At 39.9% G+C, this 72,089-nt stretch overlaps 1 pseudogene; it reads left to right on the plus strand.

The window, feature by feature from the left end:
* The first annotated feature begins 22,858 nt into the window (after positions 1-22,858).
* Positions 22,859-60,178, plus strand: LOC109676976 (DENN domain-containing protein 10 pseudogene; annotated as a pseudogene).
* Positions 60,179-72,089: the final 11,911 nt, after the last annotated feature.

Below are 72,089 nucleotides of genomic sequence, written 5' to 3' on the forward strand. Positions count from 1 at the left end.
TTCCCGGCAGGACTCTGCTCCCCAGGAGACCAGGAATGGTGGGATGACAGCCCTGCTTTAGTCATTCCAGAGACTGACTAATCTATGCATGGCAGAAGCTTGAGGAATTGACTGTCCAATGGGATAAACGAACTGTTTTATGTGTCAGTTATTTTACTGTAATGCATTGTCACCCCTTGTCTGTCTCTGTTGCTGCTGTTCTCACCCTGATCTTCACCATAGGTATGGCGGAAACTGCCCCTGCTGATTGGACTTAGAGCTAAAGGTTTTTATTAGGTCTCTTCTACCTCTTTTGTGCAGGATGTGTAGCTGCTGTTTATTGTTACTGATCTGTCCCCTTTTGTGGGTTCAGGACCCTTGTATTTGCATAACTTAGTCGGGTCAGGGAGTTACCTGAACTCTGCTTTACCACACTCATTTCTCCTGCTAAGGAACAGTCTTGGGGACCTGCAGGCATAACAAAACCACCTATTTTTTTTTTTTTTGCCTGCCAGAAGCCAATAAACTTGTTTTGACCCACAGTACGCCCCAAACAATGAATGGCTAGAAGTGAGGATCCCAAAAGGAAAGGTCACGTGATTCAAAGGGTCCAGATCACCAATCCAAAACAGCCAGTGTCAATTCAATTTGATGTGTGTGGGGCCGTGGAACATGGTGAGTCACCTCACCTGTATGCAGTAAGTAAGACAGCACTAAGGGAAGCCAGCCATCACAGTCCATGTGGAGGCCTGTCTTGGGAACAAGAGTGCAGGTTCAATGATAAGTATATGTGTGAGATAACCAAGACTTAGGAATGTGCCCTACCTTGCCCCAGCTAGAGCTGTTTCTCCTGGGCCACTTGGCAAAGTAAAGACAGAACAGCACTCCTGCAAAAGGGTGTCACTATCCCAGACTGTCATTAGGGGCCTGTAACCCTGTTAATTTTACCATCCTTGATCCAGAAGATCCTAAGCAGAAAAGTGATCAGCAGATAGCAATATATGTATCTGTGGATGGAGCAAAGACCAGGGGACTATATTGTACTTTAAAAGAGTCAGAATCTCCCATAAAGCCTCGTCCTAGCAGGCCTTTCACTCCTATGAAGAAATGGGAAGAACTGTGTCCCCCATCTCCACTACTACTAGAAATCTGATTCTAAAACTAACAGAAACTATAGCCCAATCCTTAAAAATCACTTCCTGCAATATATGTGGGGAAACCAATATAGGAAATCATTGGCCCTGGGAGGCTAGAGAGCTAGATCCCCAGGAGCCCCATAATGAGACAATATACTGTCAGCCAGCCACCATGGTTTGGCTTCTCAAAACCTCAGTTATTGGAAAGAACTGTCTTTCCTGATGGGGAGGACAATTTAACACTTCTATTGGAAGTCTGACATGCTGGGCCAAAGATACTATAATTCAATCACCCAGAAAACCCAATGGTAGGAATCGCCAAACCATACTGAACCAAACCCTCACCCCTTGTCCCACTTCTCTCACCTTCAGCAAGCCTGGAACAACATCAATGCAGATATCAGATGGCAAGTTCCAGGTGGACTATACTGGATATGTGGGAAAGCAGTCTATGCTGTGCTTCCCCCAAACTGGTCAGGATCTTGTGTGTTGGGGTCAATCTGTCCATCCTTCTTTCTGCTCCCCCTTGCCAGAGGAGAACTCTTAGGAGTTCCAATATATGAAAGCTGGGAAGCCAAGAGAAAATGTCCTGCCTTACAAATTGGCAACTGGAAGGATGATGAATGGCCCACTGATCATATACTCCATTATTATGGTCCAGCTACCTGGGCTGAGGATGGGTCCTGGGGACACCATACTTCCATCATCAGGTTACAGGCTGTTGTTGAAATTATGACTAATGAGACTGCAAGAGCCCTCAATTTACTGGCTAAGCAAAGTATTAAAATGCACAATGCCATCTATCAAAACTGCTTGGCCCTAGACTACTTGCTTGCTTCTAAAGGAGGAGTTTGTGGAAAATTTAACCTGAGCAACTGCTGCTTACAGATAGATGATGAAGGAAAGGTCATAGAAGTAATCACAGCCCTCATGAGAAAGATCAAAAGATCACCCATGTCCCAATCCAGACCTGGAAAGTCTGGAACCCCAGGGAATTATTTGGGGGATGGTTTTCAACTTTCTAGAGATTCAAAACCCTCTTAAGTTTTATAATTTTGATTTTTAAGGGCTTGCCTGGTTCTGCCCTGCCTGGTTCTCCTGGTTGTAAGGTCTGTCTCCAGCCTCATCAAGGCCACAGTTGAAAGAAAAACTGCCACCCATATAATGATGTTGTGGAAATATAAACCCCGAAATCAGGATGATGCTCTTTGACCTTAAGTGGGTCTGAACATCAAAGAGGGGAATGATGTAGCAGGGAAGAGGGCCAGAAAAGAAGCAAACAAGTCTGTGTTCTGAAAATGTACCAGAGGGTGGTGATGGCATAGCAGAGAGATAAAAATGTAAAGAATCTGAACAGGAAGAAGGTCATATAACACTGGGGGCGGGGGGGTAAAGTCACCAATAGAGTTGCATGCAATCATAAATGGGTTAAACCTTGCTTCTTCCTTCTGTAACCTGCTTGCAAGAGCATATAAGGTAAAACCCCTTTGTCCTCGGAGCTCAGCCTTTGGACATGAGTCCACTGAGTCTGTGCTGGCACAATAAAATGTTGCTTCCTGCTGAACTGCCTCTGTGTCCTGTGTCTCTGTTTGAGAATCCTGCCACATCAGGAGTACAGTTACTCAGAAGTACCCCTCCAATAGAATGCAGTGGCATCATTTTTGTTACACAAAGTCATCACACTGTTGATTACATTATTCCTAATTTGTTTTCCCTCCACTCTTATATCAAGACTTTTTGTCCCACCACTGTCCCAGGTCAATTGCCCTCCTGAGGTGGGAAGCAGCTTTGGTTCTAGACTGTTCTCTTCCTCCTGTCCCATGGCTTGGAACCTGTCAACCCCTTGGTTTTCAGCTCCCTTCATTTTCACTGCACCAAGGTGGGGAGCCCCATCTTCCTCAAGGAATCTTGCAGCTGATTTGGTCATGTCTCAGGCTGGTGAGTTTCCACTTCAACATTATTTCTGAGAGAGTCACAATTAATATTATGTAACTTTGAAGCTGGAGTTTTAGAACCAAGGCACAAACTCCTGGGATTCCACATGCCAGGACCAGCCGTACATCCCTACATGCCAAATAAAGAGGTATGGTGAAGACAAAGAAAGAGACATGCTGTGGGAAGAGGCAGAGTAAATACTCAGCCCATCTTCAGCCATCCTTAGGATACAGACATGAGCTACAGGTTTAAATAGACATAGGAACTGGGGAAAACAGGAGACAGATAAGGTATGCATAGTTAAATAGTTCCAGGTTCTGGTTGGTCATTATCTCAGTTCTTGTTCTGGGAGAGGTTCCAGAGTCATTATCTAAACTCTTAAGGAGGCCCTACTGTCTTGGGTAGTTTCTGTCCCTTGTCAGAAAGATGTTATCAGTTCTGTCTTTCCTGGAATCCAAGGTGACTGAAAGAAAATGTTTTAGAGGAAAGACAGATACAAAATGAAGGAGCGATTCCATGCTTTTCTCCTGCTTGTAGTCAATTCAAGAGCCTGAGTAAGGAGACGATGCTTTTCAACAAAAACAGTTTGAGCACCTCTTACAACTTTGTGATAATGTTCACATATATTTTTTATAAAAATGGAATGACATTGTGTGTATTTAGTGTATGTTGAACTTTTCTAGTCCCCACTTGTTATCTGCCACATGGTTTCTATTGACATTTAGGAATTATAACTTTTATATATGTTCAAGACATATTTAACAAATCCCTCCATGTGGGAATTTAACATACTTTGTCATTACAGATAATGCGGAAAGTATTCCATTACCTCCATCAAATATAAGCAAATTTCCTTAGGTGTTCCCAATATTCTATGTCACAATATGTTAAGAAAAAATTAAGTCCTCTTCTTTGGGAACAGAGTATTACATATTTAAAATGACTTTTATAAAAGAATTTTAAAATGTTTTAAAAGGTTCCTGTTTTAAAGGTCTTTGGAACAAGGTAAATATCCACTGAACAATGAAGTTATAGGAGCTGATAGACACATTCCCTTCTCATTGTACTGGCTATTGCTTTCATGCTCCAGAAAAAAAAAATGCCAGGAAACAAGACAGGATCCACACAGATGTAAGAACTCAAGGCCAGCTGGAGGGCAAAAGAGTTTATTCCAACCTCCATTATTATTCATGTTCAAAGGCAGCAAATGGTATGCCCGAGGTCACTTAGAAGAAAGGGGTCACAGCAGAAACTGGAGTTCAGACCCCAAGTGTCTTGCACCAAACAATTTTCTTCTCCACAGTGCTGACTATGTCAAAACCACACCCTCTGCTGACTCCCCAGAAGGACTATCAGAACAAGCTGCTGGCGAAGCACAGGTGACTTTTCTTGACCCACTGCAGAGCTGCAGAACACCAGATGCCAGTCTCAGGGAATCTCAGAGGAAGTCTTGGTCAGAAGAGGCTATTGACAGGGTATGCCCTCAAGGTGGATCTTTGGAAATGGGGAATTTGAATTGGTTTTATGATTTAGATTGGTGAACACAGTGAGGGAGCCTGCTTTGATAAACAAACCATTGCTTAGTAAGTAAACCTCTGAACAGTCCTGAGAGAACTGCTATTTGCTCAGATGAGTAAATTCTTTTCCTGTAGAAATTGATTTACCAGAAATTCCTAAGGCAAACATTAAATAATTGATTGGTTTACAGTCTCATTCTTCCTGAGCAAGAATTTCTGTTATAACAGCTAAATGATGTCACAATGTGGTGATCTAGGTTCATTCTCAATTCGAGACTGAGCTTCCAGTTCTCAGTCATTTCAGGAAGATACAGAGAGTGAAGATGTAGTCTGGTTGCTTGGCCATCTTAGAAGAAAAAGTTACCTCTGACTGAGGAGTCTGTCCCAGATACCTAACACTGGTCATAGAAGCTGGTGTTGTTAAATAAAAATTGCAGGAGGCCATTGTTTTGAACTAAGAGCCTATATTCACCCCAGAAGATTAGGCTAAAAATCAAAATGGAATCACTCATGCGTAAGTTCCACATCACCAAGCTGAAACTAAGCTGTTTATCTGACCTTCCCAGAAATCAGGATTAGAGAGATAACAGCCAAATTTCCCAAACAGACCAGTTTCCATTGGCATGGTACTGAAGTTCCCTTCTGCTTTAATCCTTACACACACCCAAAAGCAACCTGATGTTAACCAATTAGTTAGTTTTCTATTCTTCTGTCTCCCTGCCCTTCCATTACACAGAAAGTAACTTTGAAGTGATCAATCTGCATTTTTGGTTTTGTTTTCTTCACCCCTTTCCTGTCTATGAAAACAACTTCCTCTGCTTAGTTTATTAGAATACTTGTTTTCTGAAATCAAGACATGGGCTGGCTCAAGTGGTAGAACACCTGCCTAGCAAGTGCAATGCCCTAAGTTCAAGCCCCAGTACCACAAAAAATATTTTAGCCAGGCACCAGTGGCTCACACCTGTAATCCTAACTACTCAGGAGGCAGAGATCAGGAGGACTGAAGTTCAAAGCCAGCCCAGGGAAAGAGTTTGAGAGAACCTATCTTGAAAACACCCATTACAAAAAATGGCTGGTTGAATGGCACAAGGAGTAGACCCTGAGTTCAAGCCCCATGACCACACACACACACACACACACACACACACACACACAAAAAGCCTGATTCTAGGATCTTAAATAAATCTAGTTCTGATTTTTAAGCTAAATTGTTCTAATTTTGTTTTTAGCAATGTCATATAAGAAACTGGTAAAGTTTCAGCTAGTTACAGAAAATTTTATTGAATCAAAGACTATAAAGTATTGAAGATATCTGCTTAGAATTGAGCTGCCCCTTAACTATTATTCAGCTCTGGAGGTTAGAACCTCGACAGTCATGGGGTGGTAAGGCCACACTTCATCATACCTTCGTAAATCTCTTTCATTCAATCTCCATTAATTAATAGAAAGTTTATTAAGTGTCCACTAATTCCAAGCAGCAAGCTAAGTAGGTGAGAAGTGTTGTAGGGGGTTGTGGCCTATTGAAGTTTCCACACCAATGTATAAATATGCCAGTATATGGAGAGACACGGTTAGTGCTCGAATGAAAGATGCACAGAATGTATAGGTGGGAAGATAGCTCCATGCCAAGTCAGGGTTTATTATTTTGGAAGAAGCTCTGTGGAGGAGGTCCCTAGCAAGAGAGATGGATCCCCCAGATACTTACAGACATGGAATAAATAGAGGTGGTGAGTGGAGAAGTCCTGGGAAGGTCACTGGGCAGGAAAATCCTCTGACCCTTCTGAGATAATGGCTTATGGTCAAGTCATTTCTTGTAAGTCTGGTGGGGAGTTTTTGGTAAGTGGCTAAAGGTGGATGTTTATTTTTCTTTAGGGCTAGGTGGAGAGTTTCCAGCAAGCCACCTTCAAGGGGGAAGGGGTCCAGTTCTAGCATGGCTTCCTTTTGTTCACCCTAACAGCTAGAATAAAGTTTCTCAGGAAGATGGCATTCCAGCCTAGTCATAAGGGATGATGGAATTTGCCAGGTAAAAGAGGGAGAGAAGTGCTGTTACGAAAAGCAAACAAGAGGGAACTCCTGGGATGACCTTTTTTTTGTTTTGTTACTGTTGTTGTTCTCTTTATAACCCTCAGTCTGGCACTCTCAAATGCAGTGTAATGAATTTCAATGCATATAAAATGCACCTTCACAGACAGCTCTGTAGACATCTCCCCATAAAAGTGGTCCATTTTTCCTCTGGCAAGTGTGTGTTACAACTCAGTTGGATAAATGTACCTGGCAAGAGGGCGGCCACTGTGGCTCCCAGGACACTCTGTGTGTTGTAAATAGTCACAGACAGCACTGGAATTGGTACCAGATGTCAGTGTGAATACACAAGGCCATGACTTCCACAAGTTAGAAAAAATGAAACTATAAATCAAATCAAAGACCCTGGGGTAGAATTTTTGGAATTGCTTTGCCTTCTGCACATGGGGATGGTCAGTCATAGTGATAATAAGTGGGTTCACCTAAAATCCCAATATAAGAGGTTTTACCTCAAAGAAAATAAATTTTGTTTGGCTTCTTGCCTTTCCAATAGTATTCCATTGGAAATGTACAAAAAAGCTTTTAGAAATTAGACAATTAATGACTGCATTTCAACTGAGATGTAGCTCTAAGGTTCACATTCAAGAGCTTTAATTCATCTTCAGAAATATGAACATAGAAACCAATAGTTGCAGCCTTCTCTGGCATACAAATAATTCAGATTTACATTGTTTTCTCCCAGCTGTAGCTATATGCATTTCTATCCATCACCAAGGACAAGACACACAGATACAATCTAACACTGGTATTAGACAGCAAGGTCATCTCTCCCAACAGCCACAGTGTGTTTATTCACTGTCTTCAGGTTCACAAATAAGGATCTGGGGATATAACTCAGTGGCAGAGCACATGTATGTAGCATGTGTGAGGTTCTACATCCAATCCCCAGCACCACAAAAAGAAACAGACAAAAGTTCACAAAGCTTTTGTGCCTCAGAATAGGGTGAACACAGACCTTCTTATCACTCACCAATATGGACAAACCAAGTCTTTAGAAAATTCAATGGTTTCTCCAAGGTCACTAGAAGCAGGGAACAAGGAAAAACAGGACTATAACAAGATGGATCTGCTCTTAGAAATAAGAGTTTGTCATGGCTAAACAATGAGAGGAGGATAAAAGACCCAGGATGTTGACAAAGAGCTGTGCAACCAAATTGGATTCCACAGCTTTCCTCCACAGATAGGACTGGCTGTAGATAGAAGACCTCCCAGAGATGAGATGGAAGTGTAGTGCTGGAATGGACACCACAGCATGGCCACCCTTCTTCACATAGCCCCAAAACCGCAGGGGTGATACATCCTCTACACACTCAACTTTCAGCTTTGATGGGAAAACAGAAAGAAAAACAGCTCTGTCCTTTCAACACTCTCATTAATGAGCTGTTCTAGTCACAATTTTAGAAATGACTGTATTAATTGGGCTTAATTAATCACCCTCTAGGTTATCTGCCAGATGGGAAAAAGAGCTTTCCTTCCAGGTCAGGGGATATCAGCCGTTTAGAGGTTTTGCCAAGAAAAAAAATCAGAGTATTTTGTCCTAATTACTGAAATTACTGTAATTCACAGAATAATCTAAAACAGCTGGTCATCTGTTTAGGAGACAATTTCACATCATCACATAAAATCAGTATGCCAAGATCACTGCATTTGCTTATTCATTGACTCAGAGTTCAAACAAATAATATTAATAATAGATTTCCATCTACATAGGAGTCCCAGTCTTCCTGTGCAATTTTGTGTACTTCACAGCATGAAGTTTTCAGAAATTTCCAGCCAGTAATATGGCAAAGTCATTTCAGCACCTTCCACAAGAAAATACTGCTTCTTCTGGTAAGTGAGAGGGATGACAATCAGCAGTTATTCTCAATTTCTTTATATCAAGGTGTGGATAATTTTAAAATCTCCACCTAAGGGGTATTATGCATTTTTGCCAAACAATCCTGCATTTTGTAACTTCTGAGGCTCTCAGACACTTCTCATACCTGGATATGAGTAAGACAAGAATGTCCCTTGAACAGTGACCATAGTATAAATTTGTACTTGGTACTTAGTTGTAGATCGTAAAGCAATGTCTGCACAAGCATCTCCACTGGAGTCAAAAGCCATTTCCTGACCCCAATAGAAAATGTCAAGAAACATGCTAAAAACATCTGTCAACATCAGATGGGCAGTTTGCATTACTTTGGCCCAACTGAAGGGAGGATTAGAACTACAACTGCAAATATCTCACCAAGAAGAGCATGGAGCAGTCAGATAAGAAGCCCAATCACAGGTACCCCAGAGAGAGGTTGCAGGGGAGCAGGGAGGAAAGAATTAGAGCTGGGAGGAACAGAATGTTGGGTAACCCAAGGTGGCATTGGGTGCCTGTATGTGACAATATTCCCTGTGTGATCCCAAGGATTTGAGGACAGGATTGAAATGCTGAACTGCCTGTCCATTCACCTTCTTCCTCCAGGATATATCATCCTTTGCCTAGTTCTTCTCTGTATACCACCAAACACCAGCTGAACTCTTGGCAAAGGGCATATAACTGTTTCATGTAAGTCTCTCTCTTGCACAGGAGCTATCTGAACAGGTATAGTGGTTCTGGTTATACTTGGCCCCATTAAATAACAAAGGAATAATCTTTAAGTGCAGATATTAAATCCTTGAAAGTGGGCTCTTCCCTCAGACATAGGTGATTTATGCATTGAGGCTGCTGCCTACCTGTTGAATAATGTGGTCCATACTAGCTGCTGTAAATAGGGCAACAACTAACCTAGCTGCAGAGAACGAACAGAACTTGTTATTCCCTGAAAACAAGGGACATAGCTATGTAGGTTTCCCAAAGCAATGCAGTTAGGGCAGCTCCAAGGGAGAATTGTCAGGCTTAGCAAATGAGGACACAGTATAAGAGGTGCTTAAAGTGCTTTTTTACTTGGCCCACAAATTAACCAAAAGCATGAGAAAAACATGGTGTCTCTCCTTCATTTTGTATCAGTCTTTGCTCTAAGCCATTATCTTTGCAGTCACTTTGCAATCACTTTAGATTCTAGGAAAGAGGGAAATGATAACATCTTCATGACAAAGGGCCAAAACTATCCCTAACAGTAGAACCTCCTCAGGATGAACCACCTGCCAGGCGATAATAACTCTGGACAACAACTCCAGAACCTCTCTCAGAACAAGTACTGAGATAATGACCACTCAGACTACAGCTGTGACTAGAACTGTTTTTGCATACCTCTCTCCCTGCCTCCAGTTCCTTGGCTACTTAAACATATAGTTCATGTCTGTATCCTGAAAAATGGCTGAAAATGGACTGAGTACTTACTTTTCCTCTTTCCATGCCATGTCAGGAGACTTGTAATAAATCTCTTCACCATACCTCTTTATTTGGCATATAGGGGTGTGTGACAGGTCCTGGCATGTGGAATCCCAGGAGTTTGGGCCTGAGGTCCAAAGTTACAGTTTCAGTAGGACACAAGGTTAAGTTTGAATTTCAGCAAATGACACAATTTTTAAGCATAAGTGTGGCCAGATATTCACAATGCTAAGTACATATGCAAAGTGGTTTCCAGTCATCACACGCAAGCATTTCATCTGGCCACTGTTCTCCAAGGGAAGAGCTGGGAATCTAAGAATAACCTACATCCTTAGCCTCCCTCTCTCACTGAGGGAGACTCAATTCCCTCAGTTCTCAGAGATTGAAGGCAGCTCTGCCAAACCAGCATGTCTGGCAATACAAACAGTCAAAGAGATGATCAGCATGGCCACCTGCCTTCAAAGGTGGCCCTCACAGCATTGCAGATCTGCAGCCCATTGGTTCATGTTTGTTAGCAAGGGCCATTAGAGTGAGCTGTCCCATGCAGCATGGGACATGTTGCCTGCAGGACTTGCAAAAGTCAAGCACCCTAAAAGGGAAGGATGTTATGAAAGCACATTATATGTGTGTGATATCCGTTTTGAGTTCGTCAGGTTCCTGCCAAGGGTCAGTAGAGGAATGATGAACCTGGACAAGTCAGTGTCAGGCAGAAAAGAAGTTTATTAAAGTAAAGAAAGACAGATGACCCATACGAGTCTTCTTTTCTACATGAAGGAATGTCTGCCATGTCCCAGTACCGTTGGCTTGTTCAAATAGCCCTCCATGTATGCTTTTTTATCCATTTCTGATGTCAGTCATGCTTGGTCTGCCTGCTGCAGATCCCAAAATGCCTGGAGTGGATTCAGTATTCTCCACACTCTGTTTATCTTTCCTCTGAGCCAGTTTCAAGATTCTCCACACTGCATTTATCTTGCCTCTGAGTCAAGGATACATTCCATTAAGTCCCATTTCCCCAAACTAACCTGCTCATAAAGTCCTTGCCCCTTAGTTTCCAGTCTTACATGTATGAAAATGTCACAGTGAGGGCTGGCAGAGTGGCTCAAGTGGTACCTGCCTAGCAAGTGTGAGACCTGAGTTCAAACCCCAGCACTGGCACACACACACACAAAAGAAAGAAAATGTCACATGAAATCAAACTCATTATTTTATATATTCTGTACAATTAATATACACTGATTAAAATATTAATAACCTGCTTAAATATTTTCTCCTTCCCTTCAGGTTCAAATCAAGGAACTCCATTTCCACCCTCAAACCTTAGGTTCTGGTTTTTAAAAAGCCCTGTAGAAACAATAACAGAGAGAGAGAGAGACACTGAGGACCTGCTGGTCAGGTGGTGGAGTCTCAATGACAGCAGAAGGCCTCCTTCTCCTACAAGAGTACATACTTGTACACACACACATACACATATGCCCCCCATATACACATTCACTATCACACACTTATTCTAGCCAGTGCTCTGTAGCTTAGCTAGAGTCTTAAACATGAAATAATCTGATCTGGAGCTTTGAAAAACATGAATCCAGTGAAGATCCTCCAAAACTTGTGGTCACATGGGGCCTTGCCATCTCTTAGGTCTCTATGTCTACATAAGCTGCTGGGTACAGGCAGTTGGGTGCTGGATGCTGCCCATCCTCTCTAGGCTCTCCTCCCAGAGACTCCTCCTTGCTCTTTCCTTCTCAGGGGATGATTTATTACAATCTGCCTCAAGACTTTTGTTCAAGTCAGTATGGTACATTTCTTGAAAAGTCAGGGATTTTTTATTATTATTATTAATATTCTCTTGATAAGGAAAAGTCCTTCAAGGAGATTCAAGTTAAGCAGTAGGTTGCAATGGAGGTACCAATGGAGAGACCATCACCTCTCTGCCTCCTGAACCCACTGAAGAAGCTGAGGGTTCTCAACACAGAAATGAAAAGAATTGACTCCAGCAGAAGCACCAATCTGAAAAGTTTTGTGAACTGACCTTTAAGGAACAGCCTGAGTAATTTAGGATATTGTTAACTAGGCCTCTCTACTGGCTCCACTAATTCCACGATCTGATTTCCTCCCCTGGAGAGAGAAAGGGCCTGAGTGCTAATGGATGTGGGCTGCAGCATGAATGTCAATTCGGGTCCCTGGGGAAGCACTTTAGCAAGGGCCTCTCACAGCTTAACAAGCACAAGAGAAAGTCAGAGAGCACTCCTTCCTCTGAGGGCTGGTCTAGACGCCAGACTTTCATCTGTAGAAGAAGACCACCTCTGGGATGACCTCAAACACTGGCTTCCATTCCTGAGAGAAGCCATCAGCAACATTTGCCCAGACAGATAGTCTTACCTAACCTCAAGCCCCAAATCTGGCCCAATGTGCAGCTTCTGGCCTGCGAGACAGGTATGTCTTCAGAGTTTTAAATATAACAGGGTATACATGAGAAAAAAAATATTTTTAAATACCCAGTTATAGTCATTTGTGCATAAATATTCATAAGTTTTCATGAACACCAAGTTGAATTTTAACATCCCCATGGGCGGAAGCCTTATTGTAGATTCTCCACTTGGGGAGTTGAATAGCTTGTGTCTCCATTGTTTTCTTATTCTTCTTGTGTACTGCAGTGGTTTTCAAAGTGCAGTCACCAGACCACCTCACGGCTTCATTGTAGATATACTAAATCAGGAACACTGGGGGTGAAGAGCAGAACTTGAAAGGCCCCAAGAGATTGGAGCACCCTCTGAGGAGTACCACTGCTCCAGGGAGACCACTGGTTCCTTCAGGACAGCTCAGGCCACCACACAGGTGCTAGTCCTCAGTGTTCTCACCAGTCCCCAAGGTTGCCTATCATTCCCCCTAGAGTTAGAACAGCCTCTCTAGAGGCTGGTTCAATACAGAGAGAATTCTGTGAGTATTTGGACAGATGGACAGTTGTGCCTCTCCCGCCCAGCTCAGAACTTTGGTCTGTGATTTCCTTCTCTGATCATCAGTTCATCATTATACAATGGTGCCACTAGGCCTTGTAGGGCTAACATGAAATGTCACCAGATTAATATCATGAAAGCTCTTAAATGCAATTAATGAGTAGAGGCTCATTAAGTGGAAATTATTCTTTTCTACCTAAAAATGATACTCATCCACTACTCTATGGTAATTCAACTAAGCATCATTTAACACTGTTGCTAATGTTATTTTCCCCATTTCTAAAGAAAGACTCTTCCAAACACTTGTTTAAAATGATTGAGTTGTGAATTTATTCAAGGAGTACCATGGTGATAGGTATTGGGACTGTGGCAACATGAATGAGGGAGACTGGACTTTTGAGTTTCAAAAATTGCTTTAATTAGGAAGTGGCCTAAAATTTGGTTCTACATGGAAGTTTTGAATTCAACTTTGACTTTAACAAGGATAGGTGGAAATTTATAAACAATAGAGGTCAGTGACAGAAACGCCTAAAAGGAAACTCCTAAAAGGAAACTCCTAAAAGTAAAGAGGATTCTCAACAGAACAAATCAACAGAATTCTTACTGAAGGCAAGTCAGGGTGATGAGGCATCCATGCTGGTCAGATGCCAGGGGTGAGGAATTTTGCTAAGATGCCTTAGCAGGATTGCAGCTCAAACTATATTCTACCAGAACAAAGAGAGGAAGCCCAAGTTCAGCCTTAATCAGAAAGGACTCAGAGGAAACTGTAATGTTTGGTCAAAGAGAGTCTTTGTCACCATAAGGATTTGCTAATGCTTCACAGGTAAATTCTCCTTCTCTATCTCTGTCTCTGTCTCTCTCTCTCTCTCTCTTTTTCTCTCTCTTGAGCCCAAGGGTAAATTTCCTTACTCCTGTCACATCTTGCTTTATTTTATCATCATATAAAAAATTCTGTTATCCCACTATTAAAGTAAAGTTGCTTCAGTAACAGGGAACAAGTGCCTTTCACTTTTCTCTGTGTTTGCTTCAGTGCCCGGCACAAACGCATATCTGACACCTGCTGATGTGGAAGCCCTAACACTCAGGACCTCAGAGAGAGTATTTAATGAGGCGATTGGATGCTAATCCAATCTGGTATCCTTATAATAAGAAGAGATCAGGACACAGACAAACACAGAGGGAAGACTCTGAAGAAAAGAGAAGTAGCCACCTACAAGACAAGGGGAGTGGTCTCCAGAGAAACCAGCCCTGCTGACACCTTGATCACAGATGCCCAGTCTCCAAAAATATAAGACATGAATTTCTGCTTTCTGGGATCACCCAGGTGTGATATTTGTCTTGGTGGCCCCAGGATGCTAAGACACATCTGACCAGGTACTCAGTGGTGCTCTTTTCCAACTCCTGACCAAAAACATATGACACAAAGACTAGGACATACACCTAGATCTTTCCAGAAGGGACAATGAAAATGAAAAAGAGAGGCCTCACTCCTTTTTGAGGCATCTATGGCTGGGTGTCCTAATCTGATAGCAAGAAGAAGGAAGATGAGAGCAAAGCCCCCTATAGTGGGCTAGTTGGACTCTGGCCACTAGCATGGAAGAGGAGACAGGGTGCATGGAGACTGTTCCCTGCCCAGCCAGCCTCCCAAACTTGCAGCTGAAAGGGGCCACTTGCCCTTAGGATGGCTCCCTCTCCAGACACTCCAGGCATCCACGACACCAAGGAGGAACCATAGCCCTGAGGTTCTAGATGAGGTTAGAACACCTATGGTATTGATGAGGTATACCAGCAAGCTGTTTTGCTTTGTTTTTAATTTTTGTCCAACATTAAGTCTTTTATTTGAGAGTAAGATGTGTACTTCACTGGCTTTGAAAGGAATTGGTCTTTTCTATTTGTCCTGGATCCTGTACATCCTCAACCTTCCTTCCGAGGGTATTTTCATCTCTCAACCCTGAAACTCAACAGGGACTTCACCTGGCCACCTATTGGGGAAGCTGGAGACTACTTTATCCCATTCTTCAGATATACACAGGTTATGGGGTGTATATGCAGGTTATAGTATATATATGCAAACATCCCTCAAGTAACTGAGTATGCATCCCCAAGTATGTGTATACAAGCATCCTGTGGGTTAATTAGTGTGCATCCCCAAATATGTAAATGCAGACATCTGTCAGATTATAGGGTGTATATCCCTGAGTATGTATATGCAGGCATTCCTCAGATTATTGGGTGCATACTCTTGAGTATGTAAATGTAAATATCCCTCAGCTTACTGTGACATATATTCCTGTAAAGAGCCTGATGGCAATACACCAACATGACTGAATCCTAATGAGACAGAGACCAGCTAATCTACCTGTCATTTGGGAGTTGCATTCTGTTTTACATATCCAGTGATTCTCTAGGAAAAAGAAAATGAATGGTTGTCTTTATAAGATGTGATGTGCTGGTGGTTCTCAGGCCGTAGCCTCTGCCCACACCCCAGTAGAGGCCCTGAAAGGAAGGGGATCCTCACCAACTCACCCTTACTTCTCTTGCAGATTGTCCTGCAGCAGTGCCTTGATCTGTCTTTGGGAAGTACTACCAAGACATCTTTTGGGGTTTATATCACTTTTGTCATTATGCTCCTAGTGAAAGTGTGAACACATGCTCACAGTGCTGGACTGCAGGCCAGTCTTTGCACAGCCACCCCTTCCACATACTGACTCTTGTATTTAAACAAGTGTAGCTGAATCAACTCCATCTGCCCTGACTAGGAGTCTCTTTCATCCCTTAGTTAACTAGACCACAGTTGGAGCATGATCACATTCTGCCTTGTGGACAAACCTTGGCAGGTATCACTGGAGGATCAAAAGATGGTAAGCTTTAACTGGCAACTGCCCCACTCCATTCCTGCTATCTGTAGCTTTTATTCAGACTGGGAAGTAAATTGCTTTGGGGCTGATGATGGGATAAATACAGCAACATCTGAGAAAGACCGTAACTTCCTAAATATTCTTGCCATTGGGATTGACCATTATCCTTGGTATCTGTCACCTGATGTGAGTATAACCTGATATAAGCCACAGGGAAAACACCAGAGGTTCTACATGCCAAGTATGGCCACTCACCCCAATACACTAAATAAAGATGAAGGGCAGAGAAAAGAGATGTTTGCACAGCATGGGTGTACTGCAGGAAGAGGTAAGATAAATACTTCAGCCCATTTTTGGGGTACATGCATGAGTTTTAGGTTTAAATACAGAAAGAATTTAGGGCAAAGAGTAAGAATTATGAATAGCTATTAAATAGTCCTAGTCCAAATATGGCCTGCTTGATCATTAGTGAGGGGTTCTGGAGAAGTTATTGCTGTCGTCACTTGAGGGAACCAATCTGATCAGGATAAGCAAATAATTACTGCCTAGCAAGTGGTCTGTCCTATGGAGGTTCTGCTATTCCATTCCTTGGGGGAAGTCTCCTCCATCCCTCACTATATAGATGTTATCCATCAGTCCTGTCCTTTGTGGATTCCAAGGTGGCTGTAAAGTTAGAACTGCAGAGACAAAGGCTCAGAGCAAAGGCAGACACAAAATGGAGACAGGGATACCATGTTTTTCTCCTACTTTTAGTTACCCTTTGGACATCATTAGGTCTTAGAGGGGAGTTGGTGCTTTTATGAGAGCAGTTGCTTAGCACTTCCATTATAGGAGACCAGAAAGGAACAAAAAGGAATTAAGAGTTCTTATATCCAGCTGCTAGAACTGCTTCAAATTTACTTATGTTTAATCCACACAATTTTCAGTATTAGACTGGGAAAAATTTCCTATAGGCTTATCTCCACAGTTTTAACCCACTAATATGTAAGGCAGATACACTCCTCCCCAGCAAAATGGCCTTCCATTTCTAGTCCAAAGGGCTGTAACTTGTGCAACTCTACAAAATATGATTGTCATGTCATTGAGTTTCCCCACCTAAGAACCCAATTGTCTCTGGTTCCTGGAACAGACAGAGCCTATGTTAGGTTCATCGCCTGTCCAGGCATGTCCTGTCTTTCCCACCATTCCAGTATCTCACTGAGTATTCCCACTTCTGGCATGCCCTCTGCCCATGGTTGCTAGCACCAGCCACTTTACTTCTTTGTTGATCCTTCCCTCTCCAATTTAAATCTCTTCTTGTCTTCAGGACCACTGTGAGTTCGCTCAGCTGTTTAGACTTAGCTATGGTACCTGTTCCCTCTTTCAGGCACTGGTCATGCACCTGCTCCCACTAGTAGACCCTGCACTTCTAAAGGTGCTGTTCTTCTTCTTTCTCCAGCACATAGGACTCAGACTCAATGAGAAACAAATGAAAGTGAATTCAGTTTAGGTGGGTACAATGTCACTGCAGTCCAAGACAATTCATGGACCCAAACTGCTGTTCTATAGAATGCACATCAGTTTCTTGCTGGGGAAGAAGTTTTGGAAAACTCTATGGTGAGGTAGATATGGAAACTCCTAAGCACATCATCTTCTGTGGTGAAGTAGGTTGTTGTCCTGGCAAACATAGCCTGAGGCTCCACATACCCCATGTGAGTGTTCCCATTGCCAGGGAAGAACAAAGATGTCAGTCCATTGATTGTGACTTGCTAACACCATGGGTAACAAAGCAGATTTCACTTCTTAATGGGAAGAACCCTGATGACTGTCATTAAACACATGATGAGGAGAATTTTCACACACACACACACACCCCGCCGCTATGATGCACCTTGTGAGTTGGGGCATAAGCAGACTTGGAGGTAAGTGGAGGCTGTATAGAAAAGATTCTGTCTCCCAGAAGTGCATGCACTGGTGTTCCCTTTGCACTGGTGCCCCTGTGTCCCAGGCCTCCCCTCTGGGCCTGTGGGGAGGGTATGAAGGGGGCCGTGGAAAGGAGAGGCTCCACTATCCCTCTATTGCCTGGTAACTGCTCACTAGTCTTCCTGTCACCTGGGAATTTCATTCTGCCTTACAAGTCAAGTGATTATCTAGGAAAAAAGAAAAGAAAGGAATGATTCTGTAAGATCTATTTGTTATTTTCTTGAGCTTCTCCTTTTAAGAAAACAAGTGTTGCTGTTTTTTCAAATTGAACCTATTCTGTCTCAGTAGGGTTTAGTCATATCTGAGTATAACCATGATTTTATTTAGAGAGATTTTATTTATGTACACACATATACACAAATGCATATAGAAAGAAGACACATATGCATGTATGCATGATAAATGCATGAATATATGTGTGTATAGATATATACATATATTAAATACATAAAATGCATCTGGCAAAAATAGTGGGAGAATAAATTTGCAGTCTGCGAAGCCTCGTGGAAATGAACTCACCTACCAGAGAGAAACAGAGCCCCATAGGCAAATTCATAGGAAATACACCTCCCATTAATCATATTCGTGTATGTATTTATCCCATGAGCTCAGACTTATCCCAAACACATGCACACATTCACAGACTGAGCCAATATGTACACGAAACAAGGCATCACCACAGGGTAAATATCTGCAAACAGTTAGGGCCAATCCCACATCCATCATCAAAGAATGGGGTGGATAACTATGTCCACCCTATTCAGTCTAGAAAAGGAACAGGACACCTGAAATATCATCTATGGAGGGACTTCTCTGTATGTGTTTTAAAGTAAAGATGAGCAGGATAATAGGCATTGTGTGTGCTCTTTGTGTATAGGTGTAACTATCCACATAGACATATACTGTCTATAATATATCTCATATCCTATAATACAAACACAGACACACTTTAAAACAGTGGAAAGGTAAACCAAAAACAAATCAGATGAAGCTTGGTATTAGGGGAGTAGGAAAACAGAAAAGAAAGCCAGGTTTCTAAATGTGCCTTTTTAAATTTTTCACTTTAGAATCTCATGACTATCTTACAAAAAAAAAAAAATCCTAAATTCATTTTTAAAAGCCCCTAAAAATGCAAAACAAATTAAAGCTAACTATAATTAAAGTTGTTACTACCATATCTTATAGATTTATTTCAAGGATATTAAAACATATTGCTTTGACTGAGCAACTTCAGTGGAGTACAGCATAATTATAAAAAAAAGAACCACAAAAAACTTTTAAAGTACATTCACCATTTAGTAATATTATTATTTAGTAATAATGGATGTGTTTATATTTTATACTAAAATGTACATATATAGGCAGACAAAGCAGATAAGTTATTATATCAGTTATTATTAGAAACTGATATTCAAGTGGAAACGGAATCAAGTATGAAATTAAGAAGTTCAGTAAATGGTGAAGTGGTCAGATTAATAAATGTATATTGATTGTTGTTGAGTTTAGCACAGAAATAGAGATAAGCATGGTTATACCTTTATTTTTACAAGAAGAGATATAAATAGAGTATGTGTCTAAGGAGGAATAATGGTTTCCAATGGTTATTTTTTAAAGGAACAAAATGAGCAAGAATTAACTCTTCAATATAAGCTATGAAGTAAATAATTGCTTGTGAATTATAGTGGCACCAGCTAGCACCTCTGTGATGCAAGGGTCTTTTGAATGCTTCTAGAATAAGCCCTTATTTTCAAGGGTTTATAACAGACAAAAATCTCTTTTCCTGGCCAAAGCTGCTATCACAAGCCTCAGCACAAGAAGACAGACTTTTTAAAAAAAATTTATGAAATCTTAAGTATTTTGGTTTTTTGATTTGGAGGAATGCAAAAATGGAAGTTTAACTTTAAGTACTTTCAGTGCTCAAAAAATGCAATCACTGTATTGTATATAATAATTCATAGGCTGGTCATTCGTAATAATTGACTGTACGGTTTTTATTGAAAAACAGTTGTAAGATTCCATCTTGAATTAAGTCTGGGGGGAAGTGGCCACTGTGCAGATGGATTAAGTTTTAAAACAACAATGAAATTCTACCTGGAATGCAAACCCGATGCATGATACAGCATGTCGCTAATGTGCAGAAGACCAAGGCTGCTTGAAGGAGGGTCCACAATCTGCCAGCAATCCACAAGCTAAGATTGCATCTTAAATAGCAGCAGAGTAGCTTTAGCTCAGGGGGTGGAAGGTGGGAGTGGGTTGTGAAGAGTTAGCTGGGCCTGGGTAGGAACTTTATAAACTTCTTTCTCTTCAATAAAGACTTGTCTTGCATCTTGCTCTCATCAAAGGCAGTTGTTCCTAAAATTTCAATCGCTGATATACACCCACAGAACAAGACTATGGAGTCTTCCTTTCCCCTTGACTTTGACTTGCCCAGTTATACCTCAATGTCACAGCAGCACTGTGGGACCTGATGCAGTGCTCTGATCTTATCCCACCCTTTGTACCGTCCTGAAGGAGACCTGAGGGTCCTTCCTCTTTTTCAGTCACAGCCTTGATGTAGTCTTCCTGTTGTGTGTCCTCGTTCCTAATGTAAAAGTGTTTAATGCTTCTTGGTTGAATTGGGTAGCATGGGGTAAGAATTTAACTGGTTATTCTTGAATTTCTTTTACAATAAACCAATTTTATAATCTTTACATTCATCAGCTTTTTACATTTGTGTTCTTTTCAGTTAGGGCTTCTTCGACCTATGGAAGCACATTGATTTGGAGTTTCAGATTGTCTGAAGCACTATTTGTTGTAATAACTGTTCTAAGTACAGTGCCTTTTTTTTAAATGAGAAAAAAGAAAGGTGAGGAAGCGGCTGTGATACAAAAGTTGCTGTGTTAAGTACTTGTATTAAGTAGGTGCATTTTGTGCGGGACGTGGCAGAGAAACTGAAAAGGAACAGTGGTGGATTATGTGCTTCTGAATTCATAGAAACATGCACAAGGGTGAACAGCATCCAGTGAGTAACAGTTTCGTGGCTTTTGCACGTCCGAGAGAGAAGTCAGTGCTCAGATGAGTTTTATCTCAGCAAGCATGTTTATGAGGATTGTGGTGTGCCTATCTTAACAATTGTTTTCTGTATCTTCAAAAAGTATTCTCTACTTTTTAAATGCTTTATATTAGAGATTTCTTTAATGCACACTTGTCAAATATATATATATATATAGTACGATGTTACCTTTTTTGTTTTAGATGTAAGCACATGCTTGTGCTAGGTACTTACATAAATTGTTACATTATTTTTTCTTATGTAATACCTTTTTGTTTGTTTTTGTGGCTCAAATATATTCTTTCCTTAAACTCTTAAAAAAAGAAAGAAGTTCAGTAAAATCCTAATGATCATAGGTTTGGGTTGCCAATGTTAGAATAATCTGCAGTTTATTTTTCTCCTTCTGTGAATATTCTCTGGCTATGCCTATGGATATGCCTGGGAACAATGACAAGCCAGCACTCATGGGCAATCCCTGCCACCCAGGTTGTGCTCTATGAATGCATTTCCCTTCTATAGAGACCAGAGGCCTAGAGGAGTCAGAGTTTGTGAGGGCTGTTGTACCAAAAAGAAAGGAAGTTATCATCAAATGCTTCCAGGGTCATACCAAAAGGATGGATAAGTCATCTTGAAGGAGCTCAAGAGACTTGAGTCTTCCAGAAGAACAATAACCACATGAGTTGACACATATGTGTTATATAAAATAAAGTCATACTCAACAAAAATTAAAACATACCAAAAATCCACACACACAAACAAAACACACTTTTAATCATTAAAGGTTGCTAGGTCATCTGTTCATCATTACAGAAAGGTTGTCAAGCAACTATTTTGCTAGTCCTGGATAAACTGCATTTCTAGGTAAGCAAACATGGAGGGAAATCATTTTATATATGAACTTCACATTGTAAATACAGAATAAATGTAGGATCTCTAAAAGCAACATTCTGAAATCCCTAGAGGCATTGTAGATCATCTACCTGTGGATCCATGATTGCTAAAAATGTCACATAGAAGAAGGATTTGAGCTGGTTTTAGAAAACCAGACTGATCCCACATGAAACCACTGACCCATGTCATTGTCAGCAAGATGGGCAGATAGACCATGTGCCTCCCAGTGGAATCAAGAGCAAGGCTCTGGTCCCCACTACACATGGTCAGGAAATAAAGAGCCTAAAGATCCCAGACTAGATTCCAGCAAAACAAATGTGGCAAGACTAAGTGTGACAATGGGAAAAATGAAATGCATGGATGGGAAATATAGTAAGAAATAATTAGCTGTGGCCATGGTATTCAAAATAAAGTTACTATCTATTACAGATTCCTAGTAAAGAATTGCTTGATAAGCCACGCATTCTTGTAATCCTATCTACTCAGGAGGCAGACATTAGAGTCAGCCCTGGAAAATAGCTCACAAGAAAAACCACTACAAAAAAGGGCTGGAGGAATGACTCAAGAGAAAAAAAATAAAAGAACTGCTTGGTGAAATGATAAATGGCAGGGATATTCCAGCAAAAATGGTAGGGGATATCAAAACAAAAGGGATGAGTTGTTAGCAATTATTAAAACATTTATGGTTGAAAATTTTCACAATAAAAATTAAACAGGAAGAAATGATGGGGCAGCCTCAGGGGAAATGTTTCTCTCACTGACTGTTCCTCTGGTCAGTGCCCCAGCATTGTAATGAAGGCTCGCCCTAGCATTGTAATGAAGGCTCAAGGGATTCTGGCAAAGGGCAAGTGACAGAAAAAAGAGCACTTTCTTTACCTTCTCTGTTAGGATGGTAAGATGTCTAAGCCAGTAGGATGGGGCAGATGCTTTGCCATCTTAGAAATTCCTTTTAGAATCCCAAATACAAGCAGCAGCCTTGGCACAAACTGAGCAAGCAAATGCCTAAAGCAGAACATAGTAGATAAAAAGAAACCATAGACAAAACCTAATTAATAAGATGTACTTGTGGAGGATCCAAGATGGCAACTAAGGTACAGAAGCAGACAGTGTGAGCTCTTTGACTCCAAAACCATGCTGAGACACTGGAGCCACACTTGGGGGAAATAAACCACAGAGGAGAATCAAAAATTTGGCATCCTGAACCCCTAACCCATGGAAAGCTTCTCCATGCCATGTTACACTGGGAAAATTTGTGGGCTGCCACCACTGCCACCACCACCACTGCTGCCATCTCTGGCTCTAAACCTGCCTGCAAGACATTTGGCAGACCAAACAGGTTAGCGCCATGTGTCATGCAGAATTCCCCAAGCTACCCCCAGGATAAACCAGCACACACCCCCAAAAAAACACTGAACAATAAACAGTGAACTGTAATCTATTACAACAGTAGAAGGGGTGGGATTGCTGAAAGCGCACCAGAGAAATTGGGCAAGGAACTAATCTTGGCAGAACCATCAGTAAACAAATCCTAGAAATGCATGAAAACCAACAGCAGGTGGGTTATAAGTCACTCCTTGAAGCAGAGCAGGTCACAAAGCTCATCTGCTGAGCCAGTGAGCAGCACCCAAAGTCAAACTGCCCCACAAAATTGAAAAACAAGTAGCAAACCATCATAACACACTAACAGCAGAGGGGCTGACAGAACACTGACCCTGCCCCAAAGAAAGGGGGTGGGCCAAAGAAACAAGCCCCCAGTGTGGAAATCCCAGTAAACAAGCACAGCAAAAAGCCACTTCCAAAGCAGGACAACCAGTGGACTACAGAACTGATCTCCTGAACATGAGGACAGCATTCAAAGTTAAAGTGCCACACCTCACTGGGGAGGAGCTGATCAAGCAGCTGCAGCTGAAGGACAGAAGAACAAAACACTACTGACAAGCTGATCACCTGGCAAGACCAGGACAGAGCTTCTGTTTATATGTCAACACCAGGACTGGATGCTGGAGGAGTAACTCCAGAACTTAAACTAAGACTGAAATTCTATTGTTCCTGAACCTGGAGATTTTTGTTTGTGTGTTTGTCTGGTTTTTGTTTGTTTGTTCAATTCTCCCCATTGATTTCTTTGGGGTTTTTTGTTGTTGTTAGTTTTGTTATTGTGGGTTTTCTATTTTTATTTTTATTCCTATTATCTTTTTTTTCTCTTTCTATACTATCAACTTTACCATCATCATCCTCTCATCCCTACTCTTACCCCCTTCAGTCTCCCTCCTTCTCCTGTGCTAAAACCAATTGCTCCCCACTCCAACAACTCATTATGCCCCTTCTCACCCCCTCTCTTCCCCCCAGCCCTCACCTTCCCCTCCCATTTTCCCCCAACTTGTTACCAAACTACACCTCCCTCCTTCAAATTTATCACCCACTGACCAACCTACTATACCAACTTTACACAACCCCAAGCCCCTGCAATCTTGAATACTAACACCATCTTCTACAACAACGGAATACATCCAAACACACACAAGGACCACAAAAACAGCAGCCCCCACACTGATTTCCCCATTCACTCACCCCACCTCCCATTTCCCCTTTAGTGCCACCCTACCCAACTCCCCAAATTACTATACCTAGTATTACAAACTTTAACCCCCCAACCCCCAATGCTTATAGATATTACCACCAAGAGGACTTCTATATAACACATAAACTACTGGTTAGGTACTAAGCCTGTGAATTAGTTAATACTAAATGACACCCAGACCATGGACAGAAATAGCATACCCACTTAGCTAAAAACCCAAGACAGCCACAAAACAAAAATTAAATCAAGGGAACAAAAACAGGTGACTGAAACCACCAACTAGCTTATCAAGAATATAGTTGCACTATACCAAGTAGAGCAATGGGAAGAAGAAAGAGGGATGGAAACCATTCTTCCTCTCAAAATAATTTAATACAGGATTCAGAGAGAAATGAAGAAAACAGATACCCAGTTCTGAACTCCAACAAAACAAAGATAAATGACAACAAGGAACCCAACGATGTTCACAAAAACATCCTAATAGAAGAAATCCTGCAAGTAATCACTAAGAATTTCATGGATATGATACTAGACACAGTTAACCAAAACCAAGAGGCACTCAAGAAATATCAAGACACCAAAAATAAAGAATATAAGAAGACACAGAAACAAATAAATGAACTCACAGGATCACTAAATAAACACCAAAGTGAAACAGAGAACACTATAAATAGAGAGCTAAACAAATTAAAGATGAAAATAGACAATATTAAAGAAGAAGTGACCCATGATATGGAAAAACTAGAAAAAAGAAAAAAACAGAAACACAAAACACAGTGGAAAGCCACTCCAGCAGACTAGAACAAGTGGAAAACAGAATCTCAGAACTTGAAGATGAAATGGAAATTCAAGGAAAAACTGAAGAACTATTAGTCAAACAACTCAAGACCAGTGAAAGGAATATGCAAGAATTCACCAACTCCATCAAAAGAACAAAACTGAGAATCATGGGCATTGAAGAAGGAGAAGCAGTCCAAGCAAAAGGGATTCATAATATATTCAATGAAATAATAATAGAAAAATTCCAAAATCTAGAGAAAGTTATGCCTATTCAAGTACAGGAACCTCCAGAACACCAAACAGACTTGACCAAAATAGAACTTCCCCACAACATATTATCTTTAAAACACAAAGCACAGAAAATAGAGAAAGAATATTGAAGGCTGTAAGACAGAAAAAACAAATAACATACGAATGTAAACCCATCAAAATCATAGCAGATTTCTCAACAGAAACCATAAAAGCAAGAAGGGCATGGAGTGAGATATTCCAGGCACTGAATGAAAATAACTTCCACAGTAGGATACTCTATCCAACAAAACTGTCATTCAAAATAGATGGAGCAATAAGTCTTCCATGACAAGCAGAAACTAAAACAACATATGACCACCAAACCACCACTACAAAAGATTCTCCAAGGAATTCTGTACACAGAAAATGAAAGTAAACAAAACCATGAGAGAACAGGCAGTACCAAACCACAGGAGAAGAAAAGACAAGAATGTAGAGAGTAACATTGATTCATCTGCACACAATCAAACCCTTAAACAACAAAAACAACAAAATGACAGGAATAACCACATACTTATCAATATTAACACAGAATATCAAAGGACTCAACTCCCCCATCAAAAGACACCATTTGGAAAGCTGGATTAAAAAGGAAGATCTAACAATCTGTTGCTTGCAGGAGACCCATTTCATTGATAGAAATAAACAATGGCTTAGGGTAAAAGGCTTGAAGAAGATTTACCAAGCCAATGGTGCCCCAAAACAGGCAGGAGTAGCAATATCTCAGACAAAGTAGACTCAAACTTACATTGATCAAACAAGATAGAGAAGGAGAAATACATCAAAAGAAAATAGCAATTAACAAGCTGAATTCACCCAACGTCAGTGCACCCAACTTCATCAAACATACTCTAAAGGACTTAAAAACACATATAGACTCCAACACAGTGGTAGCAGGAGATTTTAATACCCCGTATCACCAATAGATAGGTCATCCAAACAAAAAATTAATAAAGAAATTCTAGAACTGAATCACACCATAGATCAAATGGACCCAGCTGATGTCTACAGAATATTTCATCCAACTTCTGCACAATATAAACTCTTCTCAGCAGCCCAAGGAACTTTCTCCAAAATTGTTCATATGATAGGGCACAAGGCAAGCCTCAGGAAATATAAGAAAATAGAAATAATCCCTTGCATTCTATCAGATTACAACACACTAAAACTAGGACTCAACAACAAAAACAACAGCAGAAAATTCGCAAACAATTGGAAGCTGAACAATGCATTGTTGAATGATCAGTGAGTCATCAATGAAATAAAGGATGAAATTAAAATGTTCCTGGAAGTTAATGAAAATGAAAACACAATCTACCAGAACCTATGGGACCCAGCAAAGGCAGTCTTAAGAGGAAAGTTTATAGACATGAGTGCATATATTAAAAGGGCAAAAAGATCTCAAATTAATGACCTAATGTTACATCTCAAACTCCTAGAAAAACAAGAACAAGCAAAACCCAAAATAAGCAGAAGGAGAGAAATAATAAAAATAAGGGCCAAAATTATAGAAATGGAGACAAAAAAATACAAAGAATCAACAAAACAAAAAGCTAGTTCTTTGAAAAAATAAACAAGATTGACAGACCCCTGGCAAGTCTGACTAAACTGAGGAGAGGAAAAACCTAAATCAGTAAAATCAGAAATGCAAAAGGGGAGATAGGAACAAACACCATGGAAATCCAGGGAAACATCAGAGACTACTTTGAGAACCTACATTCCAATAAATTTGAATATCTTGAAGAAATGGACAAATTTCTAGATACTTATGACCATCCAAAATTGAACCAAGAGGATATTAACCACCTAAATAGATCTATAACACAAAATGAAATTGAAGCAGCAATTAAGAGTCTCCCAAAAACAAAAGTCCAGGACCTTATGGATTCTCAGTGGAATTCTACCATACCTTTAAAGAAGAACTAATACCAACTCTCCTTAAACTTCTCCATGACATAGAAAGTGAAGGAATACTGCCTACTTTATTCCATGAAGCCAGTATTACACTCATCCTAAAATCAGACAAAGACACCTCCAAAAAAGGAGAACTACAGGTCAATCTCCTTAATGAACATTGATGCAAAAATATCAAATAAAATATGGCAAACTGAATCCAACAGCACATCAGAAAGATCATTCACCATGACCAAGTTAGCTTCATCCCAGGGATCCAGGGATGTTTCAACATATGCAAATCTGTAAATGTATAAAGGTAATACAGCACATTAATAGAAGCAAAGACAAAAACCACTTGATCATCTCAATAGATGCAGAAAAAGCCTTTGATAAGATCCAACACCACTTCATGATAAAATCCCTAAGAAAACTAGGAATAGAAGGAATGTACCTCAACATTGTAAAGGCTATATATGACAAACCTACAGCCAACATCATACTTAATGGTGAAAAACTGAAAGTTTCCCCTAAAATCAGGAACGAGACAAGGGTGCCCACTATCCCCACTCCTATTCAACATAGTCCTTGAATTCCTACCCAGTGCAATAAGGCAAGAAGAAGAAATGAAAGGAATACAAATAGGTTAAGAAACTGTCAAAATATCCTTTTTTGCAGATGACATGATTCTATACCTCAAAGACCTGAAAAACTCTACCCACAAACTTCTAGACACCATAAACAGCTTCAGCAAGGTGGCAGAATACAAAATCCACTTACAAAAATAATTAGCTTTTCTATACACCAACAATGAACAAATTGAGAAAGAATATATGGAAACAATTCCATTTACAATAGCCTCAAAAAAAATCAAATACCTAGGAGTAAACTTAACCAAGGATGTGAATGACCTCTATAAGGAGAACAACAAACCCCTGAAGAAAGAGATTGAGGAAGACTACAGAAGGTGGAAAGATCTCCTGTGCTCATGGATTGATAGAATCAACATAGTAAAAATGACTATACTACCAAAAGTAATCTACATGTTCAACACAATTCCCATTGAAATTCCAATGACATTCATCACAGAGATTGAAAAATCTACCCTAAAGTTCATTTGGAAATACAAGAAACTGCAAACAGCCAAGGTTTGCAATGCTTGAGGTATCACAATACCTGACTTCAAAATATATTACAAAGCTATAGCAATAAAAACAGCATGGTACTGGCACAAAAGAAGATATGAAGACCAGTGGAACAGAATAGAGGACCCAGATATGAATCCACACAACTATACCCACCTCATTTTTGACAAAGGTGCCAAAAACATATGATGGAAAATAGCCTCTTCAACAAATGTTTTTAGCAAAAGTGGTTATCTGCCTGCAGAAAACTGAAAACTATACCCATGTTTATCACCCTGTACTAATATCAACTCAAAATGGATCAAGAACATTAATATCAGACACGAAACTCTGAAGTTAGTACAGAAAAGAGCAGTTAGTACTCTGGAAGCAATAGGTATAGGCAAGGACTTCCTCATTAAAACCTCAGCAGCTCAATAACCAAGAGAAAGGATGGACAAATGTGACTACATGCAACTAAAAAGCTTCAGCACAAAAACGAAATGGTCTCTAAATCGAAGAAACCACCCACAGTGGGAGAAAATATTTGCTAGTTATACATCCGACAAAGGACTGATAACCAGAATATACAGGGAGCTCAAAAAACTAAACTCACCCCAAATCAATGAACCAATAAAGAAATGGTCACCTGAACTAAATAGAACTTTTTTAAAAGAAGAAATCAAAATGTCCAAAAAACACACAAAAGAATGCTTACCATCTCTGGCCATAAAGGAAATGCAAATCAAAACCACACTAAGATTCTACCTCACCCCTGTTAGAATAGCTATCATCAAAAACACCACCAACAACAAATGTTGGCGATGATGTGTGGAAAAAGGAACCCTCATACACTGCTGGTGGGAATGCAAGCTTGTGCAACCACTATTTAAAACAATATGGAGGCTTCTTAAAAAACTAAACATAGATCTGCTATATGATCCAGAAATCCCACTCCTGGGGATATACCTAAAGGAATGCAACTCAGGTTACTCCATAGGCACCTGCACAACCATGTTTATTGCAGCACTATTCACAATAACCAAGTTATGGAAACAACCAAGATACTCCACTACTGACGAATGGATTAAGAAAATGTGGTATTTACGCATAATGGAATTTTACTCAGCCATGAAGAAGAATGAAATCTTATCATTCACAGGTAAATGGATGGAACTGGAAAACATCATCTTAAGTGAAGTTAACCAGGCTCAGAAAGCCAAAATTGTATGTTCTCCCTCTTATGTGGACTTTAGATCTAAAATCAAATGCATGTGACATGGGTCACATGCTAAGAGGAGGACACATACAGGAGGAATAGAGAAAGGTAGGAAACCCAAGACTTGAAAGAAGTGTTTGATGTCCCCACTGCAGAGGAGCTAACATAGAAACCTTAAAATGACAGAGGTCAATATGGGAAGGTGACCTGGAAGTAGTAAAGAGGTCTGGAAGAGATGAATCAGTTTGGGTTGTAAGACACACATGCATGGAAACAATGCTTGGAATCTCTCCCTATAGCTATCCTTATCTCAAAGTAGCAAAAACGCTATGTCTTACTTATTATTGCTTATGTCTTCTCTTCAACATAACTGGAGAAGACTGCTGAACGGGTTCTGCCTGGAAGCAAGGAGGGTGGGGGAAAGAGGGAGTGGTGGAGGCAGGGGGAAGAAATGGCCCAAACAATATATGCACATATGAATAAATAAAAAAATAAGTTGTACTTGTGATAGATTTCAGACAGTCTCTATGGTAAAATGAAGGAAATTACAGTAACTACAGTTGTGTTAGTCAGCTTTCTGTTATAGTAACAAAATACCTGAGATAATAAACTTAAGGAGAAAATAGTTATTTTGGCTCATAGTTTTGGGGGCTTAAGTCTAGAGTCAGTTGACATCATTGATTTTTGGCCTCTGGAAACACAGCACATCAAAGAGGGAGCTCATGTCAGAACTGTTCAACTCATGATATCTGGGGAGAGAAAAAGAAAGAGAAAAGGACAATTCTCCCTACTCCTTTAAGGGCATGTCCTCAAAGACCTAAGCTCCTCCCACTAGGCCTCATATCTTAAAGATTCTACCACCTCCCAGCAGCATTTCCCAACTGTAGTTATAGCACAAATATCAGGGCTTATGAGAGTACATGCTAAGTCTTAATGTCTGTCCCCCCTTTAAAGCCAGGGTTGATGGTACATGCCTATAATTCCAGCTATTTGGGAGGAAGAGGCAGGAAGATTACAAGTTCAAAGCCATCTTTGGCAAAATTAGTGGGATTCTATCTCAAAAACATTTTGTTTATTTGAGACAAACAAAAGGGCTAAGAGCATGGCTCAAGGAATAGAGCACCTGCCTAGTATTCACAAGGGCACGAGTTCAATCCCCACTACTGTGAAAATAAGTAAATGAAATAAAACTTTAAAAAGAAAAGAAAAGAAAAAAAGTCCTATGTTGAAGCAATCTCCAATGTGTGATATCAAGGGATAGGACCTATTAATCAGATGAGATAGTAGAAGTCTTTGATACAACATAAAAAAAGAAATCATAGTATTTGGGAGACAGAAATGAAGAAGCTTTGTTTTGTGTCATGTGTCTTGTTTTGTGAAGGTGACTAGAAGGGCAAAGCCCTAGGGCATGGTGTCAGTGTCCTTATAAAAGAGGCGTGAGGGAGCTGCTCAGCCATTCTACCCTAGGAGGACACAGAAGGCACCATCCATCAGGACAGCACCCTCACCAGACACTGCTTTTGCAACTTGGACTTCCTAGCCTCCAGAACCAAGTTTCTATGTTTGTAAATTACCCAATGTAGGTATTTCATTATAGCAGCCTGAACCAAAGAAAGCAGTAGGAAAACCCAGACACTTGAGTCCAATTTGTCCCAACAAAATTTTCTGGAAAGGAATATGTGAAGAGATGACATCAACACAAAGCTGAAAGTTGAAGAACTGAGAAAAAGGGCTCAGGAAGAGCTTCTAGGATCTTAATGGATCTGTCATGGGCCTGCCTTGAACTGCAAAGCCAGCTGAGCTTACGGATCTCACCAGGATGCGCTCAGCCCCTCAGCCCAAGCCACCTGACGGGAAGAAGCATGCAGGGGTCCTTTCTTTCTTCTTTTCTCTTTCACTGCAGTGTGTGGTCCATGCACTTGATTCACGTTAGTACAGAGGCAGTCCCACTGCTCCCCCAGTGCTGTGTGGTTTGTCACACAGCAGATCCATTACTCTCCATGGCCATGCTCCTCTTCAGAACACCTGGTACTCAGAGAGCAAGGTATGTGTGTGCTTAGGTTTGCCAGCCCCATTCCCAACATTAGCTGCCTAATCACAGGGATTCATATGACATTGTTTTATGAATACAAGCTGTATAGGATGGAACCAAGGTTCTGGCTGCCATGTGGCCCTCAGGGAACTGTATAACATGTGAGCCACAATGAGAAAGTCTCTGGCACATAACTTACAACTCTGAAGTCCCCACTCTCCTGTGCTGCTGGGCCAGCATGGCAGCCCTTTCCTCCCAGTTTGGGAAGGCTTCCCCTGAGCTGAGGGACAGCCTGTGCTTGCCTCTCTTGCGGTTTTTGTCTCAAAAGGAAGTCTTCACTTCTCATTGTTCCAGACCTCTACTCAGATTCCTGCCTGCTCCACAGTCCAAACACAAATCCCCAAAATGAGCAGCACTCCAAGGCAATACAGTAATTTCACTGGGTGTCTATAAAAACTCAGGATCTCAAAGTGAAACTAGAATCTGCAAGTGTAAGATCAAGGAGGAGTGTGTGATTTTTGGATGGAGATGAATTTATCTGTAGGAAGGCATTTGACTGATATTTAAATTCAAAGTCTGAAGTCCAGGAGTTGGGGGTGGCAGGGCGCTTCTTGATAGAATAACTAAAATTTGAACTGAAAAATGGTCACACTAAATAGGATGAAATACTAGAGATTTTTTTGGTACAATATAAAAAAGGAAATCCTAGTGTTTGGGAGATAGAAATGTAGTAGTTTTGCAATGTTTTGTTTTGTTTTTCACCACATCTGGCCTTTATCCTTCCCCAAATATGTATTATGAAGAAAAGTATTGAGGAGAAAGCAGCAACATGTTTGAGAAAGAATCCTCCAGAGGTTGGGGATACTTTTGGTAGACATCCCACTATTGGACTGTCTGTTCTCAGTGGTGATTATAACACTTTTGGGTGACATGGGCTTAGAAACTAGACAGAAAAAGGCCTGTTACTAGAATTGGCAGCTGAATTGAGATGGGATAGAAAGGGACTGATCCTAGAGACACTTGGCAAGTGGAGGGGAGTAATTAGATATGGTTCCTGAAACTGAAACAGGTGAGCGACCTAGGACTAAACCTGATGAACAGTAGTTTTTCCTTACCATTGGGGTGTACTTCATGACCTTCCATAAATACCAGGAACCAAATGCTAGTACTAACCTTTAGGCATACTGTTTCTTCCTATACATGCATAACTCTGAAAAAGTTTAATTCATTAATTAGTCACAGAGATTGATAACAATAACTAATAACAAAATATAACTATGTAACTATTATAGCAATTTGCTTCTCTCTCTCTCTCCCTCTCTCTCTCTTTTCAAAGATCTTACTATCCTGTACTCACCCTTCTCTTTCTGTGATGATATAAGATGATCCTTGAAGGAAACACATTATAGTTTCTCTTTGGCATAGTTTAATTTCTGGCATCACTATCTTGTACACTGGGGACATTTTTAAGTAAAATAAGGGCATTTGAACAGAATCATAGCAATACCACAAGTCAACCTGATAACCAAGATGGCTGCTAGGTGGCTAACTAGCAAGGAGTATATACAGCATCGATACATTGGGTGAAAGGATGATTTGCATCCCAGGCCAGATGGATTAGGACAGCATGAGATTTCATCATGTTAAGAGAAAAGGTTAGTTTGAGAAGAATTAATTTAGAAGGTAACATGTATAGCTATCCTTATCTCAACTAGCAAAAACCCTTGGTCCTTCCTATTATTGCTTATACTCTCTTCAGCAAAATTAGAGATAAGGGCAAAATAGTTTCTGCCTGGTAGCAAGGGAGTAGGGGAGAGAGGGAGAGAGGGGGCAGGGTAGGTAAGGGGTGGGGTAGGTAAGGGGCGGGGTAGGTAAGGGGTGGGGGAAGGGGGGAGAAATGACCCAAACATTGTATGCACATATGAATAAAATAAATAAATAAATAAATATAAGAAATGAAAAAAATGTTAATCAGAAAGGTATATAATTTAAAACCTGATTTTTTATTCCTGGAATTTTCTATCTAATATTTTCAGATCATTTTGAAACCATGCAAAGTGACACTGCAAATAAGGGGGTCTACTCTATATGACCAGAATGTAAAATGCAGACTTGTTTCAGATAGCTGAATATCTCACTCAATTCCTCCATCTGGGTCAGTACAGAAGGTTTAGGCAGCAGGAACACCATAAACTTGGCCTGCCTACCTGATTGGAAAACATATTCCCTAGCTGGCCAGACTAACTTTCTAGTTAACAGTACACACAAGACAAGGTGGAAAAGATGCTGCCCATGGCTTCTGTCTCTGTGAGAGACCCAAAGCCCTTTGCTATGCCTAGAGAAGCATGTGGAATCCTTACTGCAAGGAAAATACAGCTGGTCCTTGGTATCCATGGGTTCTGCATGCACAAATTCAATTAACTGCAGACTTAAAATATTTGGAGGAAAATTGTGTCTGTACTGAACATAGACAGACCTTGTTTCTTATCAATATATTAGGTGTTACAAGTAATCTACAGATAAAGTGTAAAAAGGATTTCCATTGGTTTTACTCAAATATTACACCATTTTATAGAAGGGACTTGAGCATCCTCAGACTTTTTCTCCTCAAGATTCTGGAACCAATCTCCCCAGATACAAGGGTCCATTGCACTGTAAGTCTTCTTCCTAGTCTTTCCCAAAGGAATCTCATCCATTTTCCAATGGAATCAATTATGTTGACCTTCTTCTGTGTGAACGGAGTAGAAAATGAAGATGGGAGTGGGCTGCATGCTCACCTCCTGCCAGCCCTTTGCTAACTCTGCAATTCTGAGCTCTGCTGGTTTGGAAATCTCATTTCTTGGGGAAAGAATATTTCAAGCAAATGAATCCATCGAAATGGAGGCTGAGGCTATTTTAGCCACGTTAAGTTCTTATGACCCTGGGAATGGGGCACCAAAAATAAAGGGCTACAACATCTTCAAAGATGATTGGTCTGGGAGTGATTTGTCTGGATCTGAGATTCCATGTTTTCCAAGTACCACATAGGAGGACATCTGGTGGCAACACTGAAGGAAAACTGTAGCACCCTATACTTCCACAGCCATCAAGACCTCAAACCCTTCAGAAAGGAAAGTATTTTTTCACCCACTGTAAAGAATTCATATCAGTCAAAATGCTTCCCAGGAAAATGGAAATGTGACTTAAGTCAGAGAGAGGTCGCTAAAGAATCCAAGGCCCATAGCTTCTGAAGAATCAAGGATGACTGCGCCTGCTTTATCCTGTCTCTGGCTTTGCATACAGTTATTCACATCTGTGCCTTTCATTTTTGTCTTTTATATAAATTATATTCATGCTTTTAGCTTTACTAATTAGCCTATAGCTACAAAAGTACAAGCCAAGTTCATACTAAAACCAGACAGGCCAATTATCTCTGACTTACCTTATCAGTCACCTGCCTCTATCTTCATCACCCTCACACACCTTCAATTCTTCATCCTTATCATTTTTACACTTACTTCAATTTGAATCTTTCAGTTTGCACAATCTTTCTACTCTCCTTTTGATTCACAATTCATGAAAAGTAGTGCTCTGGTCTGAATATTGGTGTTGCCCCAAATTCATGTTGAAACCTAACCCCCGATGGTTGTTAATAGTTGGGGACTTTCTTTATTTTTTATTTTCTGTGTTTATTTTATCATTTTTACATTTCTTTACATGTGTATATATTGTTTGTGCCATCTCGCCACCCCCACCCCACACCCCTGCTTCCAGGCAGCTTTAAGAAATGAGGGCTCCATTCTCATAAATGGGACTAATGAGTTTGTAAAGGACTTTGATGGGAGCTGTTTGTTCCTTCTATCATTCAGACATAGAGAAAGAGCCATCTTGGAAGCAGATCTTCACCAGGTATGAAATATGCCAATACCTGATCTTCCCAGTCTACAGAATTGTGAGCAATAAATTTCTATTATTCATGAATTATCCAGAGTAAGGATATCAGTCTGCCCTTCCTAATGATAATTCCTCAATTGCTAATCCTACACCAGTTCTTTGTTATATGAGCATCCTTTAGATTCTTCTACTGCACTGACTGCTGCTGAGCCTCTAATTAACAAGTGCAGTACTCTCTTTCCTGTGTCTGCTCTTATTGCACTTTTCCATCTATTTAACATCATTGCTTATCCCCCTCCCACATTAAGCCTTTTGACTCCATGCTATGACCTGTTTGCTTTGGGTCTTCTACATACTTGGTTTTTCCTTCTTTTTAGGAAATATTTGGCGGGTGTCAACTATGTTACCATGAAATAAGAGGCAGCTTTTTTGAAGGAAGTGATGTGTATGCTTATATCTATAGGAGGAGCAAGAGGTAGTCATAAAAGGAAGGAGGACAGGGGAGAAAGGACATTTCAGATAGAAAGAATAACTTTTTTAAATTCTGTTTTCAACCCTGCTATTTTTATTAGCATACATTAGTAGTACAAGAAGAATTCACTGATAATTCCACAGATGTGTACAGAGTATTTTAAATAAGTTCACTCCCTCCATTATTTTCCCTTAACACAGCCCCTATATCCCCCCCCCCTTTTTAAACAGTTGGGGAATGGTGGTCTCAACTGTACCATAAGCCTCCCAAACCCATGGGGGCAAAGTGGCATCAACAGTCTTAATGCCTCCCCTAGATCAAATCGATGCCATTGTTACCTAGGATAAAAAAGTTTAATACAACTATGCACTTTGCATAATCACTACAAATACAGCAATTCATCTTTGGTCTCAGATTCTTTCCCCCAGCTTTTCAAAATAATGAAATGCCTGCTGTTTTTGATCCAAGCACAGCAGTGTATCACAGGGAATCTGGGCTATACATGTTGCAGTAATGGCAAGCCTCTCTCTTCCACATGTGGTCACATGGCTGGGGGCTCAGTGAGGAGCCGTAGTCTTCCAGGGGTCAGCTCTTAAGGTGGAGTGCAAGGCCCAGACAATAGCACTTTTCCACATGTATCTTTTTGTTAAGAACTTATCTTTTTATTTCACCTAGTGCTGCCTGCCAGCTTGTTCCAAATCTCCTTTGAAAATAAGCAGACCATATTTGCTTTCTACAAGGTGGTATTATAACAAGACATCATTTGAAATTGAAAGAAAATGTGCAGGTGCACTGCTCACACTTCATGAATTTGTTCCTTTATTACTCTATGGCTGAATTTCCATGAAATGCTCTTCTGAGAGAGTGTAATAAATGTAGCTCGGAAAAAAGGACGGTTTGCAGTAAAAAAAAAAAAAAAAAAAGAGTGAGGAGGAGAAAGAAATGTCACATATGACATTCCCTCATGGAAATTCAAAATCCAACTATAGTCTCTAAGAAACCAAAGCGGCAACAATATACCTCTTCACCTTTGTCTAACCTACACTTTCCCAGGCTTCTTTAATTAGCAAAGCCATTTTTTCACAACATGTGCTAGCAACCAGCAGACTCTTGTTTCACAGTATATCAAAAATGCTACTCTGAGACAGAGGAAATTAAGGCATTATTATTTGCCATGTCTGGTCCTTGATGCCTTAAATCTTCCCCGCATAAAAACCTGAAGACTTCCATTCACAAAACTGGAGCCTCTACCTATCTTCTCAGTCACCCTATAAATAGCAGGCTCAATCTTGGTCATTCCTTAGGACTCACCTTAAAATCGTCACATAGATGGAAGAATCACTAACCTCAAACTCTAGGGCTCAACACTAAAGCTCCAGGGCTTTTGGACAAGCCTCATGCTTGTTGTTTCCCAGTTCTTCTGTCATATTCCTAGAAATAGGTACACCCTTGAACTCAGGTCACACAACAGGACTTTCTCCTCAGTACTCAGAGTAAACTCTGCACATTCCCTTTCCAGAATCCTCAGGTGATTCTGGAGAGAGGGACTGCCTTGCGTTTTCTAGGATCCTTCCACTACACTTTGGATCTTTGATGCCACCCCCAAAGGCTCATGAGTTGAAGGCTTGGTCTTCAGCCCATAGTACTATTAAGAAGTGGTACAACCTTTAAGAGGTGGGGTCTGGTGGAAATAAGTTTGGTCCTAGAGGGTGTGTCTTTAAGGGGGGCATTAGCACCCCATTCCTCTTCTTCCTCTTTCTTTGGTTCCTTGCTGCTATAATGTGAGCATTCCTGCCTTGATATGCTGCCTTACCACAGGCTCAAAAGCAATGGGCTAAGCTGGGTGCCAGTGGGTTACACCTGTAATCTTAACTACTCAGGAGGCAGAAATTAGGTGGATCACAGTTTGAAACCAGCCCCAGGCAAATAGCTCACGAGACCCTATCTAGAAATCCCTTCACAAAAATAGGCCTGGCAGAGTGGCTCAAGGTGAAGGCATGGAGTTCAAGCCTTAGTACCCCCATCCTCCCCCAAAAAAAGAAAAAAAAGCAATGGGCCAACCAATCATAGACTGAAACTTCCAAAACTGTGAACCAATATAAGATTTTCCTCCTTAAAAGTTGATCATCTCAGGTATTTTGGTATAGTAATGAAAAGCTGACTGACATACCTGCTCAGGCAATAGAGTACAAACATAGTTTGTGCCTTCAAGGGTTTCCTATGACAGGGACCCTTCAGTTTTTTCCCACCTAAGGCTTCTTCAGTCATGGTAGACCTGTCTATTGAACCAGCCATCATGGGTATAAGGTCTTAAAAGACCAATGGCTTATCTGGTAGCTTATGGGGTACATTGTTACACTTCTCAATTATTATGTTCTCCTGCCCAACAAATATTCTACTTTCTCTGGAATCATCTGCCTCTTTATTTCTTGAATTTTTCACAAGAAACTAAAACCAGGTTGCCTTCCAAAAGATTACATTCATCTTTTCAGTGAATTCCATACATGGCTTCAATAGAAAGCCATTCATTTAACAAATAATAAGTTCACCTATGTGTTAGTACTAGATATTGGATTACATATGAGAGCAAGACAAAATTTCTAACCTAGTTAGTTAATAAATAATGCAGCATCAGGTAAATACATATGCAAGATAGGAAAACCAGGCAGGGTGAGTGTGGAGGGGCTGACACAAATGGATGGGTTATTAGCCAGAGTCTGGCAAGACATCTCTGAGGATGGAATGAATCTAAAAAAGTGAATGTAAATTTGAAAGAGAATTCCATGAAGAAAAAAAATACCAGATGCAAAATCCTAAAGATGTCAGGAATAGCAAGTAAACTGAGGTAACGAAACACTGTGTGGGGAGATGCATGAGAGGAGGATGCAGTCGAGGCCCAGGCTTTACTCTTCGAGGAGCAGGGGGTGTCATTCCTTCGAACCCTGGACTACAAGGTGTGACATGCCTGCCTATCATGGATGGAAGCTTCTAATAAGGTGACCCACCCAAAGATCCTGACTGGTGGGAAAGTGGACAAATGAAGTGGGTGCTAACGGAGAAGAGAGAGGATATGAGACCCAGGGAAATCATGCTGATGCCAATATCAGGATTTACTGATGGGAAGGATGAGTGGATGCATAAAGCTGCCATTCCTGACTCAGGCAGTACTGCCCACCAAGGGAAATCAGAGTTCAGACATGGGCACAGCAGAGGTTTACAGGTGAAAGAAATGCCTTTGGACCTAGAATGCCCCAACAAATGTCCATGTATTAATGATTTGGTCCCTAATCTGAGGCACTACTGGAGGTGGTGGAAACATTAAGAGGTAGAGCCTCATAGAAGGACTTCGGGTCATTGTGAGGGGTGCCCTTGAAGGGTATAGCAGGAGCCCAGACCCCTCTCTTTCCTTTCTTTTTCTTTTCCCTGTCATAAGGTGAGTGGTTTGGCTTCCCCACACATTTCCACCATGATGTGCTGCCTTGCCACAGCCCCAAAAGCAGCAGGGCCAACTGATCATAGACTGGAACCTCCAAAACTGTGATCCAAAATAACCTTGTTCTTTTTATGAGTTGATTATCTCAGGTATTTCCTATAGTACTGTGAAGCTGACTAGCACACGTATTCATCCTAGTGTCATGACTGAGTTCTCTTGTAAACAACAGATCATGAATGAGGTTAAAATAAAAAAGTAAGGACAGTTCTATTTTCATGCAAAATAGATTTGCAAATTGGAAAACAAATTCAGTTTTTCTGAATGAAAAACAAGGAAACGTGACCTGTGTTTTCTAAACAAGAATAAGTGGCTAGCTACAGCTTAGCAGTTTTGGGGAGAGACAAGTGGGATTGAGGCAAGTTCTGTAATTGGAAATTAGCAGAAATCAGAGTGGTGATAAATTAAGTAAGCCCATTCAAATGTCCAGGTCAGGAAGCAAAACTGACCACATTAGTATTTCTCAATCTATATAAGTGATGTTAGGTTCAGAAAAACTGTTCACTCTGGTGAATTTGCTTCATGCATGATTGTGTGCCAATTTACCCCATCAGTAAATCTCAGAAGATGACATCTTCCCTTTTGACCACTCTACCACCATTTTGATTTTTAGGTTTTTACCCTGTAACAAAAGACTGATGAACCAATGGCCAGGCACGGTGGCTAATGGTGGTAATAAAAGTTACTCAGGAAGCAGAGAATAGGCAAAAAGTTAGCAAGACCCCATTTCAATCAATAAATCAGGTATGTTGGCACATGTCTGTCATTTCAGCAATATAGGAGAATTGCACTAAGATGCCAACCTGGGACAAAAACGTGAGACCCTGCCTGAAAAATAACTAAATCAAAAGAGGGCTGTGAGCATGGCTCAAGCTGTAGGGCACCTGCCTACTTGCCTAGCAAGCAGGAAGCCCTGAGTTCAAATCCCAGTGCCACAAAAAAAAAAGACTGATGAACCAGAGAAATGTCAGCTGGAACAATGCTGCAGTTAGATAGGAAGAATAAGTTCTGATGTTACATTTCTCAGTAGGGTGACTGTAATTAACAGTTATTAACTATAATATATTGTGTATTTCAGAATAGTAAAAGGCAATATTTTTAATGCTTCGCCACAAAGAAATGACAACTGTTTAAGGTGATCGAGATTTCAGTTACCCTGATCTGATCATCATATACTATATGCATGGATTGAAAATCACAGTTTGGTAAATTTGTGTAATTATTTTGTGTTTTAAAAAAAGAAAAATATAAAATACTTCAACATAAATTTTACAGGACACATGAGCCTTCAGATATGAGGACCCAAAGAAACAATTGTGGAATGGACTAGAATAAGATTGGGATTTAAGAATGGAAAAACATACTTTTTTTTTTTTTTGAGAACACTAGAAACTAAAGGGAGGCTGAAAAGAAAAGTAAAAGATTTTTAATTTTTTCTATCCTTTTATGAAAGGAAAAAATTTTTAATGCAGGAGGGAGATTGAGGATATTAGCAGAGTCAGATTCTCTAGGAGACCAGCGGCTTTGGGATGCAGTCTTTTCGGGGAGTGATAGGCACTTAACCTGTGCATCCACTCTGCGTTTGGCAGAAAAGAGGGGTGAGTCATGGGGCTGACAGATTGATAGTGTGGAAATGAAGATGGCCTATTCCCATCTATTTTACGTCCTCGGTAGAAAAATGAGTGAGGCCATTGAGTGAGGAAGGGGATAGTACACCAGAGATTTGATGAGAGAAGAGGTACGCAATCTTTAATTTATGTTTCAACTTGACTGGATTGAGGAATAGCTAGAGCACTAGTAAAGCACTATTTGGAGGGGAGTGTGAAAGGACATTTCCAGAAGAGACTGCGTGTGAGTTTGAGTGGACTAATTGGGGCAATATCCACCCTCAGCGTGAGCAGGCACCACACAATCAGCTGGGATCCCAGAGAGAAGAAAAAAAGATGTCCTCATGCTCTTCTCAGGAGCTGGGACACCCTTCTCCTCTTGACCCAGGACATCAGAACTACAGACTCCCAGGTTTTGGGACTGTAGGACTAATACCATTGGTCCCCTAGGTTTCAGGTGTTTGGTTTTATACTAAGAGTTACACTGTTAGGTTCCCTGGTCTGAGGCTTTCAATCAACATCTCAAGGTCTCCAGCTGCAGGTGGCCTATTGCAGGACATCTCCACCCCCATGATGACATACCTACTTCCCAAGTAAACATCCATAGATAGATAGATAATAGATTGATAGACAGATAAATAGATAGCTAGGTATTGAGAAAGCCTATTTTTTCTCTGGAAACCCCACCTAATACAGCTGTGAAGAAATCTCCTGAAAGCATGGAATATAAGTAGGTTGCCTTGAAACACAGGAGGGATTCCTGAGGGCAAGATTAAGCCCCGATCATCTTGGAAGAGATAGAACAAGGCATGTTCTCACAAGCATTTTTACTCTAAACATACAAAAAGCACAGGAAAAGAGCTTAAGACCACAACACCGGAATCCATAGCAGTGAATATAAACTTAGTCTGGATACATTTCAAATAGGTGCCAGCAGGAAAAAAATAGAAAGAAAACAGGAACAGCAAATATTTGACATAGAAAAAGACAATCTAATCCTCCTTCTGTCTTAATAACCTCCGTCTATTCTGCATTCCGTTTTCTTTTCAAATGTTTTGCAATGGAAGAAAAAAATGAGCATTCTTGTTATATTACCACTATGACTAGAATGATTCAAAGTGATTAAGATTGCCAGGCATTGCAAACATTTTAAAATATGCATTTATACCAAATGAAAGGGAGTCATCTCATTCTTCTCTACCTTTGTGAGAAAAGATGCACTTGGTTAAAAGGGTCATTCAATTGCCAAGGAAATAACCTCAGGTTTTCAGAATAAATAACATTTTAGTCTATGTTCCAATTCATCATACCAAGATGACCAATGTGTATACTGCCTCTCTTCAGAGGAACTTAAAGTGCTTATTCATGCAGTCCAATTTATCAGTATAATAAAGCAGGAGTGGGTATTTCACAGTCTGTTTTGCAGGTGGTAAAGACCTAATGCTAAAGAGCTGATATTGTTCAAGGTCACATAGATGCTCAGCAACACAGCTTCCACCAGACATAAATGTCTGCTGCAGTAAAATTTCACACAAAAACCAAAAACAAAATACAAGGGTCTTTTAGTCTAGAACTAATATTTCTCTAGTCCTTCACAGTACATATTTTAGTTTTCTTTTTACTGAAGTAATTATTTATATTTATAATGTAATTTTATTCCTTTATCAATCATGATTCTTATACACATTTGAGAATTTCCTTGAACTAGTCCAATGCTGTAGAGAAAAATTGATTGTGATATGTTTGAAAGAATTAGATCCCCAATTTAAAAAGCAGTTATTCTCACTGACATTTTTTTGGAAGAAAGCCAGGATATGGGACTCTGGGCTGCATGACTAGAGTCACAGTAAAGACAGATGGGAAGGAACCCTGCACCAGGCAGAGGTTTGCTGAGGTCTGGTCCTCGACTGGGATGGGCAGCCCTGAGTGTAGACAATCTCCATCTCTGAGTTCCAGACTTCCTGCCATAAAAAAAGAACCTAAACCTTCAGATTACAGTGGTCAGATCTGCTGATTTTTCAAGAGAAAGAGGAAGTTAGGATTAACTTCTCAGTGCTATCACTATTTTTGTTTCTTTTCCAGATCACTCTATGAACAAAACCAAACACATCTATAAGCCAAATACAAGCCTCTGGTTTGCAAACCCTATGTTAGAACAATTCTCAACTCAAGCATTGTGATTCTCATTGTTGTTAATGGCTTTTTTCCGAGAATTCTGTGATGGGGCAGTGATCTCTTGGATCTCCTTCTGTACAATGACTTGTTTCGGGATGACACTTGATTAGAGTTGAACTAGAGATTCCCAACTGTGGGTTCCATTGTCCAGACCAGGCTGTTTAATGTCACCTGCTGGCTGAATTTCAGTTAGCATCCCTATTCCCTAAGCTGGTTCTATGCCTTAGTGTTGGAGATGACAGAATCATTCTAAAAATGAGCACCTATCATTCACATTAAATGTGCTTTCTTTTCCTGTGGTGTTCGCTTGGCCTCTGGTAGCTAGGGCCTACTGACTGCATGCTCAGTGGTTGATGACAAATTTCTGATTAACTGTATATCATGATCCTTTGGCTTCAGCCTCAGAAATGGAAAGGGCAGGAAACACAAAGAGGAAACAAAATTGTCCAAAGCCAGAAGATGATATCAATCCCAGCCTATAAGAATATTCGGCCCACATAGCCAGAAGATGCTGGTGCCACACACTCTTACTTTTCAACTCAGACTCAAGTAGATCAGTCTTCTTAGGTTTTATTTTATCAAATACTTGATGGGTGTGCACTCAACTCTGAGGCTCTCCATTCCACACTCTCACTCATTTATTCACACAGGCCAACATCCTTTCACTAAGTGAAATCTTCTGAGAAATCGGAATATGCACATGGCCAGAAAAGTGGTGTGGAAGGAAAGAAAGACTGTATGTTTTTTACCTTTAAAAGAAAAAAAATGCTTTTTTTTGTTTTTTCTGCTCACAGCTCTTCTGAAACCAAATGTGTAGGTTCCCACAGATTGCAATTTTCCAGTTCTCAGTAGACACCAACTAGGTATCCTGCTATCTAATTCAACTGGGAAACTAACTGGAGTTGCAGCCAAACCCACAAGTCCATGCCACACCAACTACACTGTCCCCACTTCAGATGCCAATAGAAGAGCAGGCCTCTCTTCTGACTCAATTGGCCACAAATTTCAGGTTTTCATGACCTCTCTTTGTGCTCAATAATCTGAACAGAACTCAAGAAAGTAGCTTACTTACTATTATTATTATTGGTTTATTGTAAGGTTTTATATAGCTCAGAAATAGCTAAATGGAAGAGAGTCATAGGGCAAGGTATGGGGGAAAAGAAGAGGAATAGGGAGTTTTTCAGGGGTGCCCAGAAGCTCTTTGTACACCATTTTTAGTGGTTTTATGCAAGCTTCTGCTGTGCTTGGGAAGTGTCTCCCAAAGGCTCATGAGTAAAGTCTTGGTTGCCATCAGCTGGCACTATTGACAGGTGGGACCCAACTGGAGAAAATTAGGTCACTGGGACCATGTCCATGAAGGGGATCATGGGGTTCCAGCCCTATTCTCTCTCTTTCTTTGCTGCACAGCTGCCACTTGGTGATCACTTTGCTCCACCATGTCCTTCCCACCATGATTCCTCACCACAGGCCCAAAAGTAATCAGCCAACTGACAATGGACAGAAAACCCTAGACCATAAGCCAAAATGAACCCCTTCTCATTTTAGCTTAATACCTCAGATATTTTTATAGCAATGGAAAACTAAGACAGATGTATTACCTAAGCATGAGTGAATAAGTCATTGGCTATTGGCACTGAAACTCATCTCTAGTCCCTCCCCTCCTAAGAGTATGAATATGGCACCAAAAATTCCAACCCTATAATCACAGGGTTGGTGTCAATGGCAACCAACTCCCCAACCCTGAGAGTCTCCTCATTAGCATAAACTCTGGTATGGTTATAAATAACCAACGATATCCCTTTCAACTCTACCAACCATACAGGATTTTAGAAGCTCTGTGCCAGGAACCAGACGCAGATATACAAGATATTAGGTATTTCTTCTGATGTCACCTACAGAAATTGCTTTCTGACTTTGGTCTGTCAAAAGGAAGAACTCTCAGGCTTCCTAAACACAGATCAGAACCTTTGAACTGTGACAACTTTGATTCACATCATCTCAATTCAAAATTCAAACCTGTCTCAAGGCCATTTGAAATCTAGGCACTGACATAATGTTCCTCTATTTAATCTCAGAAGGCCCTGGGCAAGCTCTGGTGGCAGGAATGCCTCCAATATTGCCTCCTTCTCTCTCATTTATGATCTTCTTTCTCTGCTTTGATCAGCAAAACTGCAAGTGAAAAAGAGGGCAGAGGGAGAGTCAGGTTTGTGTGTGAGAGGTTTGTGGTAACAGGAGGGGATATGAAGTTGGAAATTCAGTGGACATTTGAAGTGCTCCTTTTCAGAGCCCAAGTTCCAAGTCCACTTACGTCGGCTCCCTCTCAAAGTGAGTTATGGAAAAACTTCATTCCATAAGAAATCCTCAGGGGTCTGTTAATGACACCTTCGTGTGGGTGTAAAGAGGCTATTTTAAGGACTTCTGAGTGATTAAATTTGACTTCCTCCAGAAATCTGAGTCACTTTATTCATTCTGGTTTATTTTGCATCTCTCGCTAAGTTCTGCCTACAGAGCTACAGAGCTACAGAGCTAAACATAAGTAGGCAGCATCCGTGGGCTGGGGCTTAGGTAGCAGGGGACTGTCTTTATTTTCACTGTTCATACTGGAGACAGACACACCATTGGTGAAAAACCCAATTAGACTATTTCAAACAAAAAAAGAAAAAGAAAGAGAAGAAGAAAAATTCCCCAAACGATCCCTGTCTCTGTAGGTATAAACATATAAGAGTATTTATTCTATAGAACACAGATGAACATGGGTGATCAATCAAGAAGCCTCGGGGAGTTTGAGGCACCCTAAATTCTTTTGTATGTATGTGCACCACTGCATTTTTCTAGAGGCAAATATTCCTTGAATACCACCAATGTGCAAGGCACTGGACTGTTTATTTTCCACACAGAAAATAGAGGGTGACCATGAGCCCTAAGAAATTTCAATCAACTCAGCTACAAGGTAGAGAAAGCAAGGGGCAAGAAGCTGCTACAACTTCCAGTGTTAAATTGTCCTTGTGATGTTTGGAGTCTGCAAGATTCTTCAAAAAGACTCCTATCTGCTGCTCTCTGGTTGTGGAAAAGTTAGATAACCTTTCTCAGGCAGTTTCCCCATCAGTAAAGTAAGAACATAAACACATCTCATTTAATGAGATGATACTATTTGTGTGAAATTCTTAGTACCAGGCCAAGCCCACAGGGGCCTGATACAAAATAGTCCTTTGGCTTGCTCTGGGTTGTTCCTTTTCCAATTAGCCAAGCCTTACCATCTAGCTTCACCCACCCTAGTTCTTTGCCATTTCCAGCAGTGTTAGCAACATGACCCTCCACCCCAGAGATAAGATGTGATACTATTACCTCTGCTACTCTGACCCATGGTCTCAGTTTGATGTATTACTATTGCAGTCATTCCTTTTGCCAGTGTTGGCAATTTGCTCCACACACATGCTGTATTCCACAGTTGTGAAGTCTCACATACTTCTTTTATCCATGGCTTGCCTGTGAGCCCATTGTGCCAGCCACAGGAAGACACTGCATGGAGCTGGTTCAGCAATTATCCCCCTTCCAGGTCTCCCACATGCCCGCCTACAACCCCTGGAGGGCTCTCACCCTAGATACAAGACCCTCAGTTCCTGAGGCAGCTCTCCTTTTATGAGCTGTGCCTGGCTCAGGCTGTTTTAGGCAAGTGCACTTCAAGTCCCCAGTGAGGAGGTCTTTGTGTAGGCAAATGGGACACTGGGAAAACTGTGAGAACAAGATTCTCAGATAAGACCCACTGCCATGTTATCTAGGAGCTATGCCTTAATGGCCCTTTGAACAGGATTGCTGGCCATGAATGTGCATGAGCAGAGTGCACCCTCTGTGGGAACCCTGGTTCTTACCATGCAGGCTGAACCCCAGCATCAGCACCACACCACCTGGAAAGTTGTTGGAAATATGTATTTCTGGGCCCTACCTAGAAGTCCTGATCAGAAACCCTGCCCAGGGCCCAGAGTTCAGTGTTGAACTAGTCTTCTCTGAATGTTGATGTCTAAGAGTCATGGTCAAGGACCACGATTCTAACATATCTTCTCTCCTTCTTAGCTGGCAACACCCTTTTCTTTGTTCAGGGTTTGTTCAGCTGTTGCCTAGTTTTGTTCTGTTTTGATTTTTTGTAATAAGGTCTGGCTATGAAGCCCTGGGTTGCCTTGAACTGACAATCCTCCTGCCTCAGCCTCCCTAGTGCTGGGACTACAGTCATGTACCGCCACTCCCAGCTACCTATTGTCTATCTATTCAAGGCTTTCCATATTTCCCAATAACCAGGGAACCTCCATCCTTTTAATATCAAGGGAAATCAATCCCTTCCTCTTCAGGGCCCCATAAGCCTTTTCATACCTACTTTGTGGTCCTTGTCACAGATGGATTACATCCTGCTTTGTGCTTCACACCAATGCACAAAAGACCATCAGGAGTTGAACACCTGCTTCGAACCTTACAGAATGCAGCTTGTGCTATCCTTTCTACAGTTCTAGGGGATCAATTCTGTGATCACTCATTTCACAAGTGCAAAACTACCAACCAGTTAGGACCAGTTGATAAACAGTAGTGGTGGAGCAAGGTCAGTCTGTCATTTATACACATGTTCCTCCAGGATAGGAGCAATGTCTGACTCTTTCCAATATGCAGTCTGAGTGCCTGCCTCAGACTTAGCATAAGCACGGGTGTTAAACAGGACGGAATTCTACTCTACATTTAATGCACAGAAAACCCACCAAATAGACCAGTGTCTTCAAGTCTCAGAGAATAATTCTGAACAGTCACTGGCTACTTTGTGTAGCTAAGGTTCAGCCTTACCAGATTCAGGCCTTATCTCTTTTTTAAAAATTTTTTTGTGCTACCAGGTGCCAGTGGCTCACACCTATAATCCTAGTTATTCAGAGGTAGAGATCAGGAGGATTGTGGTTCGAAGCCAGCTTGGGCAAATAGTTCATGAGACCCTGTCTCAAAAAAACTCATCATAATAAAAAAGGCTTGTGGAGTGGCTCAAGGTATAGGCCCTGAGTTCAAGCCCTAGTACCCCCCAAAAATTCATACTTTTTTATGGTTGTTCTGGGGGTACATTATAGCATTTACAAAAGGTCTTACAATGTATCAAATATATCATACTTGAATTCAACCCCATCCATCATTCTCCTTTATTCCCCTCCCCCCATTCCTGGAATAGTTTCAACAGGTCTCATTTTTCTATTTACAATAAATGTGTATAGAGTTTCACCCTCCCATACCCTGTCCCCACATTCTCCCTGCTCCTACTGGTACCAGCCACCCAGAGAGGACCTGTTCTGCCCTCTTATTCTCCGATTTTGTAAAAAAAAGAGAATAAAAAATGAAATGACATTTTTGTTTGTTTAAGATAGCTATTTCCTAGTGACACTTTCATATATATATATGTATTAGAACCCAAATTGGTTCATCTGCTCCATTTTTCTCCTTTCTACATTAGTCCCCTCCTTATGGTGATATCAGCAGGTTTAAAAATTCTATATTCATTCTTGTATAGAAAGTACATCAATCACATTCACCTTCTCAACTTCCTTATTTTACACTCCCTTTCTCATATGTGACTTCCCCTTAACATGATCTGTTTTTCATGATATTGCTTGTATTAGGTCTACATTGCATATATGGAAGAAAACATGTGGCCTTTAGCTTTCTGAACCTGACTAACTTCACTCAAGATGATATTCTTTAGTTCCATCCATTTTTCTTTAAACCACAAAATTTCATTCTTCTTTGTGGCTGAATAAAATTCCATTGTATAGAAATACCACATTGTTTTAATCCATTCATCAGTAGTAGGGCATCTTTGCGTTTCCATAGCTTATTATTGCGAACAGTGCTGCAACAAACATGGGTGTGCAGATGTCTGATCTCCTCTTAACTCCAGCAATCCCTAACACCCTTGTCCAGATGGTCTTCTCATTCTTTCTCCATCTCACTGATTCCTTTGTACCAAAAAAATGCACATGCATGTGCACTCTCGAGGGTACACACACACACACACACACACACACCCTGGAGTCTCAGACACCTTCTACCTGTCTAGGATTTTCTACACCCTTCTCTGATCTACAGCTTCCTCTCAATGGGTAATTGCTTTTTCAGGTGTGTGTCTTCTCTAACAGAAGTGGTATCCTCAGAACTAGGTCCTTGACTGCATTCTTAGAGCTTAAGCTTTCCCACCACGTTCAGGGCAGATGGTATCAGCAGCCTTGGGCATAGAGGCCCACATTTAAGCCTCTGATGGGTAATGCATCACTTTGTCAGGATGCTGCATTGTGACATTGTGGATCATCTGTTCTCATTTCACTCATTCAAAGATCCATTCATTCATTCATCCAATGGCCATTGAATTCTACCCACCTCATTCATTCATCCACTCATTCATTCGTGAAGTGACATTTGTGTTCTACCCATTTCATTCAATAATTCACTCATTCATTCATTCATTCATGCAGTGGCTGTTGAGTTCTACCCACTTCATTCAGTCATTTGCTCATTCATTCATGCAGCAGCCATTGAGTTCTTTCTGCTTTTTAGGTATGCAGCAGTACCATTCAGATATCCCACTATATAACCTCTCTTCAGATGTGGTGACACAAAAGACTGTGACACAGGTTACTCCAGAGGCACCTGCACACCCACGTTTATTGCGGCACTATTCACAATAGCCAAGTTATGGAAACAGCCAAGATGCCCCACCACTGACGAATGGATTAAGAAAATGTGGTATCTATACACAATGGAATTTTATGCAGCCATGAAGAAGAACGAAATGTTATCATTCGCTGGTAAATGGATGGAATTGGAGAACATCATTCTGAGTGAAGTTAGCCTGGCCCAAAAGACCAAAAATTGTATGTTCTCCCTCATATGTGGACATTAGATCAAGGGCAAACACAACAATGGGATTGGACTATGAGCACATGATAAAAGCGAGAGCACACAAGGAAGGGGTGAGGATAGGTAAGACACCTAAAAAATTAGCTAGCATTTGTTGCCCTTAACGCAGAGAAACTAAAGCAGATACCTTAGCAACTGAGGCCAATAGGAAAATGGGAACAGGAACTAGAGAAAAGATTAGATCAAAAAGGATTAACCTAGAAGGTAACACCCACGCACAGGAAATCAATGTGAGTCAATGCCCTGTATAGCTATCCTTATCTCAACCAGCAAAAACCCTTGTTCCTTCCTATTATGGCTTATACTTTCTCTACAACAAAATTAGAAATAAGGGCAAAATAGTTTCTGCCGGGTATTGAGGGGGTGGGGGAGAGAGGGAGGGGGCGGAGTGGGTGGTAAGGGAGGGGGTGGGGGCAGGGGGGAGAAATGACCCAAGCCTTGTATGCACATATGAATAATAAAAGAAAAAAAAAAGATGTGGTGATATTAGCCAGTTAGATCAAATTTATTTCATTTATTTTTGCTATAAAATCTTTCTGAATCAAATCTTTATTTGAGAGTACATAAAATCAACTTTAATTCAAATAGCTACAGTTAGTATTTTGAATAATCACATGTGTTCTCTCTATAACTTTTAGCCAGGCGTTACCAACCAATGAGGGATAACCACATATAGACACTTTGTGTCTCCATTTGTCCCACATCTTGGTGTGATCAAATAATGTCTACTGCTTTGCCATTTAGAAATTGGAGGATATTTTATGTTTGTTTATTGCAATGGACTTACAAAACCCTTCTGAATTAACCTAACATGTGGTCTTGATTTAACAAGTGGTTTGCCTCTGAAATTTCAGGATGGCTATTTAAGACTAGTTGAGTCTGTGTGTTTTGCCTTCTCTGCTTTCTCTTCTATCACCTGTTTTAGTGTTCTGGGTTCCGTTGGATTCTTAGACTCTTTTCTGCATCCATGTTCAATGTTGTCCATTACCTTGCTTTCAGTGGCACCTGCAACAGTGATAAGAAATAGAGAGCCTGAAGACTGGCTGCCTCACTCTCCATTTCATTACACAATGGAAAAGCTGGCTGATCTTGTTTAAATTTGTTAACCTCACTGGTCCTGCTCCCTTCTCAGGGTGTGATAAATTCTTTTTAGGGTGTGAGAAGTGACTTCATTTCAATAAGTGACCTCAGACTCCTTCTGGACAGGTCTAAATTCTACAAAAGCACTCATCTGGTGACCTGACTCAGCAAATGAAGTCACCTGTCACACTCGCTATTAGCTGCATTTCCTCAGGAATACCCTGCTTCAGTGTGAGAAATGGTATCTCCAGTCAGAGGACTTGTCCCCAGCACACAAACAGAACATCCATATACTCTGTCCTATTCTTTCTAATCAAAGTGCTTCTCCACTGAGCCTCAGAGAAAAGGACCTATACTTTCCTAAAACCCACCTTGTCTTGGGCCTGAGAAGGAAGTGTCAGTGCTTTGTAACTATATTATGACCAGGATTATGGGCTACATTTGCAACTCAACAATATTTAAATTTTATTTTCTATTTATATACCTCAGGTTAGTCCAGAAATGAATTAAAAAGACACATAATACAGTTGTTATCCTAAGTAAATATGATGAAATAGGCCAAAAAATGGGTGAAAAAAGTAAGTTTACCTAGATGTGGTGGCCAACACCTGTAATCCCAAGCCTCAGGATGTTGAGGCAGAAGGATCAGGAGTTCAAAGCCAACCTGGGTCATACAGCAAGTCCTATCTCAAGAAAACAAGCAAATAAACAAAAAAGGTAAGGTTACACTTGGTAGAGTAAGACAAAAGTTGAGTGCATAACTGCAATCAAAGAAATTTGTGGTTCTTATCTGGTGTTTTTCCTTTCGTGTGGGAAGAAGAACAAACCCAAGGGTCTGTAAAATGAAAAACAGAACAGACACTGGTGCTCAAACATGGGAGAGTTTCTTCTTTAAGTCCTTATGGAAAGGCACTGTGCAAAATAATGGATGTCACTGACTAATATTCATTACAGATTTATTGATTTATAATATTTCATTTTCTTATCTGAAAATATTAAAATGAGAAGAATAATGCCAGGGATTTTCTTTCCTCTGATCTCCACATCGTCCTCTATATCTCCCTTTAAATAATGGAAGGTTTTAACCTGAAAATCTATTTTTCAAATGAACTTCCTGGGCCATATTTTTCAGATCATGTCTTTTCTTTGTGCTTCTGTTAATACTGTCTACATTCAAGCCCAGACAGTAAATGTGCTGGCTGTGATCAGGAGGTTTTCAGGATTGATACTGTGTAAGCAAGATGCTCTTTTATTTTTAATGCATGTGGGCGTTATTCTCAGGCATTATTTCAGTAAAATACATCATAAAGAGAAAATAATGGAACTAAAGAGATAACATATGTGCTGTAAGAATCTGAGTGTTCAGTTTGGATCTGTGCACATTTTGATCTTTATTTGTGTGGATTCTTTTAGAGAATTTCTAAAATATCAGTGTCTTCCCCTTCATTTCCTTTAGATTAACTGAGCCCAAGAATTGTGAAATACTTGCACCCTTCAATGCCTGGAGTAGGGTTGAAGCAGGTCATAGTAAACCAAAAATAATTTAGGGAATTCATTATTTAAGGATTATTAGTAGATATCATTTGGTATCTTTTTTTCTTTTCATTGCTCAAAATCCATTAAATTTCTTAGGCCCCAGATAAAAGCAGGTTTAGCATGATATTTACTAAAAGTAAAAAATCACTTTAATTCTCAATGCTTACCCATGGTACAAAACCCAGAATACTGTGTTAATCTTTTTTTTTAACATTTATATCTGATTAGTGGTCTCCTTGTAAAGTTGTACAGATCTAGGAGAGCCATCAGCCATAGACATACACATGTTCCCACCAGAACATCTTTCTATAACCAGACTTTCAATCATTGTAGTTCTGAAAAGGATGTTCCTGTTGAACAACTGTTTAAATATTGTCAAGTGAAACACTCGAAAACCCAAGAGTGGAGTTTCCATTTGGGGAAAGTGTTTTTTTCAGGGTTTCTGTGTTCCAACAGCGACACCTATTGGCTAGAGACATCACAGGCTGAAAATTTCCTGTTTTTGTTAAGTGAAGAAAATTGCACCAAGAAGTGTCTTTGGACCTTAGGAGCTGGAAAAGACATGTGAGAAGGAAGTGGCTGACACAGGATGGGACGGTAATGTTCAGGGGTGGTACAGGGACACTCTGGCCTGATGACTCCAGGTTATTGGCCACACCACGGTTATCAGGAAACAAAAGAAATTTCCAGTACAATATGGTTGTTTAAAAAGGCTTATTGCATTGCCAACGACACCAGCAAGATCCAGAAAGTTTGGATACACAGAGAGTTGTACTAGTGAATGGACAGCAGATGGTGCAGGCAACAGATTCCCTATGCTCAGAAGTGACTATGCCCCCCTTTTACCACAGATGCAATCAAGGGAGGATATACCAGCCACTCAGAACTGTACCAAGGACTCTAGCTTGGCCAAAAATGTGGGCCATTTACCTCTTGGGCCACAACATTTCTCCATAACATCAAAACACATACTGATACATTTTGAAAGACTACAAAGAATTGTATGGAAAAAAGCAAGGATGTGTATTTGATCTCTATAGAATTTTAAACTACTTTAATACTAAAATGCTCAATGTTGAGAATTAGTAGAGTTCTGTGTATAAAATGAGTTTGAGATAAAGTTGACTGCTAAGGATAGCTTGTTCCTGTATTTAAAATGAGGTGGAGGCCATGAATAGGGAGCAAATCTAGAAATGCCTTGGAAATTCTCAAATGCTGTTGCCTTGTTAAATGATGATCTGTTCCCTCCATAGGAGGTACTCCTGACTCAGTACCAGGAACTTGGAGTTATTTTTCCACTAATAGGATATGTTTATCCTACTATACCTTCCCTTAAAGCTCAAAAGATGCTTAGCCTTCTAATGAATAAAAGAGAAGGCATTGCAGTGAAAAAGCATTAAACTTACACCTAGATAACACTAATGTGTAAACATCAGTTCTGTTGCCTACTAGTTGTGTTAATTCAATTAACTTCCTTAAACACCCTAAAACCAGTTTCCTAATGTATTTTAAAACATTACTCACCTCAGAGAGTAATTGCTATAATTAATGATGAGAAAAATTGAAAGTACCCAGTATTTAATAAAAAATTTATTTTCTGACATTATAAAACTTTCCAACATATAGAAGGTTGAAAGTATTTTCCTGTGACCACACATATATCTGCCATTTTGTTTCTATAATTACCATTTTATTGCACTTGCTTTAAAGCAATACCTCTCAGCCAGGTTCAGGTGGCTCACACCTGTAGTCCTAGCTACTCAGAAGGCAGAAATCAGGAGGATCTTGGTTTGAAACTAGCCTAGGAAAATGGTTCTAGAGACCCTATTTTGAAAATACTCAACACAAAAAAGGAATGGTGGAATGGTTCAAGTGGTAGCCGAGCAAATGTGAGGTTCTGAGTTCAAAGCCCAGTACTGCCAAAAGAAAAAAACAAAAACAAAAATAATACCTCTCCATATCTTATTTCTATGTCCATTAGTCAATCCATCCTATTTTTGATGCATTTCAAAGATGCCTACATTAGTTCTTTTTCACTTGTCTTTAACATGGTTCAATATTTGTTTGTTTTGGAGGTAAATTTCATATACAATGAAATACATAAATCTTAAGTGAACCATTGCCATATTCTAATAATCCCAGTCCCCTTCATGATACAGAGCTATAGTTTCACCCCTCAGAAAATTGCCTCAAGATTCATTCTGCTAAATCCCTGACCCACTCTTAAGGTGCAACTGAGGTTCTGGTTCCTCTCCGTTGACCCAAAGACACCCAGAATTTGTGTCACATAACATGGTATCTCAATTAAAGGGACTCTCAAATTCAGGTGCAGTGGCTTATGCCTATAATTCTAGGTACTTGGAAGGTAGAGATCAGGAGGCTCACAATTCTAGATTAGTCCAGGCAAAACAGTTCACAAGATTCCATGTCTGTCATTTTGGTCTGTGGGAAGCATAGATGGGAGGATTACACTCCAGTCCTGCCCAGGCAAAAATAACTAAAGCCAAAAGGATTGGGGTATGGTTTAATTGATAGAGTCCTTGCCTAGGAAGAACAAGGCCCTGACCAAAAAAAAAAAAAAAGTAATTTTTCTTATTAATCAGTAAGTCTATCCCCAGATAGGTGCAGTCTCCATTATTGGTTGCATCTTGGGTTTTAAGAAGTGTCATAGGTATAAGATGACAAATGGATTCTCATGTACAAACCTCTTAAAATTCAGAATGTTACATTAACCTAAGAATCATTTTTGTACTGACAATAAATAGTGTTACCACCAGATGGCAGCAGGAACTCATGGTTTTGCTAATCCACCAGCTTTGTAAGTCTTCCATTCTCTGTCCATAGAAGTTCACATTTTGGTTAAAAACAAAGATGTGAACAGTAATCAAGAGCAGCTATATTTAGTGCTAAAATTTCTAAACAGGTAAACAAGTGGGATACTGAAGAAATACACAAAGGAGCTGATTATACATGAGAGATTTTTGAGGTCAGTTCTCTGAGAATTGGGTAGTGTCAGAGGTACTGTAGATGACACACCTCTGAGGACTGACTAAAGAGTGCTGATTACAGAATCAGACCACAGAAGTTGGTGACATTTCATAGAGTTGAGAGAAAGAACCTTCACTGAAGCTTCAAAAAATAACTGAAATGGTGGCTTGCTCACTATGGTTAGGTAGCAGTTAGACATAAGTGACCGGAATATGCAAAAGGACTCCTAGGAGGGACAATCTTTCTACTCAGTGTGTACATTCTGGTGAAGGACTGAAGGATGGACTGCGGGAGGTCCCAAAAGGCGGTAAGTGGTCAAGGAGACACTTCTCCTCCCTAGGAAATGCCTGTTTGCATCTGAAAGGCATCTCCTCCATCAGGCAATGCAAATAGGCTATAAAACCCCACTCCCCACCCAGGCCCACGGGATCACCGATTTCCAGGTCCCCCTGCATTCTCCAATATGCAGTCTTTCTCTTCTCTTTTCTCCAACTAAATACTCTGCAAATAAAATCTTTCCAAACTCTGTTGTTGGAGTCTGCCTGTGCTTTCATTCTCAGAGCATGCTCAAGAACCCTGAGCATCTGAAATTCCTGCGGGTGTCATCCGTGCATCACTGGGAGCCCTGTTTGTTCTCTCTCATGGCCTGCTTGCTTGTACACTGCAAGCTAAACTTTTCTAGTCATAAGTTTCTGGCAGTTGTATGGTTTGAACTCAGGTCTTTACCTTTGTTAGGCAGGCACTCTACCACGGATCCACACCCTAGTCCCTTCAATTTTTCAAAATAATGACAAAATTAGTATAAGTGTTGTGGCTATATTGTCAGAGGAGAAACCAAGCAACACTCGGAGGAGTGGAGAACTCAGATTTTAATTTTTACGCTAGCGGGCCCAGACGTGTACCAGTGTCTGAGCCCCGAACAAAGGATTCACAGGATATTTAAAAGGCAGTGCAGGGTATCAGGTTACAAGGAATGTGCTCTCCCATAAATTAGGGGCTAGTAGTGGAATAGAAACCTAAGGTTTAGATAAGAACAGCAGTGGAGGCCTGCTTTGGAAAGTTTATTTACAAGTGGAGACAAAGGAAGGCAGGAATGGGTGCTTATCTCTGCATGGTGCCTTTCATCTTGGTCCCAAACTTTTGCATGGCTCTAATGGGCAATTCCTCACAGCTCTGTCCGAGGTTACAGCTTTTAATGGACAGTTTACCATGTTTTACAAACCTGTTTCAAGGCTATCTTCCCCTTCATAAGTGATACTGAGCTATGACAGAAACATGAAAGGAATATGTGAATGAAAAAACTGGAAATATCCTGAACAAAATGAGTTCTTCAGGTTTTTTTAAATTATATGGTCAATATTTTAAGGAAATTAATAATAAAACCTCAGCTATTTTCATCTTTTATACAAGTACAGTTATGTCCTCTTTTTCTCTTTGGAATCATAAATATAAGCATTTTTTTCTCTGCCTACCAAGTCCATCCTGTGATGAAGCAGTCTGTAAAAATGGGAGTCATTTTGTCCAAGCTGTCTTTAGAGATGAAGCCCATTCAAATTAAGTCCATTCAAAATATCTTATTCATCCCAGGATAGCAAATGGGCCTTGGGGATACATGTTACTCCCAACACCAGGGTCACTTTAATCATTTGCAACTTGAATTAGCTTGGCTTGACATGCTCCAGGATAGTGAAATTTTCTTTTGATTCCTTTAGCCAACAAAAAGGGAATGTCAGTAAATCATGATTGGCAGATGAATTCCAAGTCCTAAGTAACAATACAAAAGAGTAGTTAAAGGGCCAGTTTGCATTCACTCAGCCCAGGCAGTTCATTCATAAGGCCAATGAAAAAAAAATTCAATTCTAGAGGCAGGATAGACAAATGAGAGACAGGAAAATTATATTATTCTAATAAATATTTAAAGGGCCAAACTCAGAAATTTGAATAAGGAAGTAAAAGCTGAAAAGCAAGAGCAGCAAGTCTTCTCCCATCTCTTTTTAGATGTTAAATTTCAAGAATAGGAAGGCATAAAGGGCTCTCTGCATCTGCCTTCCTCTTTGAAATGTTAAGGAGCTGCAAGGCTCCTGGAATGGGTACAGGGACATAAAAAACAAAGGCAAAAAGAAGTCCTAAAACTCGACTATTGTTCCTGTGTTTTGGGTAAGCATAGGTGACATCTATGAGTATGAGTAGGTTTGTTAGGGTTTGTTAGATGACCTGATCACCTGTATCCAGACCCCACCAGTCAGAAAGTATAAGACTACAGATAAGAACCATTTTGAGTCTTTTCTCTAATTTTCTGCATGGGGAGCAGGAAATGTCCCCCCCACCCTCATCCCAAATTCTACCTACTTTTGTCCTGTTATACTAAATTCCCTTCCTAATAAACTTCACTATTACTTGTATAACTTTTCAAGTCTTGCCCGAATTCCATTCCTTAATGCGAGGACTGAGGTAGATAGCTGCACTGACTTTCTGGTCACATGTTGAGGACAGCCTCTCTCACTGCAGCCATGACAGCTTATGATGCTGGGAAGGAGACTAGATGTACCCTTCTCACCCAGCAAAGGACCTCAGCATGACTGGATGCTGATTCACAAGTCAGTCACCTCATTGCCTGCTGTCTTCAGCATCCTTGCTTACCAGGCAGTCAGTAGGTCCAGATATGTACCCTGAGCCACTCAGCCTGCCAGCAGTCCCTCACCTTCCCTCTTGCTGGACCCAAAGCAGGTGTGTGACATTTGTGTTCTTTATCCCTCTCTCCACAGATAAAGAGATAAAGAATCAGGCCAGTTTGCAGTGACAGGAGATGGCTGTGCCTGAGGCAGCAGAAAGCAAGCTGACTTTCCAAGTTGGACTGATGGAAAATGACACAAATGGAGAGATTCTGTGAGTGTGATGCTCTCCTTCCATGACAGCATATTAAGGAAGCAGCAATTCTAACAATGCTGGCAATATTCAAGGAAGAAATCAAACCGCTCCATCCCTTTGATCCTGGGTAGTGAAGAACATGATTTGCATCACAACGAAAGTTCCACTCTCTTCAGTTGTGAAAACTTGATTCATTTTTCCATTGGTCTGACCACTAAAATTTTCAATCCAGACAAATATGCTGCTTCATTAGCATACTATGCAGGGATGAAACAAGAATACAGTTAAAATGATGTGAGGCAGAATAAAATAGGAAAAGCTCGGGACTTTTAAAACTTATATTACTTAATATTGTATTTCAGGTTGATCATTCTTCTTTTTCTCTGAGCATTCTTTTCAATTGCAAATATGTGCAGATTATTCTCACTGTGGCCTAGGGACAACTTAAACTACTATCACCTTAACCCAGAGACCATTCATGCTCCTCTCCACAAATTGATTATTGGTGATCAAGTTTTTCTCCTCCCATAGGTTAGTGCAACTTTTAAAAGCACTCAAAGCAGGAAGAGCACCCCTCTTTACTTCCCTCTCTCTCCTTCTGCCTCTTCATGACTGAGCCAGGTATGTAACTTTTTCCATAATCTTTAATAAACTCCACTACCTCCTTTAATATATCCATGTGTCCTTCTGGATGCTTCCATGTGGGACACAAAGAATAAGGGAATCTTCTGAGACTACAGGACCACACAACAATGCAGTTCTCAACAGGGCATGTGGCAGAGTGGGAAAAGTGGTTTTTACCTATCAAGGCTGTGTCTGTTTCTTTGATTGTTCATTGAAGCAACGTTTTACTATGTAGCCCAGACTGATCACAAACCCAAATCCTCCTGTTTTAGCCTCCCAAGTCCTGAGATTACAGGTGTGTACCACTCTACTACTTACAGCATGCTGCGTGACACCTTTCAGACTCCATCAAAGACATTGTATCTCAATTTGGAATAGAAACTGTTTATCATAAACATAGCCCTGATGCTAAAGCAAAAAACTGTCCTCTATCATCCCAAAACAGAAGCTGTGGGGAGTATACCAGGACTGTGCCTGCCGTGGTGTGGCATCCACAGGATTGGCCCATCCTGCATTCTTATCTGTACCTCAGCACTGAGAAGCAAAAAGTACTGCTGCTAAGCACAAGTGACGCCACTGGACTGATAAACTTGGAAGTGAGCAGTTGAACCAGTCTCTGTGATGCCTGTGAATCTGGCAGATAGTGAGAACATCATTTCTTCACTTGAGAAACAGGCTGTGACAATGGACTTGCTGCACAAAGCAATTGCACAGTTAAATGGTTCAGTCTGCAGAAGGTCCAGAGAAATCAGACACAGGTTATCCAGAATACTGCACTAAAAAACAAAAGAAATTTTCACCAAGCTAGCACAATTTTCAGAAGTTTCAGATGAGAGAGAAAAGGTAGTCCACAACCACAGGCCAAAGCAAACACGATTTCTGACAGCAATGGAAATCTTTCTTTATCATCCAGCAGCAACCTAGCAAATGCTGAAAAGCTGTGTGACAGAACTTATGGCTTATGAGTGAAGAAATTTCTCCTTTCACTCTGATTAACCACTCAGTATGGGAAATATTGAAAATAAGAGAAAATGTTAGCTTTTAGTAATTTATTTGACAGTATTGACATTTTACCTGAAAAACTCTGAGACTCCTGAAGCATTTCTGTGCCTGTTGTCAGTATGGGCCAAAGCACTATAATGCTAGCTGTTCTGGGCACTGTGAGGGAGTTCTCATGCAAACTATGGCAAATTCAAAAGCCATCATTGTATTTTGTAAACCAAAATACAATGACTGATTTTCAGAGAGATGCCTGAAAATTGGCTTTATATTCTTTTAGGAAGAACATGAATTCCTCAGGAGGAACTCTACTTTCTGAGCCAAAACACTAACTGTATTGCAGAACTATCTAGAAGTTTGTACAAATAATCCTGCAGTTGCACTTTCTTGTAAAAGAACACCTGTGGGGTTTTTTGGCCTTTAGATTTTAGATATACACAGAAAATTTGGGGAGGGGGTTGTTGAAAAGGGATTGTAGGAATGTGCCGCCATGCCTGGTTCCTCAGAGAAAACTTTTGTCATCTAGATGTGTTCTATTGCTTGAGTAAGCATTTGAAATTTAAATTTAAAGTTAAAGTTAAGCCATTAGTTCTCTTTAATTAACCCTGCTGCTAGCAATGTTCTTTTGGAAAAGATGCCAGTCTTTATGTGGTAGAATAAAATAAGAAGCCCCTTTTGAATACAGTCTATAGGATGAAAAATATGTCTTCATATAATTGGTAAGCGAGTATGACAATTAACTCTTTTTTTGTGGTACTGGGGTTTGAACTTAGGTCCTATACCTTGAGCCACTCCACCAGCCCTTTTTTATGACTTTTTTTTTTTTTTTTTTTTTGAGATAGGGCCTCATGAACTATTTGCCCAGGCTGACTTCAAACCATGACCCTCCTGATCTCTGCCTCCTGAGTAGCTAGGATTACAGGTGTGAGCCACAGACACCCAGCTGACAATCAACTTCTTGCGAGTATGGCAATTAACTTCTGAAACCAGAGAATGTCTTCAAATGACTTGAGTGAAAGTAATTTGACCACATATCTAGATAAGTGCTTTTCATAACTGCTAACCTTACAATTGTCAAAGAAGCATGTGTTTTTTAAAATTATGTACTGGTTACTTTATTGTGAATATTCATATGAGTTAAGAAAAATTACTTTTCCCTCAAGTGCTATTGTTCTTAGAAATCACACCTGGAAACATTTTTGCAAAAAAAATCTGTCTTATTGGATCTTTCCCTTTTTGTTGATGTTAAGACATTTGTTAAGTAAAAATTATAAATAGACATTTTCTTGTCCCTTACTGGGTGGAGATGGAGGAGATGTTTATAGATGCCAATGAAGGAAAATCAAATCTGTACTTAAGAAAATGAAAAAAGGAGTAAGAAAGAAAATAAAAAAGAGAAAACTCAAGCCAAGAAACAAAAGGACAAGTTCATCTTACAACTGAATAAAACTCTCCTTTCACTCAGCAAGTCATTGACTGTTGATTTCAGATTCCATCTTTGGATTTTCCACCTGGTTATTGCTACTCTTAAGTACACTTTTCTCCATTTTCTCTTTTTGTCTCATACTTTTCATGTACAGTGAATTCTTCCATCAATACTACAATTAATGGGTCTCGTGCTACAGTCACTTCTCAGAAATTCTCCAACTTCCTCTTTGCCCTCGGTTTCTTGCTACATTTGGCTGCTCTCTCTATTCTTCACTTTTAGCAGTGGCCCTCCTCTGCCTCTGCCTCTGCCCCCAGCCAGCTCACTACTTCCAGAATCAACACTGCTGCCTTCCTATCTCCCTTCATCTCTCTGTTATTTCTCCTGCTGCCAGTCTCTGTGCTTCCTGCCTTGACAGGTTATACCCCTCACCCAAGTCCTTTCCCTGGCTACATTTTTCAGGCCTCTTGCACTTTGGAGTATTCTCAACAGACAGTCTCTCTCTCTCTCTCTCTCTCTCTCTCTCTCTCTCTCTCTCTGTCTTCCTCTCTCTCCTTCTCTATGTTCACTGCTGAATATCTCATTAGCTGGCTTTGATCCAACCCTTTGACAAGAAACTGCACTTTCAAAAGTGATAGGTGATCCAAGAGCCTCTTCCAACTGTTCACCTTCCTTGACCTGTCCATCACATTGGTGAGTGTTGGCCAGCCTTTCCTGCATTTCAGACAAAAAGGTCAAATCATGGATCTCCTGGGGTTTGAACTCCAAATTTATTTAAATTCCCTGAGTCTGTTTCCTTTCCTTTAAACTGGAAAAGCTAAGGGAATCATTAGAAAGACCTCCATGAGAAAATAAGCAAACTCCTCAGCAGTGAATTATGACAGTGAACTTGCTGCCCATGAGTCCCACTGTCACCTCTATATCACACAGAGATTATATGACACTGAGTCCTCACTAAATATTTCCTGAACTTATATAAGAATGGGAGTCATGAACAGTAACCAGCTTCTGGCCTTATCAGTCTCAGCAGCTGAAGTGGAGACGCAGTTTGTCTCTATGCACATTTCTGGGCAATTTCTCATCTCTGACCCTTCTTCCTATGGACCTGCCAACTCCCCACCTCTAATATCCCAGGATAGTGTCATCAACCACATAGGTCAACAGGCAGTGGAATCTATCAGTATGACAAGTTGAATGAGCATTTCCAAAGGGGCACACAAGAGATGGGAGCATGGGTAAAGCACCTGCCTAGCTCAGCATGTGGTGCTGGGTTCAACACACAGCTCAGTTGCAGATACACAGCTAGAGGAGCCTGATTTGATCTGCTGCCCACGTTTTTAATAAACATTATATTGTATAAATGATCTAAAGTTAACAATGTTAACATGTTCAATTCAGAATGTATAAATTGTAGTCCTTTGACACAAAGTTTATATCCCTGTCATTGGGATTTTCATAAGGATGCATTGACTCTGTAGATTTCTTAGTATGGGCATTTAACAGCATTAATTTTTCCAATCCATAAATGCAGAATATTGTTCTATTTATTTGTGGTCTTAGAAATGCTCATTTCCTACTCCCTCTTCTTTGACTGACTCCTAGTCTGTATTTTAGGACATCAGCTTTAACATCATCCTCAGAGAGAGACATTTCTTTATTGATGCACCCCCCAAGGTTAACTTACACATTGTTTGGATACCCTATACTTCATAATATCCATCACTTTAGTAAATACTTATTTACAATATTCAAAATTCTGTTTAAGTTACAACTAATTGTTGCTCTTTTTGTTTTGTTTTGACATAGGATCTTGCTAGAATTCACAATTCTCCTAAGTACTGAGATTACATGCATGTACCACCAAACTCAGCTGGCAGCTGCTTTGAAAGATTGCTTTCACAACTTAGAAGATAAGGGCTAAACTTTGTTTTTATAAAAAAATATTTTTATAGAATGCTTGAGGTATGAAAGAAGAATCTCCCAACATACTGTTTGGAAATGATGAAACAATGAGAAAGCCAATGAACACATAAGATACAATGATGGATCTCAGACTGGCAGTGGTAGTCAGTAGAGAGGAAAAAAGGGATTGAGGGTTAAAGATGTGAATGAAAATAAGGAGAGAGACATTGATGTGTCAGAGTTCCCATAGGGGAAGTGCAAGGAGAGATTAACATCAAGCAGGGTTTACTTGCTGCTGGATGAAAACCTTCCCCCTTTTTTTTTGTAGTCATTGTGTTTTTTGTTTATGCATTTTCATTATATCATATCATTGTACTAGGGTACATCATGACATTTTAAAAAGTTCTTAAAATATGCCATAGTTGAATTCACCCCGTCCATTATTCTCCTTTATCCTGCTTCCTTCCATTCCTAGAATAGTACCACCAGGTCTCATTTTTTCCATTTTCATACATGAGAACATAATGTTCCCACCATATTCATCCTCCTATGTATCTTTCCTTATATCCTTCCCTCTCCCACTGGTACCAACCCCCAGGATCCATTTTACCTTCCTGTCCTCCATTTTTTAAAAAAGACATTTTTAATACCTCCCCATCTTAAAGGTATAACTGTAGTGTCCAAAAATGTCTGTATGCTAGTGTTTAAGGAAAATCATGGCTCAAATGCAGGTCTTTGTCAGCCTGGCCCATGGAAAAGAGAGGATGAAGGTGGCCCAGGGAGAAGCAGGTGCCCCGGTAGACTCTGGGACTGGCTGTTAGATGGAGGAGCTGGGTTCCTGCACTGCTCCCCAGCAACAGATGCTGATGTCTGTCTCTACACAGGAAGGGAAAGCCCTGGCGTCTTTTATACTGCTACTACATCTTTTGACAGATGCATTCCTAACCTTCTGTAGTAGGATCACTTGTCCTATGACTGTTGAGCAATTTAGTATGACTGGAACCTGCAAGGGAACATGCCATGGTTACATGGAATGATGACACTGTGATGAGAAAAGACTACGTTTGTCTTTTGAGCTCCCTGTGTATTCTGGTTATTAAACCCTTGTCAGATGTATAGCTGGTAAAGATCTTCTCCCATTCCGTATGCTGTCTGTTCAGTTGAACAACTGTTTCTTCAGTCTAATGACCTTTGCTGTACAGCTTTTACAGTTTGATGTATTGCTATTTGTCAATCCTTTCTCTTAGGTGCTGAGCTATTGTACTCTATTCAGCAAGTTATTGCCAATGCCTATATTTTCCTGTGTTTTCCTTATTCCTTCCTGTACTAGTTTGATAGTTTCAGGTTCTACATTAATATATTTGCTCCACTTTGAAGTGATACTAGTACAGGGTGAGAGACTGGGATCTAGTGTCAGTCCTCTACTTGTGTATATACAGTTTCCCCAACACCATTTGTTGGAGATGCTCTCTTTTCTCCAACATATGTTTTGGGCTCCTTTGTGAAAAATTAAACCATTGTAGCTCCATGGATTTATCTCTGAGTCTTTGGTTCCATTGGTTGATAAGTCTGTTTTTGTGTAAGTACCATGCTGTTTTTAATTACTATGGATCTGCAGTATACTTTGAAGTCAGGTACTGTGATACCATTGACATTGCTCATTTTGCTCAGGATTGCATTGGCTATTTGAAGTTCTCTGCATTTCATATGAAATTTAGGATTGATTTTTCTATCTCTGCAAAGAAAGTCATTGGAATTTTGATGGGGGTTGCATTGAACATACTGTTTTTAGCAGTACAGCCATTTTCACAATATTGATTCTGTCAATCATGGGAAGTCCTTCCATCTCCTGATGTCTTCTACAATTTCTTTCTTCAGTGATTTATAGTTTTCATTGTACATGTCTTTTACTTCCTTCATTAAGTTTATTGCTAACTATTTCGTTTTTTGATGCTGTTGTTAATGTGATTGTTTTCCTGGTTTCTTTCTCAATCTGTTCATTGGTGGTGTATACAAAAGCTACTTAATTGATACTGATTTTTGTATCTTGCTACTTCATTGAATGTGTTTATGATGTCTGAGAATTTTGGCAGAATTTTTAGGACATTGTAGGTATGAGATAATATCATCTATAAATAGATATAATTTAACAAGTTCATTTCCTGTTTGGATCCATTTTATCGCTTTCTCCTGTCTTACTGTTCTTATTAGGAATTCCAACACTATGTTGAAAAAGAGTGAGGAGAGTGAACATCCTATTTTTCATTCCTGACTTTGTAGAAAATAGTTTTAGTTTTTCCCTGTTTAGTATGATATTGGCTAGAGGTTTTTCATATATAGCATCTACAATGTTGACATATGAGCCTTCTATTCCTAATTTATTCAGAGTGTTTATCAGGAAAGGATGTTGAATTTTGTCAGAGGATTTTTCTGAATCTATTGAGATGATCATGTTTATTTTGTTCTTGGTCATGTTTATGTGTTGTATTTTGTTTATAAATTTTGTATGTTGTGCCATCCTGGCACCCCTGGACAGAAATCTATTTGATCATTGCATATAATCTTTTTAATGTATGGTTAGATTTGATTTGCAAATATTTTATTAAAGTTTTTCCTGTGTATGTTCATCAGGGAAATTGGCATAAAGCTTTCTTTTTCAGGTGCCCCTTTACTTGATTTTGGTGTTAAGGCCATACTGGCTTTGTAGAGTGAGCTTAGTATAATTTTTTCCCTTTGTGTTTTTGGAATAGTTTGAGAAGCATTGGTGTTAGTTCTTCATTAAAGGTCTGGTAAAAATCACCAGTGAATCCAGTGAAGCCTGGGCTTTTCTTTGTTGGGTGGCCCTTTATAATTATTTCAGCTTCATTTCTCATAATAGATATGTTGAAGTCATTTATATCCTCTTGGCACAATTGCTGTGGGTAATATGTGTGGAGAAATCTATCAATTTCCTTTTAACTTTTTAGTTGCCTAGAGTATAAAATTTCAAAATATTACTACACGATCTGAATTTCATTGTTGTCTGTTTAATGTCCCCTCTTTCATCTATCATTTTATTAATTTTGAGTCTTCTACTTTCTTCATTTGGTTACTTTGGCTAAAGGTTTATCAAGCTTGTTGATCATTTCAAAGAACCATTTTTACTATCATATTATTATTGTACTGGGTGTACATTGTGACATTTATAAAAGTTCTTAAAATATATCATAGTTAAATTTACCCCCTCCATCACTCTCCTTTATTCCCTCTATGCCTATTCCTGGAATAGTTTCAACAGCTCTCATTTTTCTGTTTTCATACATTAGCACATAATATTTCCACCATACTCATCTTCCTACACCTTTTCCTTATATCCTCCCCCTCCCACTGGCCCCAACCCCAGACAGGACCTGTTTTACAAACTTCCTGTTATCTGTTTTTGAAAAAAATAGACATTTTTATTTGTTTAAGATAGCTATACAGGGAGTTTCATTGTGACATTTCCATGTATTTATGTAATATAATTTGAATTGATTCATCCCCTCTATTTTCTCCTTTCTACCTTACTCCCCTTCTTATGGTGATTTTAACAGGTTTTAAAATTATATATATATATTCTGTTATAGAAAGTATATCAGCCATATTCACCTTCTTAACTTCCTTCTTTTACCTTTCCTTTCCTGTTAGTGACCTCCCTCTAGTATAACCTGTTTTTCGTAATATTGCTGTATTTGTATTGGGCCTATATTCCTCATATGAGAGAAAACACGTGGCCTTTGGTTTTCTGATCATGGCTAATTTCACTTAAGATGATTTTCTCCAGTTCCATCTATTTACCTATAGATGACAAAATTCCATTATTCTTTATGGCTAAATAAAATTCCATTGTATATAAATGTCACATATTCTTAATCAATCAGTCATGGAACAACTTTGCTATTTCCATAGCTTAGCTATTATAAATAATGTTGCAATAAACATAGTTGTGCAAATGAGATAATTATAAACTGACTTACATTCCTTCAGGTATACCCCTAGTAGTGTATTGCTGGATCTTGTGGCAGTTCTATTTTTAGTTTTTATTTTATTTTATTTATTTATTTATTTATTTATTTTGTGGTACTGGGGTTTGTACTCAGAGCTTCCTCCTTGAGCTACTTCACCAGCCCTTTTTTGCAATGTGTTTTTTCGAGATAGGGTCTCAGAACTATTTGTCCAGCCTGGCTAAAAACAGCAATCCTCCTGATTTCTGACTCTTGAGTAGCAAGGATTCAGATGTGAGCCATCGCACCCAGCCTACCTTTAGTTTTTTGAGGTGCCTCCAGTGTTTTCCATAATGGTTGTAGTAAATTGCAGTGTGTGAGGGTTCACTTTTCCCCACATCCTCGCCAGTATTTGTTGTTGTTTGTAGATTTTGTGTTTTTGATGAAAGCCATTCTAACAGGAGTGAGGTGCAATCTCAACATGACTTTGATTTGCATTTCCTTTATGGCCTGGGATGCTTAGTATTTCTTCATGTGTTCTTTGGTCATTTGGACTTCTTCCTTTGTAAAACCTCTGTTCAGCTAATTTTCCTGTTTCTTCATTGGGTCATTGATTTTTTTGGAAGTTTAGTTTTTTGAGCTTCCTGTATATTCTGGCTATTAATGTTTTGTCTAGTGCATACTTGGCAAAGATTTTCTCCCATTCTGTGGGCTGCCTCTTCAATCTAATGATTATTTCTTTTGTTGTGCTGAAACTTTTTAGTTTCATGTAGTCCCATTTGTCAATCCTTTGTCTTAGTTGCTGAGCCATTTGAGCTCTATTTACTAAGTTTTTGCCTTTGCATAAAAGTTCCATTGTATTCTCTGCTCTTTCCTGCACTAGCTTCAAAGTTTCAGGTCTTATATTAAGATCCTTAATCCACTTTGAGCTGATACTTGTACAGGGTGAAAGAAATGGATCTAGTTGCAGTTTTCTGCATGTAGATATCCAGTGTTTCCAGTAATATTTGTTGGAGATGTTGTCTCTTCTCCATTGTATATTTTGGGTACCTTTGTCAAAAATCAGGTGGGCATAGCTGTGTAGATTCATATCTGGGTCTTCTATTCTGTTTTCCTGGTCTTTATGTCTGTTTTTGTGCCAGTATGATGCTGTTTTTATTGCTGTGGCTCTGTAGTACAGTTTGAAGCTGGGTATTGTGATAATTCCAGTGTTGCTCTTTTTGCTCAGTATTGCTTTGGCTATTCTTGGGTTTTGTGTTTCAAAATGAACTTTAGGGTTCATTTTCAATCTCTATGATGAATGTCATTGGGATTTTGATAGGAATTGATTTGAACATGTAAAATGCTTTTGTAATATGGCCATTTTCACAATATTTATTCTGCCCCTCTATAAACACGGGAGATCCTTCTACCTTCTGTAGTTTTCTTCAATTTCTTCAGTGATGTATGGTTTTCATTGTAGAGGCCTTTCACTTCCTTCATTAAGTTTGTTCCTTGGTATTTTAATTTTTATGATGCTATTGTAAATAGAATTGATTTCCTGTGTTCTTTCTCAGTCTGTTCATTGTTGATATATAGAAAGGCTATTGATTTTTGTAAATTGATTTTGTATCCTGCTACTTTGCTGAAGGAGTTTATGATGTCTGGAGGTTATAGGTGAGGTTTTCTGGTCTTTTGGGTACAAGAGCATGTCATTAACTAATAGGGATCATTCGACATCTTCCGTTCCTATTTATATTTCCTTTATTTCTTCTTCCGGTCTTATTGCTTTGCCTAGGAATTCCAAGACTATGTTGAATAAGAGTGGAGAGAGTAAACACCCTTATATCATTCCTGACTTTAGTGGAAACGGTTTCAGTTTTTCCCATTTAGTATAATGTTGTCCATAAGCTTTTCATATATAACCTTTATTATGTTAAGGTACATTCCTTCTTTTCCTAGTTTCATCAGAGCTTTCATCATGAAAGGACATTGAATTTTGTGAAGGATTTTTCAGTATCTATTGAGATGACCATGTGGTTTTTGTTTTTGCTTTTGTTAATATGCTGCATTATTATTATTTTTTTAATTTAAAAAATTTAATGAACAAAAGCTGTAAGACATAGACCAAAGAAATAGAATTAATTTTTCTGCATTTCCACAAATTATTATAATTATTTTTACAACAAAAGTCCTTACTTGCTTTATAAAATATCTACTTTACTTTTTTTCTCATTTATTCATGTGCAGACATTGTTTAAGTCATTTCTCCCCCCTGCCCTCCACTCCCACCATGTCCCCCCTTCCCCTTCAGTTCCAGGCAGAACCTGTTCTGCCCTTTTCTCCAGTTCTGTTGAAGAGTGACCTGCCTGAAACTGAGGAGGGAATGGGGCAGCAGGGAGGAAGGGTGGGGGAGGGGGGCAGGGTGGAGAAATAACCCAAACAATGTATGCATATGTGAATAGATTAACAACAAAAAAAACTAAAAAATAAAAAAATTTTAAAAAAAGAAATAATAAGAAAGACATAGCATTTTTGCTAGTTGAGATAAGAACAGCTATACAGAGACTTGAGCATTGCTTTCATGTACAAATGTGTTACAATCCAGGTTGATTCACCTCTAACTGATCTTTACACTGGTTCCTGATGCCCTTTTTATGTTGACCTCTGTCACTTTAAGGTTTCTGTGTTATTTCCTCTGGAGTGAGAACATCAAATGCTTTCATGTTTTGGGTTTTCTATCTAACACTGTACCTCCTGTATATGTTCTCCCCAAGTCATGTAACCCAAGTCCTACAACATTGCTATATTTGCCCTAGATCTAAAGTCTGCATATGAGGGAGAACATATAATTTTTGGTCTTCTGAGCCTGGCTAACCTCGCTCAAGATGATGTTCTCCAGTTCTATCCATTTACTTGCGAATGATAAGATTTCATTCTTCTTTATGGTTGAGTAAAATTCCATTGTGTATAAATACCACATTTTCTTAATCCATTCATCAGTAGTAAGGCACCTTGGTTATATCCATAACTTGGCTATTGTGAATAGTACTGCAATAAACATGGGAGTGCAGATGTCTTGGGAGTAACCTGAGTTGCATTTCTTTGGGTATATCCCCAAGTGTGGGATTTCTGGATCATATGGCAGATCTATGTTTAGATTTTTAAGGAGCCTCCAAATTTTTTTCCAGAGTGGTTGTACCAGCTTGTATTCCTACCAATAGTGTATGAGGGTTCCTTTTTCCCACATCCTCACCAACACCTGTTGGTGGTGGTGTTTTTGATGATGGTTATTCTAACAGGGGTGAGGTGGAATCTTAGTGTGATTTTGATTTGCATTTCCTTTATGGATAGAGATGCCGAGCATTTTTTCTTGTGTTTTTTGGCCATTTGAATTTCTTTTTTTGAAAAAGTTCTGTTTAGTTCAGTTGCCCATTTCTTAATTGATTCATTGATTTTGAGAGAGTCCAGTTTCTTAAGTTTCCTGTATATTCTGGTTATCAGTCCTTTGTCTCATGTATAGCTAGCAAATATTTTCTCCCACTCTGTGAGTGGTCTCTTCAGTTTAGAGACCATTTCTTTTGTTGTGCAGAATCTTTTTAACTTTCTGAAGTCCAGTTTGTCCATTCTTTCTCTTAGTTGCTGAGCTGCTGGGGTTCTATTGAGGAAGTCCTTGCCTAAACCTATTACATCCAGAGTGTTTCCCATTCCTTCTTGTACTAACTTCAGAGTTTTGGGTCTGATATTAAGGTCCTTGATTCATTTTGAGTTGATAATACTACAGAGTGATAGACATGGATCTAGTTTCAGTTTCTTGCAGACACATCACCACTTTTCCCAGCAACATTTGTTGAAGAGGCTGTCTTTTCTCCATTGTATGTTTTTGGCCCTTTTGTCAAAAATGAGATGGGTATAATTGTGTGGATTCATGTTTGGGCCCTCTATTCTGTTCCACTGGTCTTCATGTCTGTTTTTGTGCCAGTACCATGCTGTTTTTACTGCTATTGCTTTGTAATATAGTTTGAAGTCAGGTATTGTGATACCTCCAGCATTGCTCTTTTTGCTGATTATTGCCTTGGCTGTTTGTGGTCTCTTGTGTTTCCAAATGAACTTTAGGGTAGATTTTTCAATCTCTGTGATGAAAGTCATTGGGATTTTGATGGGAATTCCATTAAACATGTAGTTTGCTTTTCGTAGTATAGCCATTTTTACTCTATTAATTCTACCAATCCATGAGCACGGGAGATCTTTCCATCTTCTGTAGTCTTCCTCAATCTCTTTCTTCAGGAGTTTGTAGTTCTCCTTGCAGAGGTCATTCACATCTTTTGTTAAGTTTACTCCTAGGTATTTGATTTTTTTTTTTTACACTATTGTAAATGGAATTGTTTCCATATATTCTTTCTCAGTTTGTTCATTGTTGGTGTATAGAAAAGCTAATGATTTTGTATCCTGCCACCTTGATATACCTGTTTATGGTATCTAAGAGATTTTGGGTAGAGTTTCTTGGGTCTTTAAGGTATAGGATCATATCATCTGCAAATAGGGATATTTTGACAGTTTTTTTACCATTTTGTATTCCTTTTATTTCTTCTTCTTGCCTAATTCCCCTAGT

This window comes from Castor canadensis, chromosome 2, assembly GCF_047511655.1.
Source record: "Castor canadensis chromosome 2, mCasCan1.hap1v2, whole genome shotgun sequence".
Taxonomy (NCBI): domain Eukaryota; kingdom Metazoa; phylum Chordata; class Mammalia; order Rodentia; family Castoridae; genus Castor; species Castor canadensis.